A 71,339-nucleotide genomic window follows, 5' to 3' on the forward strand; every position below is an offset into this window, starting at 1 on the left:
TCTCCACATGTGTCCCCAGGATAAGGAAGCCCTGGTCCCCACCTTAGACATATCCCCCAGGCATCCACAGGCCATGGTGTCTCCCCAAGAGGGTCCCCAGGATAAGGAAGCCCTGGACCCCACCTTAGGGCCCCCAGGCATCCCCAGGCCATGGTGTCTCTGCACGTGGGTCCCCAGGATAATGAACTGCTGCTCCCCACCTTAGGGCCCCCAGGCATACCCAGATGTGGCAGCTCCCACCTGGGTCCCCAGGAGAAGGAAACTTGCAGAGGACACAGAACACCACTCCCAAAAGCAGGTGGTGGAGACAGTTATAATGCGCGCCCCCTGCTGGCCGCCATGGGCAGCGCAGGGCGCCGGAGGCTCAGCCTTCAGAGCTGCCTCTGCACACCCTCGTGCCAGTCAACAGAGAAGCTCGGAAATTCATAGTTCTGATGATTTCCGGTCATAGTTTCATAAATAAAAAAGAAAGAGGGATGGGGCGGTATCAGTGGCAAAGCTCTGGCCTAGCACATGTGAGGCACTGGGTTTGATCCTCAGCACTGCATTATATAAATAAGATAAATAAATAAAGACATGCTGTCCATCTACAACTATAAATCTAAAAAGAAAAAAAAATTAGAGCCTTCCTATATCTTGGTCAGAATGGATGGAGATAGAAAGCTGCAAAGTACATGGCCCCTGGGCAAAATTCCACTGATTTCCTATATAGTAGCATCATGTAGAGAAAAGAGTGGAATGTGTAAACTGGAATAAGAGGATTTTAAATGTGTTAACATGTAAAATAGCACCCCCCCCAAATTGAAGTACCTGCTTTCAGAAAATCTTGAAACAGTAGAAAGAAATCAAATGCAATATAAATAAATGCAGAGATATTCCTTGTTCAGGTCTCAGTGTCGTTAAGATGAACTTCCTCTGCAGATTCAGTGCATTCCCAGTGAAATTCCCAGCAAGCTGTTTCTGAACCTAGGATCCAGACGCACCTCAAGAAGACACACAACTGCAGCCCAGAACCTGTCAAAATACTCCAGAGACTTGCGTTCACAATGCGAAACTGCAAAACTCTAGAAGATGTGCATGACCACATGCTCCCTCTGTCTGCAGCCAGGCTCCTCCTAGGCTGCTCCTGGCTCCTCTCCTGGTTTCCTCCAATCTGCAGCCTCAGACAGGGATGGGGGTGTGTGCATGTATGGAAAGGCACGCAGAGGTGCATGGGATGGCTAGGGACTCTGTGTGTTTCCTGGGGGGCTGAGGACGGGCACTCCCCATGGCAGCCAAAGGCAGAGAGGTCACTGCCTCTGCCCTCTAGAGTCTGGGGTGAGGGGGCTTCCTGGTGGGGGATGCATGAGCCCAGACCTCCTGAGGCAGGTAGGCAGATGGTGTTCCCCCAAGTCCACACACCTGCTGGAAGCAAATCCCCTGAGCTCAGGGACTCAGCTCAGTTTGTGCCTCATGTGCAACACCCCCACCTCCACCTCGTCCCTCAAAACAACTGCCTGAGGAAAGCTCAAGGCTTCCAAGAAAACTTACTATATCCTGGCCAACACCTGAGGACAGGCCCCAACCTCCCTTTCTCCATCATTTAATAGAAAGGACTTGCAATTGACAACATGCACCTCTTGCAACTCAGAGGGGCTCAGAACCTGAGAGCCATTACCTCGAAATACAATCATCCAGCAGGACAGGTTCTCTCTCCCAGTCTCTGGGGGAAGACAGAATTCTTAGACCACTGCCACCGACACAGCTGGCCTAACCGCGTTCACAACGACTGACTCTACTTCTTACTTCACCGAGCCCCAAGCTGAACTCTTCCCTCCTTCCCCCTTTATTATGCCCAAATCACCTCTGTGCAGACCATAATGGAACGGCTCTTTCCTCTACCCTCAGTAGCTACCTAGTGAAATGTGACCCACTGCTACATCTGATGTCCAGTTGTACCCATCGGTGACATCACAGACGTGGACATCATATGATGTCCAGTTGTACCCATCGGTGACATCACAGACTTGGACATCATCTGAAGTCCAGCTGTACTCATCGATGACATCACAGACGTGGACATCATATGATGTCCAGCTATAACCATCGGGACATCACAGACGTGGACATCATCTGATGCCCAGTTGTACCCATCGATGACATCACTGCAGTGGACGTTCAGGAGGAGAGTTAAGGAGACCACCTTCCTAAGCGCCATCCTCTGCACTCGGCCCCTCCAAGCACAGCTGCAGCCCATGGAGCAGGCAGAGGAAAGAACACGTCTGTCCCAGTCAGCCCTGGGTGGCCACCTGCCGCTGGCCAGTACTCCACACAGCACACCAGACTCCCACCTCTGTGCCCAACTGTGGGAGGCAGGAAACCCAAGCTGCCGGCAGCAGAGGCCCCTGCAGAAGAGGGCCCCAGGCATTCTGGGCATTGCAGTCCAGTATCCTGCCCGGGAAGCCCTCGTCGTGATGGCCCCTGGAGCATTCTGGGTATTGCAGTCCAGCATCCTGCCCACACAACCCTCACCATGATGCCCCCACTCCTGGAAGCCGAGGACCCTGAGCATTCTGGGTAGTGTAGTCCAGAGGTCCGCCCTCACAGCCCTCACCATGGTGCCCCACCTCCTGGAAGCCGAGGGCCCCAAGCATTCTGGGTAGTGTAGTCCAGAGGTCTGCCCACGCAACCCTCACCATGATGGCCCCTGGAGCATTCTGGGTATTGCAGTCCAGCATCCTGCCCACGCAATCCTCACCATGATGCCCCCACTCCTGGAAGCTGAGGGCCCCGAGCATTCTGGGTAGTGTAGTCCAGAGGTAGGTCCACGCAACCCTCACCATGATGCCCCCCATCCTGGAAGCCGAGGGTCATTAGCATTCTGGCTAGTGTAGTCCAGAGGTCGGCCCATGCAACTCCCACCGTGATGCCTCTCCCCGTAAGCCACAGCCCGATCATTCTGGGTAGTGTACTCCAGAGGTCTGCCCATACAACCCTCACCATGATTGCCCCACGTCCTGGAAGCCAAGGACCCTGAGCATTGTGGGTAGTGTAGTCCAGAGGTCTTCCCACGCAACGCTTATGGTGATTTCCCCCCCCCTCCTGAAAGTCGGGGGCCCCAAGCATTCTGGGTAGTGTAGTCCAGAGGTCTGCTCATACAACCCTCACCGTGATTGCCCCAAGTTTTGGAAGCCAAGGACCCTGAGCATTGTGGGTAGTGTAGTCCAGAGGTTTTCCCACGCAACCCTTATGGTGATTTCCCCCCTCTTCCTGGAAGTCCAGGGGGAGCAAGCATTCTGGGTAGTGTAGTCCAGAGGTCTGTTCATGAAACCATTACGTGATGGCCCTCCCGGGAAGCCGGGGGCCATTCGCATTCTGGGTAGTGTAGTCCAGAGGTCTGTCCACGCAGCTCTCACCAAGATGCACTCCCTCCCCCGCCAAGCAGCAGGCCCCCCTGGGATTCTGGGTAGTGTATTGGCGCTCTGCGGTGTCACTACAGATACCCTGGGCAGCTGTGGGCGGGAGGATTCTGGATATTGTAGTCAAGGGTTCTCCTATTCAGCCCCCAATACAGAGGATCTGTCGACCCCTCAGCTGTGTCCATAACAATCCTCCTGGCCCCTCCTGGCGTACACTAAGGGGAGCTGCACCCCACGAATGGGACACCAGGTGGGACCTACTGGGAGTTCCGTAAAAATTGGTCACACAGGTGGGCCCCCAGGTGCTGGGCAGCGGGCAGGAGCCATGCTGTCTCGAGGGGCCTGTGATGAGGGGGGATGACCCCTGGCCTTGCCATACTAGCCCAAGGTCATCATGCATTCCAGGGTGGCTGCTACCAGGCAGGACAGAAGCTGCAGGCCAAGAATGTTGACATCCCAGTGACACCTGTGTTCCCTGGAGATAAGGGGGACAGGCCTGGACCCTCAGGGCTCCTGCCCCCTCGTCTGCCTGGGGGCTAAGCTCTGAGGGGACCAACAACCCAGGCATATAGAGGGGAACCTGGGGTCTGGGAGATCAAGGCCCCTGGCCTGAGCTCAGAGGGACTCGAGAGGGGAGAGCGGGGGTCCCCAGTGGAGGCAATGGAGGGACACTGGTCCCTGTTGTTTAGGTACTTGTCAGCTCATTGCTCTGGCTCAGCAACCCCACCAGCCTGCACCCAGCCTGCCTCCTGGGCAGCGGGCGGTGTTTCCTCATCACAGCTGGTTGGACACAGGGCTGGCTCCTGTGTGCACAGGCCCTCAGGTCCCCTGGGAGAGTGGGTGGTGGGACATGAGATCAGATATTGGGGTGAGCAGATGCCACCAGGGGAGGGGGGAGGGAGAGGAAGCTGATCAATAACGGGGTGATGGGACATTATGGGGAATGGGTGGTCAGATATAGGGTGGTGAGACATCACCGAGTGTGTACGGAGAAACCCGAGAGACAACGCGAAGGGCCCAGGGAGATGGAAGTGCAGAGACTTCACGAAGAGAGCCGAGTGTGTACGGAGAAACCCGAGAGACAACGCGAAGAGAGCCAAGTGGCCTCGGAAGGGCCGAGTGTGTACGGAAAGGGCCGAGGGTCCAGGGCAGAGTGCAAAAAGGGGACCCAAAGAGCCGATGTTGGCAGGGAGTAGTCAAGGGCCAAAGAACCGGTTCAGGGGCGGCGCAGAGTGTCCAGGTCCTGAGCAGACCGCGGCGGGCCACGCAGAGGGCACCGGGAGGGCCAGAGGCGGTGGATGGGCGGGGGCGGTCGGCAGGCAGGGAGGGGAGCGGGGCGGTGGGAGGTGCTCTGGGTCCGGCGGGGAGTGGGGGCGGCGCAGGCTTGGAGGAGGGAGGCCCTGGAGGACGCTGGGATCCGGAGTGGCCGGGCGGGAAGCAGAGCCTGGGGCGGAAGGGCGCGTCGGGGGAGGGCCTGGGGCGGGGCAGTAGGGCCTTCAGCGGGGACCTCCTAGGGTCGGCCCAGGTCAGGGGTAGCCTGAGAACAGCCAGAGGAACACCACTTTCACTTCTGTGGTCAGTGTGGGGAAGAGGACACGTGGGAGCCTGTGTCCCTCAGGAAGCCTCCCTGCAGAAGTACCCAGCCCGACACCCCTCCGATCTGATGGAGTCCAGGGCACAGAGCCTGAAGAGTCCTGGCAGGGATGGGGTCTTGAATGTACCCAGGACACTGCGTCCTCCCCCAGTCGGCACTCGGGACACACTATCCTCCTCCAGTCTACACTGCGGACACAGGGTCCTCCTCCAGTCTACACTCGGGACACAGTGTCCTTCTCCAGTCTACACTGCGGACACAGGGTCCTCCTCCAGCCTACATTCTGACACAGTGTCCTCCTCCAGCCTACATTCGGACACAGTGTCCTCCTCCAGTCTATACTCGCAACACGGTGTCCTCCTCCAATCTACACTCAGAACACAGTGTCCTCCTCCAGCCTACACTGGGGACACAGTGTCCTCCTCCAGCCCACAGTCAGACACAGGGTCCTCCTCGAGCCTACACTTGGGACACAGTGTCCTCCTCCAGCCTACACTTGGGACACAGTGTCCTCCTCCAGCCTACAGTCAGACACAGGGTCCTCCTCCAGCCTACACTTGGGACACAGTGTCCTCCTCCAGCCTACACTGGGGACACAGTGTCCTCCTCCAGCCTACAGTCAGACACAGGGTCCTCCTCCAGCCTACATTCGGACACAGTGTCCTCCTCCAGTCTATACTCGCAACACGGTGTCCTCCTCCAATCTACACTTGGGACACAGTGTACTCCTCCAGCCTACACTGGGGACACAGGGTCCTCCTCCAGCCTACACTGGGGACACAGTGTCCTCCTCCAGCCTACAGTCAGACACAGGGTCCTCCTCCAGCCTACACTGGGGACACAGTGTCCTCCTCCAGCCTACACTGGGGACACAGTGTCCTCCTCCTGTCTACACTGGGGACACAGTGTCCTCCTCCAGCCCACACTTGGGACACAGTGTCCTCTGCAGTATACACACTGGACACCTCATCCTCCTCAGTGACCTTGGCTTCCCATGAGAGTGACCAGGAGGAGCGCGTGTGTGCACACCCCAGAAGTAGACAAGGCACTTCCCTTGGAGGACACCTGTATTCAAGGCTGCCCAGTGGAGGAGGCCCCCGCCTCCAGCCCTGTCTGTGGACTCTCCATTCAGAACTTAGACTTGCCCTAGCAACAAAGGTACCTGGCCCACAAACCCAGCTAAGACTCAATTCCCCTTTTCCTGGCCCACGCGGGAAGGACTCAGCCCTACTCAGGTCCTCAAGCCCTGGGAAGGGCCCTATTGGCTCCCCAGGCTGCCTGCCACCTGTGCAGGTGTAACAGGTGAAGGGTCTCGAAATGAGCTCCTCCTGGACATGGGGCCCTCATGCAATGCCACTGTGCTCCCAAGAGAGAAAGGGGGGACACAGACACAGAGGAGGAGCCACATGGAGATGGAGGAAGAGACTGGAGCGAGGGGCCACCAGCCCAGGGCCACCTGGAGCCCCAGGAGCTGGAGAGGCAGAAGGAGCCTCCCTGGAGCCTGTGGAGGGAGCTGGACACCATTGTAAGAGGCAGGTCCTGTCCACATCTTGACCCCAGAACCTGTGAGTGGGACCTTGTGTGGAAACAGGGTCTTTGCAGAGGTCGTTAGTGAAGGGTCCTGAGATGGGCTCCTCCTGGGTCAGGGAGCCCTCATGCAATGGCCATGTCCTTAAAACAGAAGAGGGGACAGACTCAAAGGAGGAGCCACGTGGAAGATGCATTTCCAGTTAAGGCCCCAGGTTGGTGGTCACTGGCTCCAGCAGACCCTCTGCTGTGTGGGTCTCATGAAGCAGATGGACCCTGCTGCAGCGGTCACCAGGAGCTGTGTGACACGGTCTGGACGAATGACCATGGAGGAGCTGGTGTCTTTGGGGTCCTTCCTGTTGTCACATGTGGGCATCCCACCTCAGGTGCTGCACAAGCCCCCTGTGCAGAGGGCCATGGGGACCCTCCCCTCATGCTGACGGGGCCTCACTGCTTCTGAATCTCAGTTTTGATGTGAAGTCAGGGCTGATGTCCGGGGTCACTACCAACTAGACCAGAGGGCCCCGAACACCCAGTGCCCACCCTGGGGGCTGCCCTCTACCTGATGATCTTGTGCTGTGTACCCCAGGCCCCTTGGCCAGACTGACTCAGGTGGGTCAGAGGTCAGCTCTGCAACAGGTGGGGACCCTCAGTAGTGTAGCAGGACTGAGCAGGGAGAGGGAGGGAGGGGTACAGGGGGCTGTGAGCAGGGAGAGGGAGGGAGGGGTACAGGGGCTGTGAGCAGGGAGAGGGAGGGAGGGGTACAGGGGGTGTGAGTAGGGAGAGGGAGGGAGGGGTACAGGGGCTGTGAGCAGGGAGAGGGAGGGAGGGTACAGGGGGTGTGAGTAGGGAGAGGGAGGGAGGGGTACAGGGGCTGTGAGCAGGGGCAGGGACAGGGAGGGAGGGGTGCAGGGAGTGTGAGTAGGGAGAGGGAGGGAGGGGTACAGGGGCCTGTGAGCAGGGAGAGGGAGGGAGGGGTACAGGGGCCTGTGAGCAGGGAGAGGGAGGGAGGGGTACAGGGGCAGGGAGAGGGAGGGAGGTGTACAGGGCCTGTGAGCAGGGAGAGGGAGGGAGGGGTACAGGGGGTGTGAGCAGGGACAGGGAGGGAGGGGTACAGGGGCCTGTGAGCAGGGAGAGGAAGGGAGGGGTACAGGGGGATGTGAGCAGGGAGAGGGAGGGAGGGGTACAGGGGGGTGTGAGTAGGGAGAGGGAGGGAGGGGTACAGGGGGTGTGAGCAGGGAGAGGGAGGGAGGGGTACAGGGGGGTGTGAGCAGGGAGAGGGAGGGAGGGGTACAGGGCATGTGAGCAGGGAGAGGGAGGGAGGGGTACAAGGGGTGTGAGCAGGGAGAGGGAGGGAGGGGTACAGGGGGTGTGAGCAGGGAGAGGGAGGGAGGGGTACAGGGGGGTGTGAGCAGGGAGAGGGAGGGAGGGGTACAAGGGGTGTGAGCAGGGACAGGGAGGGAGGGGTACAAGGGGTGTGAGCAGGGACAGGGAGGGAGGGGTACAGGGGGTGTGAGCAGGGAGAGGGAGGGAGGGGTACTGGGGGGTGTGAGCAGGGAGAGGGAGGGAGGGGTACTGGGGGGTGTGAGCAGGGAGAGGGAGGGAGGGGTACAGGGGCCTGTGAGCAGGGATGGGTGGGTGGGTACCCCGATTCCCTCTACAAGCAGATGACCTTCCACTGGGCACCCCACCCCACAGCTGCCATGGTCACCCCAGGTCTACAGGATGCAGGGTTCCAGTCTCTCCATATGAGAGCCCCCTCTTTCCCCCAGAAGCTCTCCTGGGACTATGGGGGTCATGCCTTTGGGGCAGGGTCTCCCAGAGACTCTCTTCTGGTTAGGGAGGTCTTTGCTGCCCAGGGCATGAGTTCTGTGGCCCGCTGATGTCAGTGTCCACATCCACTGCCGGCCCTGGGAATGCAAAAGGCCCTCTGTCGCCTGATAGGTAGGGATGCGGACAGGGAGGTGACCTGGAGGGTCTTGGGGCCCAAGGAGTCAGCAGGGTGCTGAGAAGAGGGGCAGATGGAGAAGGGACAGAGGGGACAGGGAGACAACTGGAGTGATGAGGACCCAAGCTTAGGGCCTGGGGTCCTGGGTGGGGGGAGATGCAGGAAGGAGCTTCCCAGGACCCTGCAGAGGACGGCCTGCCCTTCAGGACCCCAGCCCCAGAGATGTGGACCAGAGGCAGGAGGTGCTCTGAGCCCCGAGGGTGTAGGGCTGACGGCGGCCAGCAGGAGGCGCAGGGAGTCTTCTGAGCATCAGCGCCTCTGTCAGCCTTGAGGCAGGGACTGGGTCCATCCCATGCTGACACCCAGGGCAGGTGAGCAGTGCAGGGTGTAGGGCTGACGGCGGCCAGCAGGAGGCGCAGGGAGTCTTCTGAGCATCAGCGCCGCTGTCTGCCTTGAGGCAGGGACTGGGTCCATCCCATGGTGACACACAGGGCAGGTGAGCAGGGCGGGGCTGTCCTGGTCCTGCCGGTGCTGGACACAAAGGGAAGGTGGGCGGGGCTGTCCTGGTCCTGCCCGAACTGGACACACCAGGCAGGTGAGCCGGGCAGTCTGATGAACAGGTGCTCATGGAAGGTGACCTTGACACAGACTCAGGGCTGTGACGTGGGCAGCGGCAGGACCCAGAGTCACTCAGGAGAGGCTCAGGCCGCAGCCTGGGGAAGAAGTCAGCCTGTCACTTGCGGGAGAGGAAAGTGCTCCTGCGGGACCCTGAGGCCCAGCCAGGGCTCATGAGGGACATGGAGTGCTGGGCGCAGGAGGAGGGAGGCTCAGGCCCTGGGCTGCGGGATTTGGTGATGGAGGAGCGCTGAGCCTCTCTCTCAGGGAGACGTCTGTCCCCAGGCAGACCACAGCCTGAGCCCCACCTTGCCCCTGTGCCTCTCCCAGGAAGCAGCCTAAGGCCAGCTGACCCGAGGCTCTGGCAGACCCAGGGTGCTTTCCTGTCACAGGGTCCCTGGGCGACAACACCAGTCAGGAAGGAGTTGGGATGAGGGGTGCTCAGCTGAGCCCCAGAGGGGGCCACTCCTAGACAGGAGACGTGATAAAGCAGTGCCACCACTCACAGACCCAAAGAGAGGAGGGCAGGGTCTCATGCTCTGGACAGAGGGAGCCAGCTGACCCACCAGGGGGCAGGGGGCATGACCCCAGGGCCTAGGCCTGTGTTGGGGTCCAGCGAGTCACTCCAGCAGGTCTCCCACAGGGAGTACCGCCTGGTGGGCTCACCACAAGCACACAGGTCATTGCACCTCCCAAGATGCCTCAGGGCCATCACGGCTTCAATGGACAGCAAAGTGGGTCGTGGGGCCAGCAGGCCGGGTCCAGCAAACTATCTCCAGCTGTCCCACAGGGAGGAAGGAGTGTCACCAGGAGGGTGAGAACTGGACACTGTCCAGGTGACTGAGCCCTGCTCTGGTCGGGGAGCCCACCCCATGCCAGCAGGGTCGCAGCAGGACATCAGAGGAGTCACTATAGGGGACACAGGCTCACACTGACTTGGCACAAGGCTCCTGCTCTGGGGGAGCAGACGGGGAGAGGGTGGTGCCAGGGAGACCTGGTTGAAGAGGCTCCAAACCCAAGGGACTGCAGAGCTGAGCAGAGGGGAGGGGGGGAGGAGCCCCAGGGCCCAGGGAGCTGCAGAGCTGAGAAGGGGGGAGGGGGGAAGGAGCCCCAGGGCCCAGGGAGCTGCAGAGCTGAGAAGGGGGGATGGGGGAAGGAGCCCCAGGGCCCAGGGAGCTGCAGAACTGAGCAGGAAGGAGCCCCAGGGCCCAGGGAGCTGCAGAGCTGAGAAGGGGGGGTGGGGGGGGTGGAAGGAGCCTGGTGGACAGGACATCTGGAAGGCTGGGATGAGGGGCCAACTTTGGATGCAATTTCATGGCCCTGTTAGTGTCCTGCGCTTGGAAACAAAGAGTCACAGGGGCTTAAACCATTTCGCCAGTCCAGTGGGATCTTCTCCCCCAGCCTTGGAGGCCAGAAGGCTGAGAGGAGGGGTCACAGGGCTTAGCTCCCTCCACAGGCTCCAGGCAGGACTTGTCCAGCTACAGAGGGAACTTTACAGATGGCGGGAGTGCCAAGGTGGCCCTTCAGCACTTGGCCAGTGCAGGGGAACACTGGGGCTGATGTAGGAAATGACCACAAATCAGCAGTTGAAAACCACAGGAACCTGTCCTCTGCCAGCCCTGGAGGGCAGAGGCCAAGGCCAGGGGCCCCAGGCTGAGATCCCTGCACAGGCTCCTGGTGGCCTGGGCTGGTGGCCCCTCACTGCAGTCTCTGCCTCCGTCTCCACGTGGGTCCTCCTCTGTGCCTGTGTCCCCTCCTCTGTCTCTAGTGAGGACACGGCCATTGCATGAGGGCCACTCTTACCCAGGATGGTGTCATCTTGAGATCAATACCTAATTACATCTGCAGAGACCCTACATGCAAAAGAAGCCCTACCCGAGGTCCCAGTGCACTTGGGGTGCTAGTCACCCCACTGGGGTAGGACATGATGAGGCATCCCAGGTGGGGAGGAGGAAGGCAGGTGATTGACAGGAGGAGGAAGGCAGGGGAGCAAGGGTGAGTGGGCCAGCCCATGTGGGATGCCTGATAGACTTCCAAGCAGGATTCTGGGCACGGAGTCCCGTCTGGGAGCCCGTGTGTTCTCATCTACAGACGGGGGAGTCATGGGAGGTAAGAGGGTGTAAGTCATGAGACAGATGAGATCATCCGCCCCAGGTGCAGAAGGAAGCTGCCTGGGACTCGAGGCAGGGCCTGGGAACGGGTCAGCGTTTGGCAGGTGTAGGACGAGCACAGGTGGACGGCCGGACCACCAGGGAGCGGAGAAGGGTGGGTGCCTGGCGTCCTGTTGTGGGGTCACAGGGGCATGACAAGCGGTTTGGTGCCAGGGCCCCTGGAATGTGGGAGCAAAGGGCGTGTGGGGCTCTGCGCCCTCACAGTGTGTCTCTGGGAGAGCTAGGTGCTCTGCATGGAGGCCCATCACCCTGCCTGCCCAGCCGAGGGACTGCCTGCCACCCTTGGTTTCTCTCTCCAGACCACTGTACCTTCCCACCAAGCCAAGGCAGCATTGTGTCCTGATGCTCAAGATGTCGTGAGGTCTGACACTGTCCGGCTGCTGTCTGTCCTGGGCTTGAGCATAGAGAGGAGAGCCATCGGGATGGATCAGGGGCCACCTCAGCCATCTTGACCTCAGGGTCCCACATGGCTCCCTAAATATGTCCCCTTAGCTTTGAAGAGTTGCACATCACTGGTGGTCCTGGGAGGTGTCTGCTTCTACAAGAGCCCTGCAGAGTAGGTGTGTGTCCTGCCCACTGTGGCCAGAGAGTGAGTGGACACACCCATGCTGGGGTTGGCTCCAGCGACCAGTGCAGGCTGCCCAGCAGGGGGGCCTGGCCTGTCTTCACACCCTGAGGGCCAATCAGAAGGACCAGAGGGCCCCTCCCAATCTGGGTGAGAGCCAGGGCTACACACTGACCTCCCCTTGAGCAGGAGCCTTCGGGGTGAGGGGGCGCCCCCTGGCTGCAGCCAGTGCTCCCAAGAGCCACAGCACCTTTCATGGAGTGGACGAGCTCCAGGTCTAAGCTCTCCATCCATTTTCCTTTAGACCCCCTCCACCCAGGCAGTGGCCTCTCCTGGGCTGTGGGAGCAGGAACCAGCCCCCAGCATCCACCTTGGTGGTCTCCCAGACAGGCGCCTGCAGTCCGGGGCCCTAAGGAGCTCTGGGACCAGGGTTGGGGTGAGGATGCTGCCGAGCGCTGGCTGGAACCCAGGAGGAGGAGGTTCCCAAGGGAGTCCTTCACCCAAAAGGCTGGTTCTAGCCCACGGGGAGGGGACCGTGGAGCCTGGGGTCCTTGGGTTCCGGGGCTGGAGCCTGGGGTGTGGAGGAGCTGGGCTCACTTAGCGGCATGGAGACGTGAATGCGGGGACTCCACCTCCACCACCAGCACCTCTCCTTTCTGGGACGGGGGACCACATGCCTGTGCCAAGCCCTGCTCCACAGCGGGAGGAACCTGTGGCTGGGGGAGTGGCGCCCAGACCATCTCAGAGGGCGGAGGAAGACGGGGAAGGGGGCGCTGGTGCCTGTGAACGTGTGGGTGACACAGCCAGGTGTGCGAGGCCGGGTCGGGTCAGCAGGTGAAGCTCGGGGGTCAGCAGTCCGTTCTTTACAGGATGCCTGTGAGTAGAGCCCTGCCCAGCGCCCCGTGTGCGTGTCCAGGGCTCCCCGTGCCTCCCCTGCGCCCCCTCTGCGCCTGCCCAGTGCCCTCTGTGCCTCCCCAGGGCTCCCCTTCGCCCCCTCTGCGCCTGTCCAGCGTCCCGTGTGCCTGCCCAGGGCTCCCCGAGCCTCCCCTGCGTCCCTCTGCGCCTGCCCGGCCAAGCCTGTGCTCCCTGTAAGCCTGCCTGGGTGAGCCCGTGAACCCCCAGTTGCAAGCTGGCACGCTTCTGCAGTAGGAGAGGAGCACAGTGTCCCGCTGCCCAGGTCAGCACCTGTGCGAGGGGAGAACCCAGGAGGGCTGGGGAGCTGAATGGTCGGCCCTAAGGGGAAGGCTCAGCGATGCCTGGTGGGGCGCTGGCTGCAACCTCGGGGGTCTCTACGGAAGCGAGGTCCCAGGGGCTGCTGCTTCTCCCACTCTAATGTAGAGCGCATGGGTGACTCCTGCAACTGCTACCTTGGCTCTGCAGGATACAGCAGGTGACATGCCACCGCCTGGGGCTCTGTTGATTTGGGGAAGCACAGAGGGAGGGACGGGGAGGGAAGGGCGGAAGGGAGTCGCTGCCCCCACCTGGTGGAGCCTTCAGCTGGCTGAGGCCAGAGGGCGGTGGAGTCCCAAGAGCTGAGCAAGCAGGACAGGACCAGGGCTGAGGAGCACGTGAGCCGCCCCAGTATGGGAGCCCTGGCCTGCTGGGCCTCCTGGTGCCGTCCAGGAAGGGCCCTGTGAACTGAGTCCCACGGAGCGCAGGGGTCTCACAGCAACCCAATAAACAGGAGCATTGAGAAGTGAGCCCTTCTGGGGCAGAGGTCTCCTGGGCGGAGAAGCCAGGGTGTGTGCTCCGGAGCCAGCCACCTGCAGATCGCACCCACCCCAGCCTCTGAGCCGGGCCCACCTGGACCTCGGCTCAGCTTAGCAGCCCCTGCTTCCCAGGCTGTAGGTGGGGGGCCTGGAAGGTGGGGGAGGTGGGCACACTGTGCCACCAGAGGGAAAGGGGGACTCCTGGAACCTTGCCAGGGGGTGCCTCTTCAAGTGACGGGGCACCTGCACGTTCTGTCGACCTCTCGGGTCATGCAGAGTGACACGAGGCACAGAGGAGCCAGGAGGGGCGTGGGCTCGGCCGGCTCCCTCTCTGCATCCCCTTGTCTGCCTGGGTGAGGCTTCATGAGCAGAAGAGGGCTGTCCTTGAGACCACAGGATGTCACACACCCGGGAGCGCCCAGCCTGCATGGTGCAGCAGCCCTCACCTGATGACCAGGAGAATGGGTCAGAGAACAGGGCACTCACAGCCCTGTCCTCCTCCCAGGCCATGGCGTCCCCCAGGATCGAGGCTGTCATCCGGGACAGGCACAGGATGGGGGAGTGTCCCATGTGGGAAGAGGAGACCGGGCAGCTGGTGTTTGTGGACATCAACACCAGGACTGTGTGCTGGTGGAACCCACTCTCTGGGGAGGTGCAGACTTAAGTGGAACTGGGGCCTGCAGATGGTGGAACAAAGGAAGTGGGCCTGGGGGGCTGCAGAGGGTCGGACAAAGGAAGTGGGTCTGAGAGGTGGAGACTTTGGGCCAGAGGAAGTGGGCCTGGGGCCTGCAGAACATGGGCCTGAGGAAGTGTGGGTCCCCTGGAGATTCAGGTGCTCCTGGGAAGGGAGCTGTGAGACCATCCTATGTGCCCAGGGCCCCGTGTCCCCTGAAGTCCTGGGGCTTGTTTAGCTTTGAAGCTGTCCTGCCTGCTTGTGGACCCATGTCCCTGAGGTCCTAGGGCTCGTTGGTACCTTTGCCACAGGTGTCCAGCATCACTCGTGGCCTGAGGGTTGCAGGGGCCCAGCCGGGGCACCTGCTTCTTCAGCACCTGTCCCCCTGCTCCACAGCCCCTGAAGTGTGGGCTGTCACACCCTGGGCACAGGACAGACCATGGGGTGGGAAGTCCTGGTGTATAGCTATAGTTGGAAGGACCAAAGCCGGGCTTGCTGTCATCCAGGTTAAATCCTGGAAACACTGACATCCTTCTGGCTGTTGTGTGGAGCCTGCACCTGGCTCTGACCCCGGGTTATGCCACACATGCACCTGTCCTGACTCAGGAGCTAGGGTGGGGGTGACTGTGCATTTTCCAGGTTCATGTGTGTTCATGGACCCACACACCTGGGAGGTACCTGTGTGTCTGTGGGGCTTGCATACCTGTGTGGACTGCTGACCCCTGTGGATTCACACACCTGGGAGGTACCTGTGTGTCTGTGGGGCTTGCACACCTGTGTGGACTGCTGACCCCTGTGGATTCACACACCTGGGAGGTACCTGTGTGTCTGTGGGGCTTGCACACCTGTGTGGACTGCTGACCCCTGTGGATTCACACACCTGGGAGGTACCTGTGTGTCTGTGGGGCTTGCACACCTGTGTGGCTGATGACCCCTGTGGGTTTTCTGAGGATCAGAAGCAGCACTCTGGGAACATCCCCCACTCACCCTCACCCTCCCCAAGGGCAGGTGCCACTGTCCCCCTTGCAGATCAGGGCTGGCCCCAAGTCTGTGTCTGGCCTCAGGCACCCTCCTGTGGAGCCTGTCCCAGGCCCAGCGTCCTACCTGAGGGCTCAGGGGCACCCCCGGCTCTCACACTGGCACTGACGTGAGGAGAGGCCAGCGCTCTCCACTCCTGCAGTCCTGGTGGCCCTGCAGGCAGGCTTGGCAGCCTCCAGTCCCATCTGGAGGCCCTGTGGTGGCCATCGTGGGGAGGGGGTGCAGAGAGGTGGTCCACGCAGGTCCAGCAGGACTGGTCCTGTGCTGAGATGTGCTCTGTGCCCTGATGGTGCCTCCTGGCGGGAGCCCCGTGGGTGGAGTCTCCTGGAGAAGCAGCAGCTGGGCCACCCTGCTGTCCTCTGTCCTCCCAGGAGACCCTGTTGGCTGTGTGGCTCTGCACCGAGAGGGCAGCTATGTGGTGGCCTCTGGCACCTGCCTTGGCCTCCTGGACTGGGAGAAGGGGCAGGTGGAGTGGGCGGCCTGGCTGGACAGGGACAAGCCCCACAACAGGTTCAACGACGGGAAGGTGGACCCCGCTGGGAGGTTTGTGGCAGGTGGGCTGCTGAAAGGACTGGCCCAGGCCACCTGCAGAGCCTCCCATCATGGCGGGTGCCAGCTGGGTGGGGACCTCAGGAGCCCTCCCCAGGCTGCTGGCAAGCGGCCCCCGGGGGCCATGCAGGTGCTGGGCAGCCCACAGGTTCCCTCCCGCTCCAAAGCCCATGGCTTCCATGTCATTCTTCCCAGATCCCTGCCCAGAGAGGACCCTGGGAGGGTCGAAGCTGCCAGGGTGGGGCAGTGGCCAGAGGCCATTCACGTGCGGCTGAGGGCCCTGCACCTCTGCCTGAGCAGGACTCTTCCCAGTGGAACATCCCTGGGGTCCCCCCTTCGCCCAGCACAGAGGCTCACTCACAGATGCCGCCTGAGGGCCATCCTGCCTGCTGTCCCCCGGCTGAGGGTGACCACAGCTCTCTGCACAGCGGGTCTGTGTGGGGTGGGCAGGACAGGGTAGGGTGCTGACCACTGACCTTCCACTCTCTCCAGGCACCATGCCAGAGGCGTCCGCCCCAGGAGTGTGGGAGCCGGGGCAGGGCTCCCTGTACACACTCTATGCTGACCGCTCCGTGGTCAGACAGCTGGACCAGCTGGGCATCCCCAACGGGCTGGACTGGTCCCTGGACCATCACACTCTCTACCACGTGGACGGCCTGGACTACTCTGTGCAGTCCTATGACTACGACGTGCAGACAGGAGGCCTGGGTAGGGGCCACCGTTGCTAGCCCCCCACGCCCTCCCCAGAGGAAGGCCTCCGTGGCCAGCCCCCACACCCTCCCTGGATGGGGCCACCGTGACCAGCCCCCCCCACACCCTCCCTGGGGTAGGAGCCTCCGTGGTCAGCCCTCACACCCTCTATGGGTGGGGCCACCATGGCCAGCCCCCATGCCCTACCTGGGCGGGACCTCCCTGGCCAGCCCAGCACGCCCTCCCTCAGGTATGGGCCTCTGTGGTCAGCCCCTCATACCCTCACTGGGGTAGGAGCCTCCATGGCCAGCTCCCCACATCCTCCCTGAAGTACGGGCCTCCATTGCCCGCCCCATAAGCCCTCACTGGGAGGGACCAACCATGGCCAGCCCCCCATGCCCTTCTCGGGGAGGGCCTTTTATGGCCAGCCCCCCACACCCTCCTGAGTCCCCTCCTGGGGTCCCAGATGCACCACGGGGTCTGTCACTCCCTCACGTTGTTGAGGCCACACTATGTCACCCCCTGGTCTGGGCAGTGAGGGGCCACGCGCCTCTGTCTGTCCTGCCGCAGCAAACCCACGACTGGTGTGCCAGCTGGAGCCAGAGCAAGGCATGCCAGATGGGCTGTTCATGGACACCACGGGGACACTCTGGGTGGCCTGCATTGATGGAGGCAGGGTGATCCGCATGGACGCCGAGACAGGTGTGTGCACAGGGCAGTCGGTCAAGGAGGGGCCATGGGGTGCTCTGTGCCACGGTGTTCAGGGTCCAGGAGTGGGACCACTTGCTTGTCCAGCTACAGGGGGACTTGTGCAGATGGGCAGTGCAGGGAACACAGGGGCTGATGTAGAAAATGACCACAAACCAGCGGTTGAAAACTACAAGACCTTGTCCTCTCCCACCCTGGAGGGCGGAGGCTGGACCAGGGTCACAGGCTGAGCTCCCTGCACAGGCTCCAGGGGGCTCCTCCTGCCTCTCCAGCTCCTGGGCTCCAGGTGGCCCTGGGCTGGTGGCCCCTCCCTGCAGTCTCTGCCTCCGTCTCCACGGGGCTCCTCCTCTGGGTCTGTGTCCCCTCCTCTGTCTCTTGGGAGGACACGGCCATTGCATGAGGGCCACCTGACCCAGGAGGAGCCCATCTCAGACCCTTCACTAACGACCTCTGCAGAGACCTGTTCCCACACCAGGTCCCACTCACAGGTTCTGGGGTGCAAATGTGGACAGGACCCACCTCTTACCATGGTGTCCAGTTCCCTCCATGAGCTCCAGAGAGGCTCCTCCTGCCTCTCCAGCTCCTGGGATCCAGGTGGCCCCTCACTCCAGTCTCTGCCTCTGTCTCCACGGGGCTCCTCCTCTGGGTCTGTGTCCCCTCCTCTGTCTCTTGGGAGGACATGGCCATTGCATGAGGGCCCCCTGACCCAGGAGGAGCCCATCTCAGGACCCTTCACTAACGACTTCTGCAGAGACGCTGTTCCCACACCAGGTCCCAATCACAGGTTCTGGGGTGCAAATGTGGACAGGACCAACCTCTTACAATGTGTCCAGCTCCCTCCAGGAGACTGGCCTCTCCAGCTCCTGGGCTCCAGGTGGCCCTGCTGACCCCTGCAGTCCATGAGGAAGGGCAGACTTGGGGATCAAGTGCTGCAGGTGCCAGGGAGAACCAGCTGGCCCAGGGCCCCACTGGGGAGAGGGCACAGTCAGGCCACCTGGGGTCCAGCAGCAGATGGGTGGCTGGGCTTCAGGGATGTACCTGAGCTTTATTTACAGGGACGCGGCTGTGCACCCCGGAGATGCCAGTGTCCAGGGTGACGTCCTGCTGTTTCGGGGGGGCTGACTACTCCGACCTGTACGTGACCTCTGCAGCGGACAGCCTGAGTCCAGAGCAGCTGTTGCGGGAGCCGCAGGCAGGACACGTCTTCAAGGTCAGTGGGGTGTCCCTGCCAGGGTCAGCTTGGCTCCTGGCCATGACTGCTCGGCCAGGTGTAACGCATCTTGACCTAGGGGACTGGAGCGGGCTTGGCAGCATCCATGGGGACATCTGTCCACCTGGAAAACAGCCCTCCCAAGGCCCCATGTGCCCTGCTGTACACAGAGACGTTTACGGGAGGTTTAGGAAGCTGGTGTGGCTGGCACTGCCATGGCTGGTGCTGCCGGGAGACTCAGCTGTGCCCAGGGACTCACCTCCACCCTCTCCTCCCACAGGTCCTGGGCCTGGGGGTGAGAGGCCTTGCATCCTGCCACTTCTCTGGCTGAGGAACCCCACTGTCCAATGCAGCTTGAGCCAGGCCTCCGTCCCTGGGGTCAGGCCAGGCTCGGCTCTGGCAGGGCACTCCCTGCCTGACCGCTGTTCACAGCTGATAATAAATGTGGCCACCTCAACGTCATCTGTGCAGCTGCTGCCCTGGGATGTGGTCCCCCCCAGGACTGCCCCATGCTATGTCCAGTGTCACCCAGCTTCAGCTTGTAATGCCCCTGTGTGTTCTCCAAGGTCCCCACAGGTCACCTGCATTCCCCAGAACATGTGGCCACACTGGTGTCTCTGAGGTTGGCCTCTCTGCCTCCACTTGGTGCTGGGTCACTGAGAGCTGGAACCTGAGCATGAGCTGTAGCTGTGCTGGACGTGCACAAGTCCATCAGCCAGGGATCGAGCTGGACATCAGTTGCCTTCACAGCACTGGGCGCCCAGCGCCTCTACTTCCAAACAGCCCATTTACCCCTGGAAGGCACCTGCACTCCAGCAGTACCCAGTCCCCTGCCCAGCCCCATCACCTGCCCACTGCCTGTGTCTCGATGGCCTGATGTGGATAGGTCCTGCCCATGGAATCCACACTATGTGACCCTCTGTGTCAGCTTCTCTCACCGAGCCCCAGGTCTCAAGGTCCGTCCCACTTGTAGCATGTGTCAGAGCTGAAGTCCTTTTCAGGACTGAGTAATATTCCATCATGTGGATGGACTCGTCCTGTTCCCCATTCCTCCTCAGTGGACAACTGGGTCACTTCTCCTTTCTGACCCTTGTGCATGGTGCTGCTGTGAATGTTCACACACAAGTTTTCATTCCAGTGTCTGTTTCTGGGTCTTCAGGGACGTACCTAGGCTGGAGGTAATGTGGAATGTGAACTCCCTGCATAACCCCAAGAGGCCCCTGCGCACTGTGCCTGCACAGGGGCTCCACGCTGCCCTCCTCAAATGCACATGCTAAGAGTGACATAGAACGTTGAGTCCCTGATTCCAGAGGGCTCAGCACAGAGCTCCTGGAGGTCCCCACACAGGTGGCCTGCAGCTGCACACGGCTCTGCTTGCCAGCTGCTGGGAGTCTCTGTCCTGGGGTCCCCGTGGTCATGGTGGAAGAGTGCAGCTTGTGCTGTGGGCAGGGGCAGGCAGTGCTGTGAACAGGAAGGCCGTCCTGGGGCTCGAGCCTCCATCCTGGGAGTGAGGTCTGTGTGGAGTTGGTCCTGGCCTAGTGGTCAGTCCTGGAGAGGGGCAGCTGGCCTGGGAAGAGGGAGAGACCTGGTCTCAGGTGCAGCCCTTGATACAGGGTGCTGAGGGGCCAGGCGGGGACCTTAGGGAGGCCAAGCAGGGGCCCAGGAAGTGGGCATCCTCCTGCTGACCACCACTGTCCGCTCAGGGGCTGGGAGTCCAGGAGGCAACTGTGTGGGAGACCAACTTTGACGTGACTGAGTCACACTCCCCCACTGGGTGCTGAGGCGCTCAGTCACAGAAATGTGGCAGAGCTTTCCCCACCTTCTTGGGTTCGAGGGTCGGTGTCTGGGGCATGGATTTGTCTTGCTACAGCCCATGGGTGGACCTACGCTCACCTGTTCCTTTGTGATATAACCCTTGCCCTGTTTAGGGTAGAATCTTCCATGGAAGTGCCTTGTGGGTCCCCTTCTCTTACTGTGTCCTTGGGTGTGGCCTACCCAGGTGTCAGTCAACCTGCTGACAGTGGACATCATGAAGATAGACTCAGCCCCCTGAAACCTGACCCCTTGCCTCATTTGAATAGCTTCTCCTCAATAAAAGGGGTCAGTGCATGCTCTCTCTCTCTCTTCCTGAGGACCCTTAAGGTCAGAGGAGCCGTCACAACGACCCCAAAGAAAAAGGTATTTGTATCTTTTGTGTGGTCATTTTGCACAGCCCAGTCAGCCCAGTTTACCTGGAGTGGCCCCTGAGCCTTTTAGTTGCAAGAAGAGAAACCTGGCACATGATTTTGGAAATTCAAATGGAAATGAAACCCATTAAACACTATTTGTCAAAAAGTGGTGATTTAACAAGCTTTGAAAACTATATTCAGTGAAATGAAAGTATATGCAAACCAAAATTTCCACAAAAATTGACTCATAATCATCCATAACTAAAATTTGAAAAAAAAAATTAAAGAGAAACAGAAGAAAATCCATGTAATCTTTGTGATACTGTGTGTGTGTGTGTGTGTGTGTGTGTGTGTGTGTGTGTTCTGGAACTGGGGACCAAATGCAGGGCAGCACACATGGTGGACAACCTCAGCTACATACAACCTCAGCTACAATACTCAGCTACATCCCTAGCCCTTGGTGATGAGTTTTAACACACAATACTAAAAGTAAATTGGCAGAAGAAAATATTGATAGCATGGACTTTATAAAATCAAATTTTTACCAAGTGTGGTGTTGCATGCCAAGAATCCTAATTACTCAAAAGGATGAGGCAGGGGGGCTGGGGATGTGGCTCAAGCGGTAGCACACTCACCTGGCATGCGTGCAGCCCAGGTTCAATCCTCAAACACCACATACAAACAAAGATGTTGTGTCCGACGAAAACTAAAAAAATCAATATTAAAAAATTCTCTCTCTCTCTCTCTCTCTCTCTCTCTCTCTCTTTAAAAAAAAGGCTGAGGCAGGGAGATTGCAAATTCAAGGCCAGCCTGGAAGATTTTTAAAGGGATGGGGTATAGCTCAGTGGTAGAGCACCTGCCTGGCATATGTGAGGCCCTGGGTTCAATCCCCAGCATCACATGAAAAAATTAAATTGTATACTCTGTGAAAGACAGAACAAAAAGAAAAGCTATAAACTGAGATAAATTATTTACAACATGCAATTCTCTTGTGCAGAAACCTCTTGTGAAGAAGCATACCACATAACTAAGGCAGACAAGGCCATCAAGGAGGTGCAGCTAACTCCCTGTTCCTTAAGTGTGGGCCCTCTATAATGACTTCCTCCAGAAACACATACAATAGGGACATGCAGAGAACAGTAACTCCACAGTCAGAAACTTGAAAGGCACTCCCCAGCCAGCTGAGCACACTCAGTACTAAAGTGACATTCACCTTGAGGGCTTGAGATGACAGAGCAGCTCTCCCCCTCTGTGACCTGCTTGCCCCAGACCCACAGCCCCAGGATAAATATGAGAAAAACATGGAAACTTGAAAGGCACTCCCCAGCCAGCTGAGCACACTCAGTACTAAGGTGACATTCACCTTGAGGGCTTGAGATGACAGAGCAGCTCTCCACCTCTGTGACTGCTTCCCCCAGACCATGGCCCAAGTCTAGATGTGAGGAAAAACAAGTAAACCCCAAAGGAGAACAATCTACAAATACCTGACAGGTCCTCCCCATGTGCCGAGGTCACTGGAACAAGGAAGTTCAGAGAAACTGTCACCCCAAGAGGAGTCTACAGAGACATGTTGACTGGATTTCATTTGGGGTCCTGGAACAGGAAGAGGCAGAACTGAGAATCCAGAGGAAATACAACTTCAGTTATTTATAACATACTAGTGTTTATTCTTCATGACAAATGGTCTAAGATGTTAATACATCTGAGATAGTGCACCTAAGTCATCACAAGGGCAAAGTCAGGTTGAGGCTTCCTTTGAAATTTCTGTATAAAGATAAAGATACTCAAATAAAACTTTAAACATGACTACATTTCCAGGCTGGGTTGTGGCTCCATGGTAGAGAGCTCACCTAGCATGCACAAGGCACAAGGACATGCCAGTCACATGCCTGTCATCCCAGTTACTTGGGAGGCTAAGGCAAGAGGATCATACATTTGAGGCTCAACTGGGCAATACAGCAAGACCATGTCTCAAAATTAAATTTTAAAAAGGGCTAAGGATATATGTAGCTACGTGCTTGCCAAGCACATACAAGGCCCTGAGGTCAACACCCAGTGTGAACAAAAACTCTCCAGGCCACACAACTGATCACAGACAACCATTGCAGGAATAGAACAGGGAAGAAGCCATTATATCAACCTCCCAAAAATAATTAAAGTCAACCTGCACTTTGTTCAGCTCACAATGCTAACATATCTAACCTCTGCTTCTACTAATTTAAATATGATAATTTTTTAAATATGATAGCTTTTTAAATATAATAAAAAGTGTATGTACTTTTCTAAGAAACCCAGCAGATGTGCAATATACTCAATTCTGCTCTAAAAGCCAACTTATAAGCACATAGGGGCACAATCATTAGGATAAAATGTAATTATGGCACTTCACATGAAATAACTCTTAGTGTTAATAAACATATAACCTCAAAAGAAGAAATTCAAATTTCTGAACTCAAAACATAATGGTATATTTTCAATGATACTTCAAACAGATACAAAACACAAACAGAGTTCTCCAACAAGAATTCCTGGCAATATACAAAGCATCATGCTCATCAGAAGACCCAATCCCTTGCTTGCAATGAATAAGAAAACAACTTTTTATAAATGTAAAACTTTAGGGCCTGAGGATGTTGCTCAGTGGTAGAGCACTTGCCTAGCATATGTGAGGCACTGGCTTCGATTCTCAGGACCACATAAAAAATAAACAAATGTAGAACTTTAATAAGACATAGGGATATGCTTTCTAAATTGAAAAATAGAAAAGAAAATGTTTGTTTAAAAATTTATTTTTAGTAAAAAATATTTCTTAATTACACAACTCAGCTATTGACTTGTCTCTTACACATTGTAACGACTTGGATCCTGAGAAAACTTCATCTACAGTGGTTTTAAAAATCATGCAGGGGATGGGCTGGGGATGTGGCTCAAGTGGTAGCGCGCTCACCTGGCATGCATGCGGCCCGGGTTTGATCCTCAGCACCACATACAAACAAAGATGTTGTGTCCGCCAAAAACTAAAAAATAAATATTAAAAAATTCTCTCTAAAAAAAAAAAAAAGAATCATGCAGGGGACTGGGGTTGCGGCCCAGTGATAGAGCACTGGCCTAGCATGTGCAAGGCCCTGGGTTCAATCCTCAGCACCACATATAAATAAAATAAAATAAAGGTACTGTGTACAACTAAAAAATAAATATTAAAAAAAGGATCAGGTGGGGTTGTGGCTCAGCGATAGAGTGCTTCCTTAGCATGTGCGAGGCCCTGAGTTAGATCCTCAAAAGCACATAAAAATAAATAAAGGTTAAAAAAAAAAGAATCATGCAATATAATAGTTGACATTGAAATTTTTTCTTAGAAAAATTTCATCTAAATCTGGAAGAGATATTGTGAGATATATATATATATATATATGTGTGTGTGTGTGTGTGTGTGTGTGTGTGTGTGTATGTGTGTGTGTGTGTGTGTAAATACAAAATGTTTTTGAACATATCTCTGGATACCTCTGATGCTTGAGTTCTAGCAAATGACATTGTGTGTGTGTGTGTGTGTGTAAAAATATATGTGTGTGTGTATGGTGCTGGGATGGACCCCAAGGCCTCTCAATTGCTAGGCAAGTGCTCTGTCACTGAGCTGCATACCCAGTATGCAAAGACATCTCAATAAGCAGAAAATAATTAAAATCATTTAGGATTATCATGAGAATTTTCAAACAAGACAAGTTTCTCAATGGAAAACCAAGAAAGCAGAAAGCATATTTTAAAAATATTGCTGAGGGAAAACAGCAGAAGTTCACAGGATTAAGAATTCTGTAGAAAATTAAAAAGAACTGAAAACCTGGTGGACATGGGGCATTTCCTAGGAAATACAGACATTGCAAAACAACTAAATTAAGAAAACTCAATCGATCCATTAGCATAGCAAAGTTGGAACTGCTGCTGGGAGATCTCCCACTGGAAAAGACCCTGGGATCATTAGGTCTCACAGCTAAGTGTTACCTGACCTTTCACAAATTCTGATTTTATTTCAAATGTTTATGATCTAGATAAAAAAAAAAAGGTGACTTTCCTGAATTCAGTTCATGTTCCATCAAAGCCTGATATAGTCAAGATATTTCATCCATGTAGAACATCAATGTTTATTCAACAGGCTATTTTGTGCACTACTGCAAATGTACTGTCAATTAGTGCCCTGAGCTGTGGCTGAGAGAGGCAGGGCCTGGAAACAGGGTAGGGTCTGGAGGAGGGCCACAGTCTGGACAGGGCAGGGATCTGGAGAAGAGATGTGGGGGCCTTGGGGGAGGGGTCTAGGCAGAGTCTATGGAGGATGTGGTCTGGGGGATGGGGTGGGGTCAGGAGAAGAAAGGCAGGCCTGGAAGAGGGGTCTGGAGGAGGGTCAGAGCCAACAGGAGGGAGAACAGATGGTGAGGAATACTGGCCTTGGTGGTCACTCACTCAGAGCCCCTAGTTCTCTAGCCTTCCATCCCAACAACCCACCTCAGGGAAACTGACCTCAACAGTCTGCCTCACCCACCACCCTCCACAGTAGGCCCCAGCAGCTTCACTTAATCCTGGGCAGAAGACCCTGGCCATCCACCACCACTGCCTGCTCTGTACCAGCAACCATAAAGTGCATGGAAGTAGCAGGTATTCCACTGAAAGAGGAGAGGACCCAGGTATGGTAGTATACACCATCATAATCCCAGCTACTTAGGGAGACAGAGAAATGAAAATTCTAAATTTGAGGCCAGTCTGGGCAATTTAGCAAGATCCTCTCTCAAAAAGAGAAGTGAGGGTGTTGCTCACTTATAGGGGTAGAGCACTTACATAGGATACATGAAGTCCTGAGTTCAAATCCCAGTCTAAAATATGTATATAATTTAAGGCAACGGGTACACTGTTTTTATAAGATTCAATTCCTTTTATTCTACTTTCATCTTATCATCATTTAAATGCATTACCACATTCATGAACAATGAATTATTTTGGCAGAAGCTGTAGAGCACTTGAAAACTAAAATGTAAGATGCTATTTATTATAGATCAATCAATTCAAGATAAATGATTTCTAAAATGAAGATGTAAGTCAGTGGAAAAGTAGATTGGGCTCATAGAAACCTGACTCTCCAACATATTGGTGCAGGGCAGGCACTGACTTCCTCAACAAGATCCATAAAATTCAAAAAATAAAACCAAGATGCAATAAGTGAAATGCCTTCAAATTAAAATGCTCTGACAAGTGAGGGAAATAGGATCATAAAGAGAGCCCCTCAGAATGGGAGAAAGTCTTTTCCATCTACTTTTCCAACAAGGGATTAATATCCAGAAATATAAATAACTCAAAACATGTAACAACAGAAAAATGAATAGCTCAACACAAAAAATGGGTGAAAGAACTAAGCAGACATTTCTCAAAAGGAGAAATACAAATGGCCAAAAAACATGGGAAAAAAAAGGTTCAACATGCCTGGCAATCAGAGAAATGCAAATCACATCTACATTAAGATTTCATCTCCAGTTAGAAGGGCAAACATCAGGAATACAAAAACCAACAAACTCTGGTGAGGATAGGGAGAAAGGTACACTCACCTGTTGTTTGTGCAGATGAGTGCAACCAACCACTATGGACAGCAGTACAGAGATTCCTCAAGAAACTAGAAATGAAGCCATCACATGATCTAGCTCTTCCTCCCACCCTTTTTTTTTGGGGGGGGGGGGTATTTACCTGAAAGAACAAAAATCAGCATGCTATAGGAATACAGCCATATCAATGTTTAAGCCAGCACAATTCTCAGTAGCCAAGCTATGAAACCTTCCCAGGTGTCTGTCAACAGATGAGCAGATAAAGAAAGCATGGCATATACACACATCAGAGTTTTACTCGGCCATAAAGGAGAATGAAATTACTGCATCTGCTGGTAAATGAATGGAACTGGAGAACATCATGCTAACTGAAATAAGCCAGACTCCGAAAGCCAAGGGTCAAATGTTTTATCTTATACACAAAAACTAGAGGTAAATAAGGAAATATAAAATGGGGAGATCCCATAAAGATAGAAAGGAGGTCAGTGGAATAGAAGGGGGTGTATGGGGAGAGAGGAGGGATGGGAAAAGGGAGGAACTGAAGAATGAAACTGACCAAACGATCTAAGTACATATACGACCACACCACAGTGAATCCCCCTCCGTGTCTGTCTATAAACCACCAGTTTAACAAAACAATAAATAAATAGAAGGAAGACCACTAGAGAAAGGGGAGCAGGAGGACGGAGGTGGAGGGAACATGGAAATACTGGGGTGAAACTGAACAAATTATACTCCATGCATGTCTGCATACATCAAAATGGACCCCACTATTATGGATAAGTAAAATACACCAGGGCTGGGGCTGTGGCTCCGTGGTACAGCACTCACCTAGCACACGTGATGCCCTGGGTTTGATCCTCAGCACCACATAAAAATAAATAAATAAAGGTATTGTGTCCAACTACAACTAAAAATAATATTTAAAAAAATTTTCAAAAGAGGGAAGATGCACATATACTGACAATTAAACTGGAATTCTCTCAACCAAAGAAAAATGTGGTTTATGAGTTTAGTTTTGTAAGTTTAGTTCCATGAAATGTGGTTCATGAGTTTAGTACATGGAATAAACTTTCTTAATATTTTTAGATGTAGATCAAACAAACACCTGTATCTTATTTATTTATATGTGGTGCTGAGGATCAAACCCAGGGCCTCACACATGCTAGAAAAGCACCCTACCAGGAAGCTTCAGTCCCAGCCCTGAAATACATTTTTAATAAATGAATTTGTTACAAATAACATACTAAACTGAAATAAAGTAGTAGGCTGGTAACACATGTGCTTTTCCATATTTCCGTGTTCTTTTCTACTACTTTGACACCATTAAAACAATAAGGAGGGCTGGGGTTGTGGCTCAGTGGCAGAGCACTTGCCAGGATGTGCGAAGCACTGGGTTTGATTCTCAATATCAATAAATAAAACACAATTATGGACAACTAAAATAATATTTGAAAAAATAAGCAATAAGGAACACAAGTAATGGAGTCTCTCCTGGGCTTAGAACCCTCGTTCATCATTCCTCCTTCATCCCACCCAGGATCTCCAGGAAAAACCTGGGGTAACTGTAGGAAGATGATGAGGGGCTGGGGATCTGGGGTAGAGCAGTCGCCGAGCACGTGCAAGGCTCTGGGTTCAATCCTCAGCATCACATAAAAATAAATAAATTAAATAAAGGTATTAGGTCCAACTACAACTAAATTTTATTTTAAATTATGGCAATATATACCTAATGTAAATTATTTTTAAAAAAGACGATGAGGGTCACAACCTAGACCTAGCCTGAATGAAATAGTGAAGGAGCAGGGCGCACAGCCAGGCTCTCCTCAGCTCAGTCCCAAGGTGGGGCTCTCTCCTCACCAACACCACATTTCCCACACCTACTGCGGGTCATTCCAGAAGCTTCTAGTGCAATTCCCTCAGGCAACTCAGAACAAGAGAGCTCCAGGCATCCCTAGATACATGACCGACAGTGTCCCCGAGCCAGGCATTCACCGGAGGTAGCTCTGAGGAGAAGGGAGCTCTGGGCATCCCTACAGACATGACGCACAGTGTCCCCAAGCCAGGCATCCACCTGAGGTAGCTCTGAGGAGAAGGGAGCTCCATGCATCCATAGAGACATGACCCACAGTGTCCCCAAGCCAGGCATCACCCTCAGGCAGTTCTGAAAATAAGGACGCTCCAGGGGTCCCTAGAGACATGACAATAGACCCAGCCTGATTTCCTCTTAAAATTGGGAACCATCTTGCCACAAAGCCATGAAAAGCTAATTTTGGTTTCACTGTAAATTACTGCAGATTCTGAACCTGCTTGGAATGCCTGCCCCGGGGCCTTGGACTCCCCCTGCCTGGCCATCTGACCCTACAGCAGCCCTCTTTGAAACTGCAGTGACGCCCCATAAACCCTGGCCTTCCCTGGCCAGACAACGCCGCTCTCTGAGGCTCTAATGACCTTCATAAATTCTGATGTCGGGGCCAGCAAAAATGTAAACCAGCCTTTGTGCTCTGCTGTCGAGTGTTGCTAGCTGTAACCCCCTTTGTGGAACTTCCTGAGTATGGAGCTGCGCTGCGAGGGAACTGGGGCTGTCTTTTCCCGTAGTTTTGGGTGGGAGAAGCAGCCCGGATGGTGGAAATAATCAGCTTGATTTCATTTGATTTTAATTGGAGTCACTGGTCTTTTCTTTGCGTCCTGGTCTAACAGTGACCCACAGTGACCCCGAGCCAGGTGGCTCCCTGAGGCAGCTCTGAGGAGAAGGGAGCTATGGGGGTCCCTAGAGACAAGACCTCCAGTGTCCCCAAGTCCAGTGTCCACCTGGGGTAGCTCTGAGGAGAAGGGAGCTACGGGGGTCCCTAGAGACATGACCCACACTGTCCCTGACCCAGGTGGCTCCCTGAGGTAGCTCTGAGGAGAAGGGAGCTACGGGGGTCCCTAGAGACATGACCCACAGTGTCCCCAAGCCCAGTGGCTCCCTGAGGCAGCTCTGAGGAGAAGGGAACTATGGGCGACCCTAGGACCGACAGTGCCCCCCAAACCAGGCGCCCACCTGAAGCAGCTCTGAGAAGGGAGCTCCAGGTGTCCATAGAGACATGACCCCCAGTGTCCCCGAGCCAGGCGTCCACCTGAGGTAGCTGTGAGGAAAAGGGGGCTCGGGCCCTCCCTGAAGGGCGACCCACAGTTTCCAGGAGCCAGGCTCTGCCGAGTGGGTGCTGAGGAGAAAGCTCACCTCTCACCCTGAAGGAGGAGGACTGGCGTCAAAGATGGCAGCGAGGCCCCTCCCCTGATGACCACGCCCCCAGATGGCCAAGTGCCCGGATAGCCACGTGCCTCATGGCCACGCCCCTAATGGCCACCCCTGATGGCCACGCCCCGCAGGACCCTGCTCATGCTCAGAGGTGGTGCCCACCCCTAGTTCCTGGTAAACCTCAGCCCTTTCTCCACTCTCAGCTGTTACTGGATAGAACCTGTCCCCACTGCTGTCACAAGGTCTGGCAGAGTTGGCTGTGTCACCATGGAGTGGAATCTCAGGAGAGGAGAAAAAGAAGCCCACCTCCCCGTTCACCAGAAAGCAGGGAGCGGAAACTCCAAACCCCAGCCCTTGTGCTGCAGCAAAAGAAAATTTCAAGTCAGACACCAAAAGCCATGCAGGAGAGGATTCTGAGAAGTGACAGTGAGGTGGAAATAGACTAAGAGAAAAGTGAGGCTTCAGCAAAAGCACTCTCAAGGGGGACAGTGGGCATCTCCAGGCAGGGAATAAAAGGTGACAAGGCTATCCCCAAACTTCACTACTGTTGATGTTTTCAGGAGAACTGGGGACCACCTCTGTACTCTGCCCATCAGGTGGTCAACTCCTCCTTCACTTTGGGTAGTGGAGTTGTTGACCTTAGATGGTCCTCTGCAGAACTGTCATGGTGACCATCCTATTAGGGGGCTTCATCTACAAGTCAGTCCGTGTTGATGTGGGCACTGGGGTCAATTGCTGGTCAGAAGTTACCTTAGTGTGACTGTGCTACTAAAGGGATCTTCTGTAGTGGCACCACCTGCTCCACAGAAAATCTTAACTTAGTTTCCCCAGAAATCTTCACCATAATTGATTTGAGGACTCTTAGCAAAAGAGTCTCTGTCAACAAGATCAATGTAGGTAAACTTCCTATTTTCCTGTTTCTCTATTTCACTTGGCCACTGCCCTGGAAGAAATCATCACTCCAGGTGCTGAATGCCCCATTACTAGTTTACCACAGACATTTATCCAGTATAGCAGTTTGTAGAAGTGTGGGGAGCCACTCTGAATGACCCACACCTTCCAGTCCTGAAGCAAGAGGCTCTGACTGATCCTTTCAATCATTTCATGGTGACCTGGGTATTGTCCCAGCTCAGAAAGTCGAGGCATGTCTTCAGATGTAGGTCTCTCCCCTGAGGTTGAGCTACACTCACCTGTTGCTCTGTAATCCTACCCCTTTGCCCCGTTTGGGATAGAATGGTCCATGGAAACTCCCTTTGTGTGTCCCCTGCTCTTGCTCTGCCTTTGGGTGTGGCCTTCCTAGATGTCAGTCAACCTGCTGACACAGACAACAGAAAGCTAGACTCAGCCCCTCATTTGAATGGCTTCTCCTCAATAAAAGTGTTCAGCATATGTGTGTGTGTGTGTGTGTGTGTGTGTGTGTGTGTCTGTGTGTTCTCTCTCTCTCTCTCTTTGCAGACCCTTAAGGTTAGAGGAGCCATCACCATAGGACCCAAAGGAAAAGGTATTTTTCTGTCTCCATGTGATTATTTCACACAGCCCAGTTCACCTGGAGTGACCCTGGGTGTTTTAGTCATGAGAAAGGTGACAATTTGTGGCCCATATGGAACCCCAGGATGAATTTTAGAAATTTAGTGGGTTTGGAATTTCTCTCCAGAAGTTAAGCATGCTTAGGATTGCACAGTATTGTGGGCTGAATTGCAGAAAGTAAGTGAAGTAGAAGAAAAATCTGTGACATTAACTTTTTAATGTTTGGGAGTAGTTTGTCTTTAGAAAGAAAAAAAAAATTATAATTCTAGAGACTCTAAATGTAAAGGATTATTAAGATGATTAATGGGATATGTTGTTAAGTCAGGCCTCCCCCATGGGGAAAGTGCTTTTGTGGACTTTTTTGGATTGTTTTTGTGAATTTTTTATATTTTGAAATATTAGGTAAAGATTTGGGGGGTTATATACTAGAAGTCTGTGCTTGGAGAGTGAGAAAAGGGGAAGGAAGATTTTGTGATGAGACTTGATACAAGGATTCTTTAGCTGTAGAGGAGTGAATGTTATTTTTGTGAATACTCAGAAGGTTTATACTGAACCTGTTTGCTACATTCTTGTCCTACTGAATCAGAATGGCTGGAAATCAGCCACTGAGGACAAAAGACTTTAGCTGCTGTTCCCTGTGGTGTCTGTAACTAGGCTCACATGCAGCAGTGCTTTTAACCCTTAAGCAACCTAGCCTGGTGCCAAATGAAGACAGCCCTAAAATCTGAGAGAAATACTGGTGTCTGCCATTAAAACTCACTTTTTTTTTAAAGAGAGAAAGAGAATTTTTTAATATTTATTTTTTAATTTTTGGTGGACACAATATCTTTATTTCATTTTTATGTGGTGCTGAGGATGGAACCCAGTGCCCCGCGCTTGCCAGGAGAGCACACCACCGCTGGAGCCACATCCCCGGCCCCTAAAACTCACTTTTAAAGTCCTCTGTGCTACAAGGAAAAGTACAAAACACAGGAGAATACAAGCTGCAAGCGCAGGTCGCAGAGACAAGGCTAACTGCTACCCGTCCCTAGGATCCTGCCCAGGCAGGGGATAGAGACAAATCTAACAGAGTCCCACCAGCTAGGGGAGCTCAGGGAACCTTTGCCTGACTGTGGGCAGAAGGCTCCGTGCTGTTTCCATCACCTTGGTAACCACTGGAAGCCTGGCAGAGCGGGCTTCCTGGTCCCGCCTCCCACATTTCAGTTATTTTTGAATTAAATAACCTGACTTTTCTCTGTGGTTATGTTACTCAATAATGCTATTGATGGGCGGTTTCCAACTATGCTTTTTTATATTTTGCTTTTAATTTTGAAGGTTATGGGGGTGCACTTGCTTGTCGCAGGAACAAAAGCCGGCAATGTTCCTGTGATGAACATAAGACCCTTACTCTCATTCCTGACTAAGTAATTACAAAAAATAAACATAAGGGTCTTATTTCAGCGACATCATGTGACATCACACATTTATTTATGCACTCCTAGTTAAAAGTAAATTAAAATGGATCCAAATATCTTCAGAACCACGTGGTTACTTAAAGTTAATACAATTATAAGTTATGCCCTGATTATTAATATATTTTTCTAGGTACTTGGATAACCTATAGTTCTTAATTCATAAAATGATTAGCATGTATGCCATATTGTTTAGTTAATATATATTTATCTAATTGCTTTTCTTCAACAGAAAACACATGATTTATATACTTCTTATACATGCATTTATCTGATGTTCTGCCTTAGCTCCTCTGCTTCTGTTTACAGATATTTTAGATACAGACATCTTAGATAAATACATTTTGCTATAAATTTCCTTTCAAGAGAGAATAAACCTTCAAGTAATCTCTAGTTCTCAAAGTTATTATACAAAATTTTTTCTTAAAAATTTTTAGTTTAGTTGTCGTTGGAGACAATATTTGTATTTTTTAATTTTTTCAGGTGGTGCTGAGGATTGAATCCAGCGCACCACACGTGCTAGGCAAGCACCCTACTGCTGAGCCACAACCCCAGCTCCTGTATAAACTTTTATAAGATGATAAACAAATATAATTCTATCTTCAGAAATATTCAAGGGCTTTAACTATATTTTCATTGATATTTCTTCTTATCAAAGTACAAAAATTTGTTTAGATTCTAAGGTTTTCAAAAATTACTCCGAAGTATAACCAGGAAAAATTCTAAAAGGAAAAGATTCTTCAACTGAGAGGAAGCACACATTGGAGGTCCTAAGAAGAATCAAAAAACCAGGGGCTGGGGATGTGGCTCAAGTGGTAGCGCACTCGCCTGGCATGTGTGCGGCCCGGGTTCGATCCTCAGCACCATATACAAAGATGTTGTGCCTGCCGATAACTAAAATAAATAAATAAATATTTTTAAAAAATCATCTTTGGGTGATACAAGGTCTTCTAGATTTTCACTTTAAAAGTATTTTCCTAGACCAGAAAATCTTTACATCATTATCTAGACAGATAATATAAAAAGCTGAAACAATTAAAAAAGAGATTCATATGTACTGTACTGACTATCAAAATTTTAACTGATCAACTCAAGAATATTTCAGGCTATTTCCCGAATTTTACTATGCTAATGTGAGCTAACGTTTTGTCCATATTTTGACATGATAAAAACCTATTAAAATGTTTTTATTTCCTTTAAGGAAGATCTTTATTGCCCAATGATTCTTACTGTTTAATGTGATAAAAACAAATAAATAAATAAATAAAAGACAAATCCTGTAACCAGGCCTCTGGCCCTGAGCTGGAGCCTCACTGAGATGGCTACATCTCTAAGATAAGAGAAGTTACTAATCAGGCTCCATGGTAAGAGCTGGCAGGGGAGGAAGGGAGGGGAGAACCAGCTCCCCCCTTCTCAGTCGCTGTCCTTGAAGGGTTAACTTGCCCAGAACAGTGAGAGAAAAAGCTGCTTGTGTGTGAACTTCTGCAGACTGGGAACTTCTGAGCCCCTCCCCTTACATGCTGGGTATGGAGTTCTGAAACTACTGAACTCAAAGTTCAGGGGGATTTATTGATTACACCAAAAGCTGTGCCCTCTGAACCTGGCTATAGACAAATAAAATCTGCTTCCTGTTTGGTGTCTTGCCTGGTCTGTGCCCTGCAGCACTTCCTTTCCAGACAAATGGAGCCACCTTTAGCCATGATTTCTAGCTTCCCACCAACCTCAGTGGACAGAGTTAGTCCCATTACTCCTTTCTCTTGACATGTCTTCCCATTAGCTCCTCTGTTTCAGTTTATTTCTACAAATTAACTACCACCTTTGCTTTCTCATCTACTTTGGGAGTAGTTTAAAGAACTCTTGGGACCTTGCCTGCATTTCACTGCTCACTGCTAGCTACTACCTAACACCTGCACCCCAGCCCTGCACTCCACCAGGCCAAGCACTGCTGCAGCCAGGGGCCAGGTGGGCAGGGGTGCAGACATGTGCAGCTACAGGAGCTGGGAAATTCACTCATGAGCCCAACAGAAGCCCAGAAACAGCCCACTGCAGAAGTCTCTGGGAAGTGAGGTGTTTGAGACAGAGTGACTTAGCCAGAGGCTGCCCCATTTTCAGATCATGGTTTTTCAGAAAAGAAGTTAAGGCTGGATGCAGTAGCACACACCTGAAATCCCAGTGGCTCTGGGGGGTGAGGCAGGAGGATCACAAGTTCAAGGTCAGTCTCAGCAACTTAGTTAGACCCTAAGCAACTTGGCAAGACCCTGCCTCAAAATAGAAACTGAACAGGGCTGGGTTGTGGCTCAGTTGTTAAGCACCTCTGAGTTCAACACCTGGTGGAAAACAACAACAACAACAACAACAACAACAAAAAAAAAACAGTTTAATCTCAGCCCATGGTGACCACTGTCAAGGGGAGGAGAACTGACTTCAGATCAAACCCTCTGGTGATTCTGGGAACGCAGGCTTCAGCCCCTGCCTTGGGGCATTTTAACTAATTCTAAATAATTCATTCTAGATGATTCAGCTCTAGTCATAGATGCCCCTGGGAGCTGCAGGCTACACTTTCATTCAGAATTCCCAGGGATTCTTGACTGTGAAATCTGGTGTTCTGCCCTCACACTGTAACCACAGAGGACCTGAGAGCTGTGTGACACATGCTGTCCAGGCACCTGGAGGTCCCTGGCAGGGTCACCTGGTGTTCTGCCCACACAGACCTTGCCACAGAGGACCATGGGGCTGTGTGCCACGTGCTGGTCCAGGCACCCTGGAGGGCCCTGGCAGGGTCACCTGGTGTTCTGCCCCCACACTGTAACCACAGAGGACCATGGGGCTGTTTGCCACATGCTGGTCCAGGCACCCTGGAGGGCCCTGGCAGTGTCACCTGCTGTTCTGCCTGAAAGACCCACCGATTCCCTGTCCAGGAAAGACGCACGAGGCTGCAAACGCATGAGGTTTATTCAGACACAGACGCCTGTGGGTGCTCAGCGAAACCTCAGCTGGAGCTTTGGTGAGCTGGCACACCTGGCTTTGGGGTACAGGTCTTTTATAGGGTCAAGGGGCAGGTTTCGCGCGCGCGGTAAGCAACAGGTTTCTTATTGGTTATTTTGAACCCAGCATACAGGTTACCTGAAGGGTAAAGTTATTTTTCATTTTATGTTCCTGGAATTACACCACATGACAGTTACATATGAGCATACTTGGTCATTTTCTATTCCTGCTTATTAGCCCCTGTTTATTCAGGCATGCCCTGGAATCTGTTTTTCTGCTCTTTCCCAACCATCCTGTTTTTCCCTTTTCAATCGGTCACACTTAACTGATTATCTGAAAAACACATTGTCTGCAGGTTTGTGACGTGCCCTAATAATTTTGTAACTAAGCCTAAGGTTGCTGGGCTGGGATCTTTCATGCCCACACAGACCTTGCCACAGAGGACCATGGGGCTGTTTGCCCCATGCTGTTCAGGCACCTGGAGGGCCCTGGCAGTGTCACCTGGTGTTCTGCCCACACCCCCTAGCCACAGAGGACCTGAGAGCTGTGTGCCACATGCTGGCACCTGGAGGACCCTGGCAGTGTAGTCAGGTGTTTTGGCCATGCAGACCTCACCCCAGAAGCCTACAGAGGCTGCAGGTACCACATACTCCAGGATTCTGGCGAGTGCAGTCCAGTATTCTACAATGTGGCCCTCATTGCGGAAGTTTCTGTTCGATGCTACACGGGAGCCCCTAGGGATTCTGGGAAGTGTATTTGGCCCATGCAGCCCTCACCATAGAGGCTCCTGGGAGCTGCAGGCCCCGAAGCACCAGGGACATTGAAGTGTGGTGCTCTGTTGGTGCAGACCACATTATAGTGGCACCTTAGAACTCTGAGCCCCCAGGAATTCTGGGCATTGTAGTCTGTACTACTCAGGCAGCCCTGACCTCAGAGGTCTGTGGGCCATTGATTATTCTGGGTAATGCAGTCCATGCTATCTAAGTGGACCTCACCATCAAGGCTCCTGGGATCTCCTGGACACTCCAGATGCTTTTCCCTGAAGCCCTCGACAGGAAGGTGTCTGGCGCTCCAGAGCTCAGGGATTCTGGGCAGTGTAGTCTGGCCTTCTGCACAGCCCTCACTGTGAAGGCCTGTGGGAGTTGCAGGTTGCACACTCACCTGGACAACACCTACCCCCAAGGATTCCAGGTAGTATAGTTAACTTCTCTGCCCTCCCGTTCTCACCACAGAGGATCCTTAGAGCTACAGCTCTTGAGGGTAGTGAGTCATGTAGTTCTGCCCACTCACATCAGAGGGTTCTGGGAGCTAAATCCCCCCTTAGGGTTGTGGGTACTTCAGTCCCAGGGCTTGCTCAGTCACCAAAGAGGGTTCTGGGAGCTGTAGCCCTGAGGATTGTGGGTAATGTAGTGCAGTGTTCTCGCTCAATTACTACAAAGGATCCTGGGAGCTGCAGCCCCTGAGGGTTCTGGGTAATGTAGGGTAGGTTTGGCCTGCACACCCCTGCTGGGAGGACCACAGGAGCTGCAGACCCCATGCTTTCCCTGGTACCCTAGAGATTCCAGGTAATGCTCTACCCACACAACCCTCACCACAGAAACCTGTAGGAGTTACAGGGTTTGCAGGGATCCCCAGGGATTCTGAGCACTGAAGCCTCGTATTCCGCCCTTGCAGCCCTGCCCCCAGAGGTTCCTAAGAACAACAGGCATCCAAGGGTAATGGGTAGCACAGTTTGTCATTTTGTCAGTACAGCCATCACTCCAGAGGTCCCTGCAAGCTGCATGTCCCCGAGAGTGATGGATACTGCCGTCTGTCATTTGACCTATGCTGCCCTCACTGCAGAGGGCTCTGGTGAGGGCAGGCCCTGAAGGATTCTAGCTAGGGCAGCCATCATAACCTTTGGAGCTCTCACCCCAGAGTCTCCTGGGAGCTGCTGGCTGCATTCTCACAAACCACCCGGGGACTCTGGGCAGTGCAGTCCAGCATTCTGCCGCTCAGCACCCACCAAGGCCTCTGGATGCTTTGGGCCACGTCCTTGCCCTGGTACACTGAGGATTCTGGGTAGCATATCCCAGCGACTACTTGCCCAGCCAAGAATCCTCCACAAAGGCCTCTGGGATCTGCAGGCCACACAGTTGCCAGGAGCCCCCATTATTCTGGGTAGTAGTGGTCTGCCATGCAGTTCTCACCAGAGGCTCCTGGGAACTGTGGGGCCCCGAGGATTCTAGGCACTGCTGTCCACCATTCTGCCCACAGGCCCCTCAGTGTGAGGCCCCTAGGGGCTACTGGTTCTGGTACCCCAAGTATTATGGGTACTTCAGCCAAGAAACTGCCCACACAGCCATCCCCACTGTGGGACTGGTCAGAGGGCCCACCCCACTGGGAACAGACTCACCCAGCAAACCCCAGCATTATCTGGTTTCTTCTAAAAAATTGTAGTCACATAATGGAAAGAAGTCTTTAATACAGCCACAGTTGAAAATAATCATAATTCTTTAATATCTAACACCCAACTGATACACAGATTTCTCCAGCTATTTCAAATAAAATTTAGACAATGACAGATGAGGTTCTAATAGGAGCATGCAGTACACTGGATTAATACATCTTAAGTCCTCCTTTACTTGTGGTTAATTTACACTGTAGATCTTCAAGTCTGTGTTTTGCTTCTTGGTTTGGTTTTATCTCAGAGTGCCTGGGATGGAACACTCCACCCCTGATCTATAACCCCACCACAAGGTTTTTCTTGTAACTGACACAAATACAATATTTACACTTAATGTAACTTTGAATTTTAACACATCGACTTCTCAATATTTCTCAAGTACTTAAACCTATAAGAAAAATTAGTCATTAAAACATGAATAAGAGCAGCAATGAGGTGTACATTAGCCCTTCCCCTCAGGCCCCAGTGGGACTCCTGGCGCTGGGCCTCCCTGCACTATCTTGAGTGGCCATCTGTGTTTCTCCTGTGTCCTTGGTTTTCTCCCCAAAATACACTCAAGCCACACAAAACACACTGAAGTGACATAATGATGAGCAGCCAAAACCTCAGTGAGGAAAACTGTTGTAAAAGAAGTTCTGCTGAAATATTACCTGGGAAAGCAAAGAACATGGCAGAACTTTCTTCTCAGCACACAGGCAGTGCCCAGGAAGCTTCTTCCTCATGTTTTCCTCACCTGGACCTCGGTCATCCTGAATCCACAATGGAGTCTCCATGGGTAGGTGCCAAGGAGAAGGAAGCCCTGGTCTTCACCACAGACATATCCCCCAGGCATCCCCAGGCCATGGTGTCTCCCCAAGAGGGTCCCTAGGATAAGGAAGCCCTGGACCCCACCTTAGACGAGCCCCCAGGCATCCACAGGTCATGATGTCTCCCCAAGAGGGTCCCCAGGGTAAGGAAGCCCTGGTCCCCACCTTAGGCAGAGCCCCCAGGCATCACCAGGTCATGATGTCTCCCCAAGAGGGTCCCCAGGATAAGGAAGTTCTTGTCCTCACCACAGACAGAGTCCCCAGGCATCCCAAGGTCATGATGTCTCCCCAAGGGGGTCCCCAGGGTAATGAACTTCTGCTCCCCACCTTGTGGCCCCCAGGCATCCCCAGATGTGGTATCTCCCACCTGGGTCCCCAGGAGAAGGAAACTTGCAGAGGACACAGAACAGGACCCCCCAAAAGCAGGTGGTGGGAGACAGTTGTTATGCGTGTCCCATTCTGGCCGCCATGGGCAGCGCAGGGAACCGGAGGCTCAGCCTTCAGAGCTGCCTCTGCATACCCTAGTGCCAGTCAACCAGAGAAGCTCTGAAATTTATAGTTTCAAATATCAAAAAGAAACAGAGGGATGGGGTTGTATCAGTGGCAAAGCTCTGGCCTAGCACATGTGAGGCACTGGGTTTGATCCTCAGCACTGCATTATATAAAAAAGATAAATAAATAAATAAAGACATCTACAACTATAAATCTAAAAAAAAAAAAAAATAGAGCCCTTCCTATGTCTTGGTCAGAATGGATGGAGATAGAAAGCTGCAAAGTACATGGCCCCTAGGCAAAATTCCACTGATTTCCTATATAGTAGCATCATGTAGAGGAAAGAGCGGAATGTGTAAACTGGAATAAGAGAATTTTAAATGTGTTAACATGTAAAATAGCATCCTCCAAAATTGAAGTACCTGCTTTCAGAAAATCTTGAAACAGTATAAAGAAATCAAATGCAATATAAATAAATGCAGAGATATTCCTTGTTCAGGTCTCAGTGTCATTAAGATGAACCTCTTCTGCAGATTCAGTGCATTCCCAGTGAAATTCCCAGCAAGCTGTTTCTGAACCTAGGATCCAGACACACCTCAAGAAGGCACACAACTGCAGCCCAGAACCTGTCAAAATACTCCAGAGACTTGCATTTACAATGCAAAACTGCAAACCTCTAGAAGACATGAATGACCACATGCTCCCTCTGTCTGCTGCCAGGCTCCTCCCTCGGCTTCTTCTGGCTCCTCTCCTGGTTTCCTCCAATCTGCAGCCTCAGAGGTGCAAGCCAGACAGGGATGGGTGTGTGTGCATGTATGGAAAGGCACGCAGAGGTGCATGGGATGGCTAGGGACTCTGCGTGTTTCTTGCGGGGGCTGAGGGCGGGCACTCCCCATGGCAGCCAAAGGCAGAGTAGTCACTGCCTCTGCCCTCTAGAGTGGGGTGTGGGGGGGGCTTCCTGGACAGGGATGCATGAGTCTAGTCCTCCTGAGGCAGGTAGGCAGATAGTGTTCCCCCAAGTCCACACACCCTGCTGGAAGCAAATGCCCTGAGCTCAGGGACTCAGCATAGTTTGTGCCTCATGTGCAACACCCCCACCTCCACCTCGTCCCTCAAAACAACTGCCTGAGGAAGCTCAAGGCTTCCAAGAAAACTTACTGTGTCCTGGCCAACACCTGAGGACAGGCCCCAACCTCCCTTTCTCCGGTCATTTAATAGAAAGGACTTGCAATTGACAACATGCACCTCTTGCAACTCAGAGGGGCTCAGAGCCTGAGAGCCATTACCTTGAAATACAATCATCCAGCAGGACAGACCGCTGCCACCCAGCTGGCCTAACTGCATTCACAATGACTGACTCTACTTCTTACTTCACTGAGTCCAAAGCTGAACTCTTCCCTCCTTCCCCTTTTATTAGGCCCAAATTACCTCTGTGCAGATCATAATGGAACTCGGCTCTTTCCTCTACCTTCAGTAGCTACCTAGTGAAATCTGTCCCACTGCTACATCTGATGTCCAATTGTACCCATCGGTGACATCACAGATGTGGACATCATCTGATGTCCAGTTGTACCCATCGGTGACATCACAGATGTGGACATCATCTGATGTCCAGCTGTACCGCAGCTGGACGTTCAGGAGGAGAAAGAGTTAAGGAGACCACCTTCCTAAGCGCCATCCTCTGCACTCAGCCCCTCCAAGCACAGCTGCAGCCCGTGGAGCAGGCAGAGGAATGAACACGCCGGTCCCAGTCAGCCCTGGGTGGCCACCTGCAGCTGGCCAGCACTCCACACAGCACACCCGACTCCCCACCTCTGTGCCCAACTGTGGGAGGCCGCAGAGGCCTCTGGGGAAGCGGGCCCCAGGCATTCTGGGCATTGCAGTCCAGCATCCTGCCCACGCAACCCTCACCATGATGGCCCTTGGAAGCCAAGGGCCTCTGGGCACTGTAGTCCAGCGTTCTCCCCAGGCACCCTCACCATGATGGCCCCTGGAGCATTCTGGGTATTGCAGTCCAGCATCCTGCCCACGCAACCCTCACCATGATGCCCCCCCCCTTCCTGGAAGTCGAGGACCCCGAGCATTCTGGGTAGTCTACTCCAGAGGTCGGCCCACGCAACCCTCACCTTGATGCCCCCCATCCTGGAAGCTGAGGGTCATTAGCATTCTGGCTAGTGTAGTCCAGAGATTGGCCCATGCAACCCCCACCGTGATGCCCCTCCCCGTAAGCCTTGGCCAGATTATTCTGGGTAGTGTAGTCCAGAGGTCTGCCCATGTAACCCTTATGGTGATTTCCCTCCCCCTTCCTGGAAGTCGAGGTCCCCATGCATTCTGGATAGTGTAGTCCAGAGGTCCGCTCATGCAACCATTAGGGTGTTGGCCCTCCCCGGAAGCCGAGGGCCATTTGCATTCTGGGTAGTGTAGTCTAGAAGTCTGTCCATGCAGCTCTCACCAAGATGGGCCTCCTCCCGCGCCAAGCAGCAGGCCCCCAGGGATTCTGGGTAATGTACTTTGGCGCTCTGTGGTGTCACTACAGATACCCTGGGCAGCTGCTGGCTAGGAGGATTCTGGATATTGTAGTCAAGTGTTCTCCTATTCAGCCCCCACTGACCCCTCAGCTGTGTCCATAACAATCCTCCTGGCCCCTCCTGGCATACACTAAGGGGAGCTGCACCCCCCACTAATGGGACACCTGGTGGGACCTACTGGGAATTCCGTAAAAATTGCTCACACAGGTGGGCCCTCAGGTGCTGAGCAGGGAACAGGAGCCATGCTGTCTCGAGGGGCCTGTGATGAGGGGGGATGACCCCTGGCCTGGCCATCCTAGCCCATTTCAGGATGGCTGCTACCAGGCAGAACAGAAGCTGCAGGCCAAGAATGTTGACATCCCAGTGACACCTGTTTTCCCTGGAGATAAGGGGGACAGGCCTGGACCCTCAGGGCTCCTGCCCCCTCGTCTGACTGGGAGCTAACCTCTGAGGGGACCAACAAACCAGGCATATAGAGGGGAACCTTGGGTCTGGGAGATCAAGGCCACTGACCTGAGCTCAGAGGGACTGGGGAGGGGGCAGCGGGGGTCCCCAGTGGAGGCAATGGAGGGACAGTGGTCCCTGTTGTTTAGGTACTTGTCAGCTTATTGCTCGGGCTCAGCAATCCCACCCAGCCTGCCTCCTGGGCAGTGTTTTCTCATCACAACTGGTGTGGACACAGGGCTGGCTCCTGTGTGCACAGGCCCTCAGGGGTGGCCACCACTGCTCCTCTCATGTCCCCTGGGAGAGTGGGTGGTGGGACATGGCATCAGATATTGGGGTGAGCAGATGCCACCTGGGGATGGGGAAGGGTGAGGAAGTTGGTCAATTACGGGGTGATGGGATATTATCGGGGAACGGGTGGTCAGATATAGGGTGGTGGGACATCACCGAGTGTACAGAGAAACCCGAGAGACAATGCGAAGAGCCCAGGGAGATGGAAGTGCAGAGACTTCACGAATTGAGCAGACAATGCAAAGAGCCAAGGGAGGTTGAAGTGCCAAGACTTCACGAAGAGAGCCGAGAGCCCAGCGGCCTCAGAAGGGCCAAGTGTGTACTGAAAGGGCCGAGGGTCGAGGGCAGAGTGGAAAAGGGGGACCCAAAGAGCCGATGTTGGCAGGGAGTAGTCGAGGGCCAAAGAACGGGTTGAGGGGCGGCGCAGAGTATCCAGGTCCTGAGCGGACCGCGGGGGGTCATGCAGAGGGCACCGGGAGGGCCAGAGGCAGTGGACGGGCAGGGGCGATCGGCAGGCGGAGAGGGGAGCACGTCGGTGGGAGGTGATCTGGGTCCGGCAGGGAGTGGGGGTGGCGCAGGCTTGGAGGAGGGAGGCCCTTGAGGACGCTGGGGTCTGGAATGGCCAGGCGGAAGCGGAGTCAGGGGCAGCCAGCAGGGCAGAGCCCAGGGCAAGCGCGGGGGGGAGGGGGGCTGGGGCGGGGCAGTAGGGCGTGGTGGAGGCCCTGGGCATGGGTCCGTCCTTCAGTGGGGACCTCCTAGGGTCGGCCCAGGTCAGTTGTAGCCTGAGAACAGCCAGAGGAACACCACTTTCACTTCTGTGGTCAGAGTGGGAAGAGGACACGTGGGAGCCTGTGTCCCTCAGGAAGCCTCTCTGCAGAAGTACCCAGCGGACACCCCTCAGAGATCTGATGGAGTCCAGGGCACAGAGCCTGAAGAGTCCTGGCAGGGGCGGGGTCGTGAATGTACCCAGGACACTGCGTCCTCCTCCAGTCGGCACTTGGGAAACAGGGTCCTCCTCCAGTCTACACTGTGGACACAGTGTCCTCCTCCAGTCTACACTGCAAACACAGCATCCTCCTCCAGCCTACACTCTGGACACAGTGTCCTCACTAGTCTACACTGCAGATACAATGTCCTCCTCCTGTCTACACTCGGGACACGGTGTCCTCCTCCAGCCTACACTGGGGACACGGCGTCCTCCTCCAGCCTACACTGGGGACACGACACGGCGTCCTCCTCCAGTCAACAGTCGGGACACAGCGTTCTCCTCCAGTCTACACTCGGGACACAGCATCCTCCTCCAGCCTACACTCTGGACACAGTGTCCTCACTAGTCTACACTGTGGACACAGTGTCCTCCTCCAGTCTACACTGTGAACACAGCATCCTTCTCCAGCCTACACTCTGGACACAGTGTCCTCACTAGTCTACACTGTGGATACAGTGTCCTCCTCCTGTCTACACTGGGGACATGGTGTCCTCCTCCAGCCTACACTCTGGACACACTGTCCTCCTCCAGCCTACACTGGGGACACGGTGTCCTCCTCCAGCCTACACTGGGGACACGGTGTCCTCCTCCAGCCTACACTCGGGACACAGTGTCCTCCTGCAGTATACACACCGGACACCATATCCTACTCAGTGACCTTGGCTTCTCATGAGAGTGACCATGAGGAGCACTTGTGTGCACACTCCAGACAGTAGACGAGGCACTTCCCTTGGAGGGCACCTGTATTCAAGGCCGCCCAATGGAGGAGACCCCGGCCTCCAGCCCTATCTGTGAACTCTCCATTCAGAACTTATACTTGCCCTAGCAACAAAGGTACCTGGCCCACAAACCCAGCTAAGACCCAATTCCCGTTTTCCCGGCCAACAGGGTAAGGACTCAGCCCTACTCAGGTCCTCAAGCCCTGGGAAGGGCCCCTGATGGCTCCCCAGGCCGCCTGCCCCCTGCTGGAGCAGCCCTATTTGGCAATCCACGCCCCTGCCTGTGATCCTAGTTTGACTTGCTGGGCTGTAATTATCTGTTAGGAGACCTTCTCCACAGGGAAATGCCAGAGGAAGCAGCTGCCCAAGGCCCCATCCCTGCACCACCCTCTTCCTGGGCTAAGAACAGCTGAATTTTTCCAAGGCAACTTCACCTTTAGACAGAGTGGGTCATGGATCCCCCCAACCAGGAGGGGCTTTCTGTACCATTGTTCTCCAAGGCCTCCAACCTGTCCCCACTGCTGTCTATATCAGGGTACTGACCTTGGCCATCTCCCCAGGTGGGGACACGGCATCCTCCTTCTCAGGGATGGATGGGCCCCACCAGGAACGTCCCCCAGGACTATGAACTGTCTGCTGCTGGAGAAAGAGACTGTGCAGGTGTAATAGGTGAAGGATCTCAAGGTGAAGGGTCTCGGGATGAGCTCCTCCTGGACACGGGGCCCTCATGCAATGGCAGTGTCCTCCCAAGAGAGAAAGAGGGGACACAGACACAGAGGAGGAGCCACATGGAGATGGAGGAAGAGACTGGAGTGAGGGACCAGCAGCCAAGGCCACCTGGAGCCCCAGGAGCTGGAGAGGCAGAAGGAGCCTCCTTGGAGCCTGTGGAGGGAGCTGGACACCATTGAAACAGGCGGGTCCTGTCCACATCTTGACCCCAGAACCTGTGAGTGGGACCTGGTGTGGGAGCAGGGTCTCTGCAGAGGTCGTTAGTGAAGTGTCCTGAGATGGGCTCCTCCTGGGTCAGGTGGCCCTCGTGCAATGGCCGTGTCCTTAAAACAGAAGAGGGGACAGACTCAAAGGAGGAGCCACGTGGAAGATGCAATTCCACTTAAGGCCCCAGGTTGGTGGTCACTGGCTCCAGAAGATCCTCTGCTGTGTGGGTCTCATGAAGGCAGATGGACCCTGCCGCAGCGGTCACCAGGAGCTGTGTGACACAGTCTGGACAAAAGACCGTGGAAGAGCTGGTGTCTTTGGGGTCCTGCCCGTTGCCACATGTGGGCATCCCATCTCGGGTGCTGCACAAGCCCCGCTGAGCAGAGGGCCTTGGGGACCCTCCCCTCACTGCTGAGGGGGCCTCACTGCTTCTGAATCTCAGTTTTGATGTGAAGTCATGGCTGATGCCTGGGGTCACTACCCACTAGACCAAAGGGCCCCAAACACCCAGTGCCCACCCTGGGGGCTGACCTCTACCTGATGATCTTGTGCTGCTTAGCCCCAGGCCCCTTGGCCAGAGGGACTCAGGTGGGTAAGAGTTCAGCTCTGCAGCAGGTGGGGACCCTCAATAGTATAGCAGGACTGAGCAGGGACAGGGAGGGAGGGGTACAGGGGCTGTGAGCAGGGAGAAGGAAGGAGGGGTACAGGGACCTGTGAGCAGGGAGAGGGAAGGAGAGGTATAGGGGGCTGTGAGGAGGGAGAGGGAGGGAGGGGTACAGGGGCTGTGAGCAGGGAGAGGGAAGGAGGGGTACAGGGACCTGTGAGCAGGGAGAGGGAAGGAGGGGTATAGGGGGCTGTGAGCAGGAAGAGGGAGGGAGGGGTACTGGGGGGTGTGAGCAGGGAGAGGGAGGGAGGGGTACAGGGGGGTGTGAGCAGGGAGAGGGAGGGAGGGGTACAGGGGCCTGTGAGGAGGGAGAGGGAGGGAGGGGTACAGGGGATGTGAGCAGGGACAGGGAGGGAGGGGTACAGGGGCCTGTGAGCAGGGACAGGGAGGGAGGGGTACAGGGAGGTGTGAGCAGGAAGAGGGAAGGAGGGGTACAGGGACCTGTGAGGAGGGAGGGGGAGGGAGGGATACAGGGGGGTGTGAACAGGGAGAGGGAGGGAGGGGTACAGGGGCCTGTGAGGAGGGAGAGTGAGGGAGGGGTACAGGGGGTGTGAGCAGGGACAGGGAGGGAGGGGTACAGGGAGGTGTGAGCAGGAAGAGGGAAGGAGGGGTAACGGGACCTGTGAGGAGGGAGGGGGAGGGAGGGGTACAAGGGGGTGTGAGCAGGGAGAGGGAGGGAGGGGTACAGGGGCTGTGATCAGGGAGAGGGAGGGAGGGGTACTGGGGGGGGTGAGCAGGGAGAGAGAGGGAGGGGTACAGAGGGATGTGAGCAGGGAGAGGGAGGGAGGGGTACAAGGGGGTGTGATCAGGGAGAGGGAGGGAGGGGTACAGGGGGCCTGTGAGCAGGGACAGGGAGGGAGGGGTACAGGGGGGTGTGAGCAGGGAGAGGGAGGGAGGGGTACAGGGGCCTGTGAGCAGGGAGAGGGAGGGAGGGGTACAGGGGGGTGTGAGCAGGGAGAGGGAGGGAGGGGTACAGGGGGGTGTGAGCAGGGACAGGGAGGGAGGGGTACTGGGGGGTGTGAGCAGGGAGAGGGAGGGAGGGGTACTGGGGGTTGTGAGCAGGGAGAGGGAGGGAGGGTTACTGGGGGGTGTGAGCAGGGAGAGGGAGGGAGGGGTACAGGGGGCCTGTGAGCAGGGAGAGGGAGGGAGGGGTACAGGGGGGTGTGAGCAGGGACAGGGAGGGAGGGCTACAAGGACCTGTGAGCAGGGAGGGGAGGGAGGGGTATAGGGGCCTGTGAGCAGGAATGGGTGGGTGGGTGCCCCAATTCCCTCTACAAGCAGATGACCTTCCACTGGGCACCCCCACCCCACAGCTGCCAAGGTCTACAGGATGTAGGGTTTAAAGTCACTCCATTTGATAGCCCCCCCTTTTTCCCAGAAGCTCTCCTGGGACTGTGGGGGTCATGCCTTTGGGGCAGGGAGGTCCTTGCTGCCCAGGGCATGAGTTCTGTGGCCCGCTAATGTCAGTGTCCAAATCCACTGCCGGCCCTGAGAATGCAAAACGCCCTCTGCCACCTGGCGATGTAGGGATGCAGATAGGGAGATGACCTGGAGGGTCTTGTGGTCCAAGGAGTCAGCAGGGTGCTGAAAAGAGGGGTAGGTGGAGAAGGGACAGAGGAAACAGGAAGACAAACTAGAGTGAAGAGGACCCAAGCTTAGGGACTGAGGTCCTGAGGGGTGGGAAGATGCAGGAAGGAGCTTCCCAGGACCCTGCAGAGGACGGCCTGCCCTTCAGGACCCCAACCCCAGAGATGTGGACCAGAGGCTGGAGGTGCTTTGAGCCCCGAGGGTGTAGGGCTGACGGCGGCCAGCAGGAGGCGCAGGGAGTTTTCTGAGTATCAGCGCTGCTGTCTGCCTTGAGGCAGTGATTGTGTCCATCACATGCTGACACATAGGGCAGGTGAGCAGGGCTGTCAGGGTCCTGCCGGAGCCGGACACATAGGTCAGGTGGGCGGGGCTGTCCTGGTCCTGCCCACTCTGGACACACCAGGCATGTGAGTCGGGCAGTCTGATGAACAGGTGCTAGTGGAAGGTGACCTTGACACAGACTCAGGGCTGTGATGTGGGCAGCTGCAGGACCCAGAGTCACTCAGGAGAGGCTCAGGTGGAGGCTGAGGCCGCAGCCTGGGGAAGAAGTCAGCCAGTCACTCGTGGGAGAGGAAAGTGCTTCTGCGGGACCCTGCAGACCAGCCAGGGCTCATGAGGGACATGGAGTGCTGGGCGCAGGAGGAGGGAGGCTCAGGCCCTGGGCTGTGGGATTTGGTGATGGAGGAGCACTGAGCCTCTCAAGGAGACTTCTGTCCCCAGGCAGACCACAGCCTGAGCCCCACCTTGCCCCTGTGCCTTTCCCAGGAAGCAGACTAAGGCGAGGTGACCCGAGGCTCTGGCATACCCCATGGTGCTTTCCCGTCTCACAGCCCCTGGGCGACAACCCCATCAGGAAGGAGTTGGGACAGGGGGTGCTCAGTCTCCCAGAGGAGGCCACTCCTAGACAGGAGACATGACAGAGCAGTGCCACCTCTCACAGACCCAAAGAGAGGAGGGCAGGGTCTCATGCTCAGGGACAGAGGGAGCCAGCTGACCCACCAGGGGGCAGGGTGCATGACCCTGGGGCCTAGGCCTGTGTCGGGGTCCTGCGAGTCACTCCAGCAGGTCTCGCACAGGGAGTATCACCTGGTGGGATCACCACAAGCACGCAGGCCATTGCAGCTCCCAAGGTGCCTCAGGGCCACCACAGCTTGTCTGGACAGCCAAGTGGGACATGGGGCCAGCAGGCCGGGTCCAGCAAACTATCTCCAGCTGTCCCACAGGGAGGGAGGAGTGTCACCAGGAGGGTAAGAACTGGACACTGTCCATGTGACTGAGCAGTGCTCTGGTGGGGGAGCCCACCCCATGACAGCAGGGTGGAAGCAGGACATCAGAGGAGTCACTGCAGGGGACACAGGCTCACACTGACTTGGCACAAGGCTCCTGCTCTGGGGGAGCAGACGGGGAGAGGGTGGTGCCAGGGAGCCCTGGTTGAAGAGGCTCCCAAACCCAGGGGTCCAAAGAGCTGAGCAGAGGGGAGGGGGGAAGGAGCCCCAGGGCCTAGGCAGCTGGAGAGCTGGTGGGGGGGAGGCAGGAAGGAGCCCAAGGGCCCAGGGAACTGCAGAGCTGAGGGTGGGGAAGCCCCAGGGCCCAGGGAGCTGCAGAGCTGAGCAGAGGGAAGGCAGGAAGGAGCCCAAGGGCCCAGGGAGCTGGAGAGCTGAGCAAAGGGGAGGGAGGGAGGAGCCTGGTGGACAGGACATCTGGATGGCGGGGATGAGGGGCCAACTTTGGATGCAATTTCATGGCCCTGTTGGTGTACTGCACTTGGAAACAAAGTGTCACAGGGGCAGAAACCATTTCCCCAGTCCAGTGGGATCTTCTCCCCCAGCCTTGGAGGGCAGAAGGCTGAGACCAGGGGTCATAGGGCTTAGCTCCCTCCACAGGCTGCAGGGTAGGCTCCAGACATGACTTGTCCAGCTACAGAGGGAACTTTACAGATGGCAGGAATGCCAAGGTGGCCCTTCAGCACTTGGCCAGTGCAGGGGAACACTGGGGCTGATGTGGGAAATGACCACAAACCAGCAGTTGAAAACCACAGGAAACTGTCCTCTGCCAGCCCTGGAGGGCAGAGGCCAAGAACAGGGGCACCAGGCTGAGATCCCTGCACAGGCTCCAGGGAGGGAGGCTCCTGCCTCTGCAGCTCCTGGGACTCTAAGTGGCCCTGGGCTGGGGGCCCCTTACTGCAGTCTCTGCCTCCATCTCCACAGGGCTCCTCCTCTGTGTCTGTGTCCCCTCCTCTGTCTCTAGTGAGGACACTGCCATTGCATGAGGGCGACCCTTACCCAGGATGGTGTCATCTTGAGATCATTACCTAATTACATCTTCAGAGACCCTAAATGTAAAAGAAGCCCTATTCCGAGGTCTCAGTTGCACTTGGGGTGCTATTCAGCCCTCTGGGGTTGGACATGAGGAGGCATCCCAGGTGGGGAGGAGGAAGGCAGGGGAGCAGGGGCGAGTGGGCAAGCCCATGTCGGATGCCTGATAGACTTCCAAGCAGGGTGCTGGGCACGGAGTCCCATCTGGGAGCCCGTGTGTGCTCATCTACAAACGGGGGAGTCATGGGCAGGTCGGAGGGTGTAAGTCATGAGACAGATGAGATCATCCGCCCCAGGTGCAGAAGGAAGCTGCCCTGGGACTCCAGGCAGGGCCTGGGAATGGGCCAGCGTTTGGCAGGTGGAGGACGAGCACTCTGGAGGTAGGACGGCCGGACCACCAGGGAGGGGAGAAGGGTGGGTGCCTGGTGTCCTGTTGTGGGGTCACAGGGGCATGACAAGCGATTTGGTGCCAGGGCCCCTAGAATGTGGGAGCAAAGGGCGTCTGGGGCTCTGCGCCCTCACAGTGTGTCTCAGGGAGAGCTAGGTCCTGTTGCATGGAGGCCCACCACCCTGCCTGCCCAGCCAAGGGACTGCCTGCCACCTTTGGTTTCTGTCTCTAGCCCACTGTACCTTCCCACCAAGCCAAGGCAGCATGTGTCCTGATGCTCAAGATGTCCTGAGGTCTGACACTGTCCGGCCGCTGCCTGTTCTTGGTTTGTGCATAGAGAGGAGAGCCATCGGGATGGATCAGGGGCCACCTCAGCCATCTTGACCTCAGGGTCCCACATGGCTCCCTAAATATGTCCCCTTAGCTTTGAAGAGTTGTACGTCACTGGTGGTCCTGGGAGGTGTCTGCTCCTACAAGAGCCTCACAGAGTAGGTGTGTGTCCTGCCCACTGTGGCCAGAGAGTGAGTGGACACACCCATGCTGGGGTCAGCTCCAGGGGTAACTGCAGGCTGCCCAGGCTGACCTGTCTTCAAACCCTAAGGGCCAATCAGAAGGACCAGAGGGCCCCTCCCGATCTGGTGAGAGCCAGAGCTACACACTGACCTCCCCTTGAGCAGGAGCCTTCGGGGTGAGGGGGCGCCTCTTGGCTGCAGCCAATGCTCCCAAGAGCCCCAGCACCTTTCATGGAGTGGACGAGCTCCATTCCAGCTCTCCATCCATTTTCCTTTAGACCCCCTCCACCCAGGCGGTGGCCTCTCCTGGGCTGTGGGAGCAGGAACCAGCCCCCAGCACCCACCTTGGAGGTCTCCCAGACAGGCGCCTGCAGTCCGGGGCCCTAAGGAGCTCTGGGATCAGGGCTGGGGTGAGGATGCTGCCGAGCCCTGGCTTGGAACCCAGGAGGAGGAGGTTCCCAAGGGAGTCCTTCACCCACAAGGCCGGTTCTAGCCCACGGGGAGGGGACCGTGGAGCCTGGGGTCCTTGGGTTCCGGGGCTGGAGCCTGGGGTGTGGAGGAGCTGGGCTCACTTAGCGGCATGGAGACGTGGGTGCAGGGACTCCACAAAGCCAGCACCTCTCCTTTCGGGGAAGGGAGACGACATGCCTGTGCCAAGCCCTCCTCCACAGCGGGAGGAACCCTTGGCGTGGGCCTGCAAGAGAGCAGCACCTTCCGCCAAAATCCTCTCCTTGCGGATTGCCCGGGCAATCCTGCTGGCAGAAAGTGGTGGTGACTGGAGACACATAGGGTCCCTGGCCCCCACTACAGTCGTTGGAGTGGCACGTGGGCAGAGGTCGCTGGAGGAGCCTGCAGGAGGCTGGAGGAGTGACGCCCAGACCATCTCAGAGGGCGGAAGAAGAAGCGGGGAGGGGGCGCTGGTGCCTGTGAACGTTTGGGTGCCATGGCCAGGTGTGCGAGGCTGGGTCGAGTCAGCAGGTGAAGCGCGGGGGTCAGCAGTCGGTTCTTTATAGGATGCCTGTGAGTAGAGCCCTGCCCATCGCCCCGCGTGCATGTCCAGGGCTCCCGGTGCCTCCCCTGCGTCCCTCTGCGCCTGCCCAGCGCCCGCGTGCATGCTCAGAGCTCCACGTACCTCCCCAGCGCCCCCTCTGCGCCTGCACAGTGCCCGTGTGCCTGCCCTGGGCTCCCCGTGCCTCCCCTGCGCCCCCTCTGCGCCTGCCCGGACCAAGCCTGTGCTCCCTGTGAGCCTGCCTGGGTGAGCCCCGTGGACCCCCAATTGCAAGCGGGCGCTCTTCTGCAGTAGGAGAGGAGCACAGTGTCCCGCTGCCCAGGTCAGCGCCTGTGCGAGGGGAGAACCCAGGAGGGCTGAGGAGGTGCGTGGTTGGCCCTAAGTTCGGGAAGTCTCATGGATGCCTGGCAGGGCGCTGGCTGCGACCTCGGGGGTCTCTACGGAAGCGAGGTCCCAGGGGCTGCTGCTTCTCCCACTCTAATGCAGAGCGCAGGGGCGACTCCTGCAACTGCTACCTTGGCTCTGCAGGACCTCGGGCTCTGTTGATTTGGCAAAGCACAGAGGGAGGCACCAGGGAGGGGAGGGCGGAAGGGAGTTGCCGCCCCCACCTGGTGGAGCCTTAAGCTGGCTGAGGCCAGAGTGCCGTGGAGTCCCAAGAGCTGAGCAAGCAGGACAGGACCAGGGCTGAGGAGCACGTGAGCCGCCCCAGTATGGGAGCCCTGGGCTGCTGGGCCTCCTGGTGCTGTCCAGGAAGGGCCCTGTGAACTGAGTCCCACGGAGCACAGGGGTCTCACAGCAACCCAATTAACAGGAGCATTGCTAAGTGAGCCCTTCTGGGGCAGAGGTCTCCTGGGCGGAGAGGCCAGGGTGTGTGCTCAGGAGCCAGCTACCTGCAGATCGCACCCCACCCCAGCCTCTGAGCCAGGCCCACCTGGACAGCGGCTCAGCTTAGCAGCCCCTGCTTCCCAGGCTGTAGCTGGGGGGCCTGGAAGGTGGGCACACTGTGCCACCAGAGGGAAAGGGGGACTCCTGGAACCTTGCCAGGGGGTGCCTCTTCAAGTGCCGGGGCACCTGCAAGTTCTGTTGACCTCTCGGGTCATGCAGAGTGCCAGGTGGCACAGAGGAGCCAGGAGGGGAGCGGGCTCGGCTGGGTCCCTCTCTGCATCCCCATGTCTGCCTGGGTGAGGCTTCATGAGCAGAAGAGGGCTGTCCTTGAGACCACAGAATGTGTCACACACCCGGGAGCGCCCAGTCCACAAAGTCCAGCAGGCCTCACCTGATGACCTGGAGAATGGGACAGAGAACAGGGCACTGACAGCCCTGTCCTCCTCCCAGGCCATGGCGTCCCCCAGGATCGAGGCTGTCATCCAGGAGAGGCACAGGATGGGGGAGTGTTCCGTGTGGGAAGAGGAGACCTGGCAGCTGGTGTATGTGGACATAACCGCCAGGACTGTGTGCTGGTGGAATCCACTGTCTGGGGAGGTGCAGACCATGGGCCTGAGTAAGTGGACCTGGGGGCTGCAGAGGGTGGGACAAAGGAAATGGGCCTGGGGGCTGCAGATGGTGGGCCTGAGGTACCTGGGGCTTGCATACCTGTGTGGCTGATGACACCTGTGGGCTCACGCACCTGCATGGCTGACCCCTGTGAGCCCACACACCTGGGAGGTACCTGTGTGTCTGTGGGGCTTGCACACCTGTGTGGCTGACGACTCCTGTGGGCCTTCTGAGGATCAGAAGCAGCACTCTGGGAGCATCCCCCACTCACCCTCACCCTCCCCAAGGGCAGGTGCCACTATCCCCCTTGCAGATCAGGGCTGGCCCCAAGTCTGGGTCTGGCCTCAGGCACTCTGCTGTGGAGGCCTGCCCTAGGCCCAGCAGTCCTACCTGAGGGCTCAGGGGCACCTGCGGCTCTCACACTGGCACTGCCATGAGAAAAGGCCAGTGCTCTTCGCTCCTGCAGTCCTGGTGGCCCTGCAGGCAGGCTCGGCAGCCTCCAGTCCCATCTGGAGGCCCTGTGGTGGCCATTGTGGGGAGGGGGTACAGAGAGGTGGTCCACGCAGGCCCAGCAGGACTGGTCCTGTGCTGAGATGTGCTCTGTGCCCTGACGGTGCGTCCTGGTGGGAGCCCCGTGGGTGGGGTGGCACTGTCTCCTGGAGAAGCAGCAGCTGGGCCACCCTGCTGTCCTGTATCCTCTGTCCTTCCAGGAGACCCTGTGACTGTGTGTCTCTGTACAGAGAGGGCATCTACGTGGTGGCTTCTGGTACCTGCCTTGGCCTCCTGGACTGGGAGACAGGGCAGGTGGAGTGGGCGGCCTGGCTGGACCATGACAAGCCCAACAACATGTTCAACAATGGGAAGGTGGACCCCAATGGGAGGTTTGAGGCAGGTGAGCTGCTGAAAGGACTGGCTGTGGCCTGGTTAGCCGAAGGTGGCCCAGGCCACCTGGAGAACCTCTCGTCATGGCGGGTGCCAGCTCGGTGGGGACCTTAGGAGCCCTCCCCAGGCTGCTGGCAAGTGACACCCGAGGCCATGCAGGTGCTGGGCAGCCCACAGGTTCCCTCCTGCTCCAAAGCCCATGGCTTTCATGTAATTCTTCCTGGGTCCCTGCCCAGAGAGGACCCTGGGAGGGTCGAAGCTGCCAGGGTGGGGCAGTGGTCAGGGCTTGCTGGCCAGAGGCCATTCACGTGTAGCTGAGGGCCCTGCACCTCTGCCTGAGCAGGCCTCTTCCCAGTGGAACATCTCTGGGGTCCCCCCTTGGTCCAGCACAGAGGCTCATTCACAGATGCTGCCTGAGGGCCATTCTGCCTGCTGTCCCCCAACTGAGGGTGACCACAGCTCTCTGCACAGCGGGCCTGTGTGGGGTAGGCAGGGCAGGGTGGGGCGCTGCCCACTGACCTTCCACTCTCTCCAGGCACCATTCCAGAGGCGTCCGCTCCAGGAGTGTGGGAGCCGGGGCACGGCTCCCTGTATATACTCTATGCTGACCGCTCTGTTATCAGACAGCTGGACCAGCTGGGCATCCCAAAGGGCCGGACTGGTCCCTGGACCACCTCACTCTCTACCACGTGGACAGCCTGGTCTACTCTGTGCAGGCCTATAACTACAACGTGCAGACAGGAGGCCTGGGTAGGGGCCTCCCTGGCAGTCCCCCACGCCCTCCCCAGGCGAAGGCCTCCGTGACCAGAACCCCCCATACCCTCCCTGGGGTAGGAGCCTCTATGGCCAGCCACCCACACTCTCCCCAGGTGGGGTCCTCTGTGGCCAGCCCCCCACGTCCTCCCTGGAGTAGGGGCCTCCGTGGCCAGCACCACAAGCCCTCCCTGGGTGGGGCCTCCCGTGGCCAGCCCCCCACACCCTACCCGGGGGGGGAGCCTTTGTGGCCAGTCCCCCGACATCCTCCCGAGTCCCCTCCTGGGGTCCAGATGCACCACCAGGTCTGTAACTCCCTTCCATGGTTGAGGCCATGCAACATGACCTCCTGGTCTGGGCTGTGAGGGGCCACGTGCCTCTGTCCTGCCGCAGCAAACCCATGGCTGGTGTGCCAGCTGGAGCCAGAGCAAGGAATGCCAGATGGGCTGTGCATGGACACCACGGGGACACTTTGGGTGGCCTGCATTGACGGAGGCAGGGTGATCCGCATGGACCCCGAGACAGGTGTGTGCACAGGGCAGTCGGTCAAGGAGGGGCCATGGGGTGCTCTGTGCTATGGTGTTCAGGGTCCGGGAGTGGGAGAGCAGCACTATATGCTTGTCCAGCTACAGGGCGACCTGTGCAGATGGCTGGAGTGCCAGGATGGCCCCTCAGCACTTAGCCAGTGCAGGGAACACTGGGGCTGATGTAGAAAATGACCACAAACCAGCATTGAAAACCACAGGACCTTGTCCTCTCCCACCCTGGAGGGTGGAGGCTGGACCAGGGTCCCAGGCTGAGCTCCCTGCACAGGCTCCAGGGAGGCTCCTCCTGCATCTCCCAGCTTCTGTGCTCCAGGTGGCCCTGGGCTGGTGGCCCCTCAGACTAGTCTCTGCCTCCATCTCCACGGGGCTCCTCCTCCTTTGCTGGCTGAGGAAACCCACCATCTAATGCAGCCCAATCCAGGCCTCCAACCTTGGGTTCGGGCCAGGCTCAGCTCTGGTGGGGCACTCCCCGCTTGACTGCTGTTCACAGCTGACAATAAATGTGGCCACCTCAACTTCATCTCTGCAGCTGCTGCCCTGAGATGTTGTCCCCCCCCCCCAGGACTGCCCCATGCTCTAGTGTCACCCAGCTTCAGGGTCTGTGTCCTCTCTTTTGTCTCTTGGGAGGACACGGCCATTACATGAGGGCCACCTGACCCAGGAGGAGCCCATCTCAGGACCCTTCACTAACGACCTCTGCAGAGACCCTGTTCCCACACCAGGTTCCACTCACAGGTTATGGGGTCAAGATGTGGACAGGACTCACCTCTTACAATGGTGTCCAGCTCCCTCCAGGAGCCTGGCCTCTCCAGCTCCTGGGCTCCAGGTGGCCCTGCTGACCCCTGCAGTCCATGAGGCAGGGCAGAGTTGGGGATCAAGTGCAGCAGGTGCCAGGGAGAACCAGTAGGCCCAGGGCCCCACTGGGGAGTCGGCACTGTCAGGCCACCTGGGGTCCTACAGCAGGCGGGTGGCTGGGCTTCAGGGATGTACCTGAGCTTTACTCACAGGGACGTGGCTGTGCACCCTGGAGATGCCAGTGTTCAGAGTGACGTCCTGCTGCTTCCAGGGTAGGGGGGCTGACTACCCCGGCTTGTGCGTGACCTCTGCAGCAGACAGCCTGAGTCCAGAGCAACTATTGCTGGAGCTGCAAGCAGGACACGTCTTCAAGGTCAGTGGGGTCTCCCTGCCAGGGTCAGCTTGGCTCCCAGCCATGTCTGCTCAGCCAGGTGTAACGCATCTTGACCTCGGGGACTGGAGCGGGCTTGGCAGCATCCATGGAAACCTCTGTCCACCTGGAAAACGGCCCTCCCGAGGCCCCATGTGCCCTGCTGAGCAAAGAACATTTACAGGAAGTTTAGGAAGCTGGTGTGGCTGGCACTGCCGGGAGACTCAGCTGCGCCCAGGGACTCGCCTCCACCCTCTCCTCCTGCAGGTCATGGTCCTGGGGGTGAGAGGCCTTGCATCCTGCCACTTCGCTGGCTGAGGAACCCCACCGTCCAATGCAGCTTGAGCCAGGCCTCCATCCCTGGGGTCGGGCCAGGCTCAGCTCTGGTGGGACGCTCCCCGCCTGACTGCTGTTCACAGCTGACAATAAAAATGGCCACCTCAATGTCATCTCTGCAGCTGCTGCCCTGAGATGTGGCAGGACTGCTCAATGCTATGTCCAGTGTCACCCAGCTTCAGCTTGTAATGCCCCGGTGTGTTCTCCAAGGTCCCCATGGGTCACCTGCTCTCTCCAGAACATGTGGCCACACTGGTATCTCTGAGGTTGGCCTCTCTGCCTCCACTTGGTGCTGGGTCACTGAGAGCAGGAACCTGAGCATGGGCTGTAGCTGTGCTGGACGTGCACAAGTCCATCTGCTAGGGATCGAGCCAGACATCAGGTGCCTTCACAGCACTGGGCGCCCAGTGCCTTAACTTCCAAAACAGCCTATTTACCCCTGAAAGGCACTTGCACTCCAGCAGTGACCCAGTCCCCTGCCCAGCCCTGGCACCTGCCCACTGCCTGTGTCTGGATGGCCTGTTGTGGATAGGTCCTGCCCACGGAGTCCACACTGGGTGACCCTCTGTGTTGGCTTCTCTCACTAAGCCCCATGTCTCAAGGTCTGTCCCACTTGCAGCACGTGTCAGAGCTGCAGTCCTTTTCAGGGCTGAGTAATATTCCATCATGTGGATGGACTCGTCCTGTTCCCCCATTCCTCCTCAGTGGACACTTGGGTCACTTCTCCCTTCTGACCCTTGTGCATGGTGCTGCTGTGAATATTCACACAAGTTTTCATTCCAGCATTTGTTTCTGGGTCTTCAGGGACATACCTAGGCTGGAGGTGCTAGTGGAATGGGAACTCCATGCATAACCCTGTGAGGCCCCTGCACACTGTACCTCCTCAGGGGGCTCCACGCTGCCCTCCCACAACACACATGCTAAGAGTGATGTAGAACTTTGAGTCCCCGACTCCAGAGGACTCAGCACAGAGCTCCTGGAGGTCCCCACACAGGTAGCCTGCAGGTACAGATGGCTCTGCTTGCCAGCTGCCGGGAGTCTCTGTCCTGGGGTCCCTGTGGTCATGGTGGCAGAGTGCAGCTTGTCCTGTGGGCAGGGCCGGGCAGTGCTGTGACCAGAAGGGGTGACCTGGGGCTTGAGCCTCCATCTGGGAGTGCCACAGGAAACCTATTACATTTGTTTTAAATCTATAATAATGATATTAATTATAAATGTCACAGTACAATTATTATATTAGCTTTGAATACTATAGTATGGCTATCATATTCATATCAAAGGAGCTGAACACAAAATTAGTCAGGCAGTCAGTAAAGATAGGTAGATTGAGTAAGATCAGATCGAGGAGGCCAATTACAGTTAGTCCCAGATGTTGGAGAGGGATTGAAATGCTAATGCCTTCAGAGCCCTTCCTCCACCCTTATCAAGATAATCTGCCCCTGCTCCAACCTGTTGCTAAAGTAACCTGCCCAGGAATTGTCCTTCCCTAGAGGGGATTGTAAAAGTTGCTAGTTAATTCACCCTGGGCCCCCTTCCTGCCCAAATGCTCCATTTTGGCCCCTCCAGCCCATCTGCTTCTCACCTTTTGGCCATCCCACTGAGCATCTCCTGGGCCTAGTCATGTATGCAAGAAGGAAAGAGATAAAGGGAAGACAGCAAAAGAACAAAAGAAGCCTAAGACATATAAAAAGGCTCTTGGTGATAGAGAGGTGGGAGGGAAAGGGAGGGAGAAGGGGAATTGCATGAAAGATGGAAGAAGATCCTCATTATTACAGGTGAGGAAAAAGAAAAAAAAAGAACTGTGTCACATTAGATTGGGTAGAGAGAAGTGATGGGAGGGGAGGGGAGGGGGAGGGGGAAAGGAAGGATAGCAGAATAAAATAGACATTATTATTGCTGTATGTATATATTTGACTGCATGACCAATGGGATTCTGCAACCTGTACAATCAGAAAAATGAGAAATTATACCCCATCTGATTCAAATGTATGATATGTCAAGATCATTGTATTGTCATGTGTAACTAATTAAAACAAATTTAAAAAAACAGAAAAAAAAGGCTCTTGGGATTCCAGGATACCAGCTATGGCCCCTTTCTCCCTCTAAGGAGAAGTCTGTTACCCCTTTTTAAATAAATCCTGTTTTATGTGCTTGCTTTGGTGTGCTTCTCTAATGTTATATGTCAACATGTTAAGAAGCAGAACTCATTAATGGTATTACAGCCATTTGATCAATTTTAGATGTTCTAGTATAGATACCATATTAGTATTAAAGGCCAAAGGTAAAAATCATACCACTTTTAGTTGCTTGAGTATGGATATCACATTAGTATTAAAATCAACAGGGTAGTTAATATATTAATTTTAGATAAGATTATAGGAATATCATATTAGTTATTAGCCATAAAGCAGATATTATATTAGTATAAAGTGCAATAGTATGGATGTAATGTTCATATTAAATGCCACAGGGCATCTATTTATCTGTTTTAGATGCTATAATAAATAAATAAATATGAAAATTGACCAGGAAATTTTATATATATATATATATATATATATATATGTTCATGCCCATCTCACATTTCAAAATGCACTGAGCCCACCTTCAAGAGTCAGCACTGTCTTAACAGCCCCAGGGTCACCCAAAATCCAGGTAAAAATCTCCTCTGAGGCTCAAGGCAAACTCCTCATTGTAGGAGTAAAGTTCAAAACCAAGTTACAGGTGTCTGATATATAAAGGTGTAGAGTCAACATCTCCAGTTTGAAAGTTAGAAATGAGGCATAGAATAAAGGGATGGGAGCAAAGTGAGACCAAAGTCCAGCTGGACAAGCAGGTCCTGTAGCTCCGTGTCCAGCACCTGGGACACATGGCATCCTCTGCTTTACCCACAGGGCTGTGCCGCTCAGCTCCAGCGACCTTGCTGGGTGCAGCCTCATGGCCTCTCTCCGGGCTGGTCTCTGCTGGACTCATGCAGTTTCCTTGGCATAAGTTCCATGTTGCTGGCATCTCTCATTGGGGACTTTGCCCCCGGAGTTTCACCTTTCTTCTCACATCTCCATGCACTGGGCAGCTCTTATATTAGTTTAGATGTCATAGTATGGATATTGTATTAAAATTAAAAGTCACAGAGCACCCACTACATTAATTTTAAAATCTATAATATCTATATCATATAAATTATAAATGTTAGAAGGAAGCTATTATATTATTATCAGATACTATAGTATAAATAATATGGATTATGAATATTATATTAATATAAAAGGCCACATAGAAGCTATAATATTAGTTTTAGATTATATAACATGGATATTAATTGGTATGAAAAGCCATAGTTTATTAGTTTTATTTTATTAGTTTTAGAATATATAGTATCAATAATATATTAATATAATCATCAGAGGGTAGCTATTATATTAGTTTCAAATATAATACTGATCACAAGTTTAAGACCAGCCTCAACAACTGAGGAGGCCCTAAGCAAATCAGTGAGACCCTGTCCCAATTTTTGTTTTTAAAAAGGGGGTGGGGTGGGGCTTCTCAGTGGTAGAGCACTTGCCTTGCAAGTGTGAGGCACTGAGTTCGATCCTAGCACCACATAAAGACAAATAAAGGCACTGAGTCTATATACAACTAAAAAAATTTTTTTAAAATGGGGATGATGGTGGTGGCTGGGGATGTAGCTCAGAATTACTTTGGTTTAAATTGCCAATACCAAAAATAAAAAATGACTGGGCAGCTATTATATCAGTTTTAGAAACTATAGTTGGGTATCATAATGGTATTAAAGATTACTGGGAAGTTATTGTATTTGTGATATATTCTATACTATGAATATCATACTTGCATTAAACACATGCTAGTAGTTATTTTATTATTTTCAGATGCTGTGGTATGGATACTATATTAGTATTAAAGGCTGCAGGATAGCTCTTAGGCCAGTTTTAGATGCTATATATGGATGCTATATATGGATATCACATTAGAACCAAAAGCCACAGAGCAGCTATTATGTCAGTTTTCAATGCAATATTATGTTTAACATATAATACAAAAGGCCATAGAGCAGCCATATCAGTTTTTGATACTATAGGATGGACATAATAATAGTGTTAAACACAACAGGGCAGCTATTATGTTACTTTTACATGCTGCAATATAGATATCATATTAGTTATGAAGGCCACAGGGCAAATACTATATCAGTTTTATTTTTATTTTTATTTTTATTTTTATGGTATCAGAGATTGCACTCAGGAGAACTTGACCACTGAGCTATATCCCCAGCGCTATTTTGTATTTTAGTTAGAGACAGAGTCTCACTGAGTTGTTTAGCACCTCACTTTTGCTGAGACTGGCTTTAAACTCATGACTGGCTTTAAACTCATGATCCTCCTGTCTCAGCCTCCTGAGCCACTGGGATTACAGGTGTGTTCACTACACCTAGCCCTATATCAGTTTTAGATGCTATATTATGGAAATCATATTAATATCAGAGGCCTCGGAGCAGCTGTCATATCAATTTTAAATGCTATATTAGTTTTAAAGGACACAGGGCAGCCACTTTATCAGTTTTTAATGCTCTTGTATGGATATCATATCAGTATTGAAGCCCATGGAGCAGGAATTATATCACTTTTAGAAGTAACAATACAGATATTGCATTAGTATTATATTATTATATTAACTTGAAATGCTATTATTTTATTTTATTAATTAATGGATATCATTTCATTATAAAAGGCTATAGTGCAGCTATTTTAATAGTTTTGGAAGCTAGAGCATGGATATTATATTCACATTAAAGGCCAAAGGGAAGCTAGTATGTTAATTTTACATGTACTGTTCTATAATAATATTAAAACCATAGGGCAGTTATTATATTAGCTTAAGATACAATAAGATGGATATTACATCAATATTAAAAACCACAGTTTATGTATTATATTTCTTTCATATGTTACAGTATAGATATTATATTAGTATTAAAGGTCACAGGGAAGCTAAGTATTAGTTTTAGAGTTTATACTATGGATATGATGTTGGTATTAAAGACAATAGTGCAACTGTTATATTATTTACAATGATAAAGTATGGATACTACATCAGAACTATAGGCCATAGGACTGCTATTTTATTAGTTTTAAATGCTATAGTGTGGATATCATAAAAGAATTGAAGGTCACAGAGCAGGTATTTTATTCATTTTAGATGTTGTAGTATGGATTTTATATAGTATTAAAAGGCCACAGGGAAACTATCACTTCAGCTTTAGGAGACACAGTGTTGATATTATTAAAGACCATAGGGCAGCTAGTATATTAGATGCTATATGTGGATATTGTATTAATATGAAAGGCCAGGGGCTGGGGATGTGGCTCAAGTGGTAGTGCACTCGCCTGGCATGTGTGCGGCCCAGGTTTGATCCTCAGCACCACATACAAACCAAGATGTTGTGTCCAACAAAAACTAAAAAATAAATATTAAAATTCTCTCTTAAAAATATGAAAGGCCACAGGAGAGCTATAATATTACCTTTAGAGGTCACAGTATTGTTATAATATTAATAATAGTGTCACAGGCAGCTCCTATAGTCCTTAGTATAGGTGCTGTAGTATGCACACCATATTAGTATTAAAGCCCAGCCAGGCAGTGGCACATGCCTGTAATTCCAGTGAGTTAGGAAGCTGAGGCAGGAGGATTACATGTTCAAGTCCAGCCTCAGCCACTTAGTGAGTCCCCAAGTAATTTATCAAGACCCTGTGTCAAAATAAAAAAAAATTAAAAAGGGCTGGGGATGGGGTTAAATGCCCCTAGTTTCAATTCCTATTGCCAAAAAAAATGTATTAAAGCCAAAACTTCAGTTATTATATTAGTTCTATTAGTTCTTAATACTATATCTTATTAGTATTAAGCTATTATACTAATTTTAGCTACTATAGTTTGGGTATCATATTACAATTAAGTGCCAGAACTATAGGCATTTTGTTAAATTATTTTAACTTTAGATGCTATAGTATGGATATCATAATAGTATTAAAGTCCACAGGGCAGCTTTATATTACTTTTAGATGTCATAGTATAGAGATTTTATTAAATTTAAGGCTAAAGGCCATAGGGCTGATATTATATCCATTTTAAATGCTATATATTATAGATATCATATTATATGGATATTATGTTAAAGGCCACAGAGTAGCTATTATATCAATTTAAGATGCTATAATAAGGTGTCATATTGGTATTAAAGGATTCAGGGCAGCTATTATATCAGTTTTAGAGACAATCATATGGGAACTACATTAGTGGCCACAGGGTAGATATCATATTAGCTTGAGATGCTATAGCATGGATATTAATTTTGTGTTAAAAAACTACAGGCCAGCTATTATTTTAGTTTTGGATTCTATAGTTTGGATATATTATTAACATTAGAGGATACAGGGAATTTATTATATTAGTAACAGTATTAAACCTCAGAACAGTTATTATATTAGTTGTACTTACTATAGTATAGATATTACTTCAATATTAAAGCCACATATAGCTATTATATTAATGTAAATGCTGTAGTATGGATATTATACTAATATTAAAGGCTACAGGAGAGCTATATTATTGTATTCTGCAGGCACATATGCATATATTAATATTAAGTGCCACAAGAAAGTTTTTACAATATTGTAACATGCTACAGTAAACATACTACATTAGTATTAAAGGCCAAGGTTTAGTTGGTATATTAGTTTTAGATACTATATTATATTTAGATAGTATTATGGGTATCATAATAGTATTGGCAGCTATTATATCAGATTTAGATGCTACATTATGGAGAATTTATTAATATTTATGGCCATAGGGCAGCTATCTTATCAGTTTTAGATTGCCAAAACAGGTAATCAAATTATTACTGCAAGACAGCTATTATATTACTATTAAGACCACAGGGGAGATATTATATCCATTTTAGATGATAAAGTATATATATCTTATTTGTATTCAAGGCTACAGGGCAACTATTATATCAGATTTAGATGCTACACTAAGCAGTTTTAGATGTTCTATTAATATGATATCATATCAGTATTAAAGATATCAGGGTAACTATTTGTTTTAGGTGTTACAGTATGTATATTATTATTGTTAAGACCACAATACAGCTATTATATTAATTCAGATGCTACAGTATGATATTATATTAATATTAAAGGTCACAGGGCAGATATTTTATCAGTTTAAGATGACATAATATGAATATCATATTAGTATTATATGTATTATATCGTATTATTAAAGCCTACAGGGCAGCTCTTATATTAGCTTTGGATACTATAGGATGGATGTTTTGTTACTTTTAAAGATCTCAGAACAGCCAGTTTTAGATTTTCGAGCATGGATATTATAAATTAGTATTAAATGCCCAGGTCAACAATTATGTCATTTTTAGATGTTCAAGTATGCATAACATGTTAGTATTAAAGTCAACATGGCAATTGATATATTAATTTCAATAGTATAGCATGGACATCATTAGTTTACTGGCTACAAAGCAGATATTTTACTAGCTTAATGTACTATAATATAAATATCATACTAATATTAAAGGCCACAGAGCACCAGTTTATCAGTTTAAGATTCTATATCATGTATATTAAATATTAAAATCCACCAGAGAGTTATTATATTGGCTTCACAAGCTGTAGAAAAGGTGTCACATTCATATTAAATGTCACAGTACATCTATTACATTGGTTTTAGAGGTCATAATATGGATGTCATATTAGTATTAAAAGCTACAAGGGCACTATTATATTAGTTTTAGATGTCATAGTATGGATATCACATTAAATTTAAAGGCCTCAGCCCAGTTACTATAATAATTTTAGGTACTATAGTTTAGATATCATGATAGTTTTAAAGGCCTCTAATGGCTCTGATATTTGTTTTTGATGCTATAATATGAAAATCATATTAATAGTAAATGCCACAGAGCAGCTATTTTATCAGTTTTCCATGGCATATTTTGGTGATCCTATCAGTAACAAAGACCACAGGACAGCTATCATATTAGATTTAGAGGTCATAATATGGATGACATATTAATAGTAAAGTCTATAGAGTACATGCTATCACAAGGTTATATTAAAGGCAGAGGGAAGCCATAGGATGGATATGATATCAGTATTGGAAGGCCACAGGACAGCTTTTATATTAATTAAAGGGCCATAAGTTTTATATCAGATTTATCTTAAAGGCCATGGGGCAAGGGCTAGGGTTGTGACTCAGAGAGCACTTGCCTGGCATGCATAAGGCAATGGTTGGATCTTCAGTACCACATAAAAATAAAATAATTAAATAAAGGTATTGTGTCCATCTATAACTTTAAAAAATATTTTTAAAAGGCCACAGGGCAGGCTGGGGTTGTGGCTTGGTGGTAGAGTGCTTGCCTAGCATGTGTGAGGCACTGGGTTTGATCCTCAGCACCACATAAAAATAAATAAATTATGGGATGGGGTTGTGGCTCAGCAGTAGAGCACTCACTTAGCACATGTGAGGCCCTGGGTTCAATCCTCAGCACCAACTAAAAATAAACTTATAAATATATAAATAAATAAAATTAAGGTATTATGTCCATCTAAACTAAACGAAAAATTTTAAAAAGACACAGGGAAAGTATTATATTAGTTTTAGATGCTAAATTATGGATATTATGTTAATATTAAAGGTAACAGGGTACCTATATTATTAGGTTTAAATGCTATATCATGGATATAATTAGTACTAAAGAACACAGGGCAACTATTATAATATTTTAAATACTAGAGAGCATGACAGGTTAGTATTGAAGGCCACAGGAAGCTATTATATTAGTTTTAGAGTCCACAGTATGGATCTTACATTAGTATGTAAGGCCATAATGTCACTATAATATCAGTTTCTGATGCTGTATTATGGATTTTATATTACAATTAAAGGCCACAGTGCAGCTATTATATCAGTTTTAGAGGCTATAGTATATATACTGCATTTGAATTAAAGAGCACAGGTCAGCTATTATATTAGCAATAGGTGCTATAGTATGAACATCATTAAGTATTTGAGGCAAAGGTACATGAATTAGTTTAAGATGCTATATACTGATATTACATTAACATTAAAGAAGATCTATTATATTACACAGAAGATCTATTACATGAGACAAGTATGTATGTTACATTAGTATGAAAGGGTATGAGACAGCTACTGTATTAGATTGCGATGTTTTGCTATGGATATCATATTACTGTAAAAGACCAAAAAGCAGTGATTATATTAGTATTAAATGCTATAGTGTGCATACTATATTAGTATTAGAGACCAGCTATTACATTTGTTTTAGATATACATTGAACTCTTTTGTAGATAGAGACTGTTTGCTGATAGTCCTAAAATCAATTATGGTGAAGATTTCTGGAGAAACTTAGTTAAGATTTTCTGTGGAGGAGGGGGTACCACTACAGAAGATTCCTTTAGTAGTGCAGTCACACTAAGGTAACTTCTGACCAGCAATTGACCCCAGTCCCCACATTAACATGAGACTGACTTGAAGATGAAGCCCCCTAAATAGGATGGCCACTGTGACAGTTCTGGAGAGGACCAGCTAAGGTCAAAAACTCCACTGCCCAACATGAAGGAGGAATTGAACACCTATTGGCAGAGTACAGACATGGTCCCCAGTTCTCCTGGTAAACATTAAACAGTAATGAAGTTTGAGGACAGCCAAGAGACGTGGGCGGGGGGAAACCAGGTAAACACTAAGTTGGCAAAGGCATGACAACAATGTAGTAAGTAAGTGACAGTTTTGAATACTTGAACAAAAGCCATATAGACTTACAAAAGTAGTCTTTACATTATCTGAGGAAAGTACTAAGAATCAACCCTAAGAAGTAAGCAGCTTGGCCTTTTGAATGCAATAGAACACAAATGAAGAAAATTGAAGGTTGATGAAGAATCTGGGTAACTAAGGTTTTAGAATTTAAAGAACTAAATGTAAAGGAAATACCTAAAAAGCCAATTACATGGGCAAGTCATTAGAAGACATGGAGAATCTTAAACAACTTCTAGAATAGGTCAGAATCTCAGGAACACAGTTGAGTTGAGGCTGGCTGAGCATCCTTGGGAAGAACAGTTTTGTCATTAGAGGGGGTGGTGAAGGGCTACACTGTAACCTGTAAGAGATTATTGTCAAGGGTTACACAAGGGGCTGAGAAAGGAGGTGGTAGAGAAACATACAGGAGATAAGAGCAGTTGGTGAAGGAAAACACAGGAGTTGAGAGGTGTTGGTGGAGGGCTACAGAGGATGGGATGAGAAGAGATGGTGGAGTGCTACAAGGAAGCCATGAGAGGACATGGTCAAGGGCTACACATGAGCACTTGAGAGGAGGTGACAAGAGAGTACATAGGAGCGGATAAAAGGAAATGGTGGAGGGCTAAATGGGGAGATGAGAGGAGACGATGGAGGGCTACATAGAAATCTGTGAGAGGAGGTGGTGGAGGGTTACACAGATAGAGATGAAAGGTGCTGGTGGAGTGTTACACAGGAGGAGATAAGAGGAGAAAGTTGAGAGCTACACAGGATCAGCAAAAAGAAACAGTGGAGGGCATATCAGAAGCCGTAAGGGATGTGATACAGGGCTACACATGAAGCTGTGAGAGAAGTGGTGTAGGACCACAGAGTAGGTCATAAAATGTGATGGACAAGGACAACACAGTATGGAGGATGCTATCTCAGAAACGCTAAATTCTAAGAAGTCTGGTTTGACCCTGAACCTGACCTCTCTTGCCTACCTGTAACTCTAAAATCTAACTCTATTCCCTATTTCCTAGCTCTTACATCACCCAAGAAACCCTGCATCTAAGTCCACAGACTATGTACTTCTGTTTATCATGTATTCTGTAAATCATCACCACCTATCTGGTACCAACACCTGACCACAACCCAGACCAAATTTGCTACCCAACCCAGACCACAAATTTGCTCAGGCCCAACCCCAACCTTAATTCCCACCAAAACCCTAATGCTCACCATATAATTTTGGTTTCCTGGTCTTCACCTTGTGGAGGGACTGGGCTTCAGTGTGACTGACCTTGAGAAGGGGATGGCCTCAGTATTTATGACATTTGAAGGCTGGCTTTGTTCCTCTATCCAGAGCTAGTTGGTCACATCTGCTCATTTCTTGGAGTATATTCTTCTGGACTAGGTTGGAGAGATCCAAGTCCTGCTTCCCCTTAATATGAACTTGACCTAAGACAATCAAGCCACTTTTTCACAGTCATTGTGAATACTGCACACAAGTGTCACACTAGCATTGTATTGGGACATCTTTATACCATTAGTGGTATTAAAACAGGCTCTGTGTATTGAGGTGGTTGCCCTGTGCCATATGCTTGTAAGTGGTAGAGCTAGAGTCCTGTGCACAACCCCCAGCCTCACTTCCAGCTCCCCTACCACCTTTACTATCTCCAAGACAAGGAAGGAGGAATCTCAGTCCCTGACCAGGACAGTGTTCTCTGGGGCAGGTGTTGCAGGTGATACTGTCCTAGAAGTGGTGGATGAGTGATGAAGCAGGGTGAGGGGGTGTTCACTCAGCTTTACCTAATCCTCAATTTTGGCCTGGATCCCATATCAATTTCAATCCCTATGAGCTCTAACCACAAGAATCTTGGCCTGGAAGGGTTTGAGGTCAGGCTGCACACTCCCCAGACAATGGAGGCTGGTTTCTTACCCAAGAGCATCTGCTAACTTCAAACTCATTTTCTAGCCTATTGGGAGCCAGAAGTGGCCTTCATCAGACCCTCCAGGTGTGTCCTGCCTCATCCCAGACTCCAAACATAGCTTCTTCTCTGCCCAGAATGGCCACAGTCCAACCTGACCAGTCATCTTTGCAGGACAGAAGAGAAGTTTTCCTTTCCAGATCAGGCAAAGAAGGTGTCTGGAGACTGTTGGCATCATTCAGCCTTACCTATATCCCAGGAAAAGAGGAGATGGAGGCCAACTCTGCTGGTCCACTGGAGTTACTAAGGCCCCAACTGGACAAATGGGGAAACCCAGTGCTCTTGTGGCAAGGGTTTTTATACCTGTATACTTGGCCTAAAGAGCATACAAGTGCAACCAGAACTTGGCACAGGACTCTGAACATGTGGGTGTTTGCCAGGTTCAGAGCCTCTTGGGACACTTGGAGATTAATCTATGCAGATGGAAGTCAGTCTCCATTCCTTTCCTCATTTCTCTCATTTGTGCTGCTGCTATTAGTATCAGCAAAAAAAAAAAAGAAACTCAGCTTTTCCTTCTCTGTTTCTTTCATGACTTTCCATACCTCTCAGCCTTCTTTTTCTCCTCAGCAGCCTGTGTTAAATCTGGCTAGGATAGAATATGTGCTCATGTAATCCATAAGCCTCAGAGTCTGGAATCACTGGTACCACAGGCCTCCACACATGTTTATAATTTTGGAAGTTCTGGATTATCTTCTAATTTGTTTCTCCAGATTCCACACAGAATTTATCTTCATAGATTTTTATGTGTGGCCTCTTGTAGTTAACTTCTCAGCCAGAAGAAACATTTTATATGTTACTCATTTCCTATAAGGGTTTCTGTTTTACTTGATATTGTTTCTTCGGTTGTCCTTCACTTACTTCTCCTTTATTCTCTCTTCTACTCTCTCTATTTCCGTATCTATCTCTTTCATGGTGAATAAATGCAGCATGAAAATGGAAAACCTGATTTTTCTCTTCTTTCTTCCATGACTCTACACTCCTCATAAACTCTCTTTTTCTCCATGTTGTCCTGGATGTGTCTTCAGAGTCTGGGCTGATACACTTGCATCCATATCAAACCCCAGCCTTCACCTCTAAAATTGCTGGTACCTCAGGCTACCTTACTTACCATTTCTGATATGGAAGATCTGAATTATCTTCTACCTTGTTCCTCCTGATTCTGCAGGAAATTTTTCTTTGAAGATTTGACTTGTGTCACTTGAACACATTTTTATATTCCTTTTGATATTTTTGTTGTAGTTAACTTCTGAAGTAGAAAAACAATTTTGTAGGTTATAGCATCATATAAACATTTTTATTTAGATTGATTTTGCTACTTGGTTTCCATTCATTCATCATTCATTCACTCATGTATACTGCAGTTCTGGGAAACCAACCCAGGCATCAGTCATTCCAGAGAAAGCCTCCACCACTAAGCTCTATACACAGCCCTGGAAGTTGAGCAATTGACATTATGGAAGACTTATTTTCCCCAATACCACTAAGACTAGGAGAGACAGCCTGAGACATACAGAATTCATTTAGCTAGCCTCAAGAGAAAGCCCAGATTTCCTGTGGTACATGTGTGTGTGTGTGTGTTTATTTCATGTGTAACACAAAGGATACTCTAACTAATCACCTGGGAAGCTGAGGCTGGAGAATAGAAGGATGGCATGTTGCAAATGATCCCGGAAACCTCATGAGACCATGTCTCATAAAAAGGACTCATTATGGCATGGTGACACTCAGAAACCCTGCAAACATGGCACTGGAAGTGGCAAGGAGCACTCCAACTGCTATTAGTATCAGCAAGAAAAAAAGAAACTCAGCTTTTTCTTCTCTGTTTCTGCAGCACTATGCCCACTGTGCCCTGGCAGCTTTGCATGGGACCCACTCTGTTTTTGGTGCATAAATTAACACAGAAACATTAGTAAATAATAGAAGAAAATGGTATTGGAACACTGGGAATCAGTACTTTTGCATAGGAAGTTCTGGGAAATGTTGTTTACTGTAGTCTGCCTGAAGTTGAGACAAAATTGAAAAAACAAGATGAATTTGGTTGTTTGGAAAGTGTGAAAGCTGCCAGTGAACTCTATTCTCTTCTATCAGGAAAAGTAAGTGAAATTAATGAGGCACTTTGCAGAAAATCCAGTGCTTGTGACAAATTCTGTTATGAAGATGGGTGGTTGAGGAAGATGACACTGAGAGAAGAAGAATTTGGGAAGTATGTGAAATCTGTTGGGGAGTAAAAATGGCACTCTAAGTACACTCATTCAACACAGCTGTCTTAAGTAAAAAGACACTACTTTCAATACTGCTACTGGAGAAAGATACGCCTTAACTTTTCAGAAATTGCAGATAAACATAATATGCATTATTTTTACAATTCCTTATGATTTTTAGTGTAAGTTTTAGGCTCTGGTGAAATTATCTGTGGTAAAAACTATTTTTTAAAAATTATGCAATCCAATTATGAGTCTTGATATAAGTCTTATGTAATATTGTACTTTGCTTACAACCATTCCTACATTGGGGTGAATAGACTTCATTATCTTCTCACTGGAAAAAACTAGGAGTGGAAGAAAGTTTTTGTCATGCAGTGTCAGAAGAAAATACTGTCTTAATTGTATAATATACTGTATTTGTTGGTGTTTTTTTTTAATATACTAAAGGAACAGCTTTGCAGCAAGATAAGAAACAAAGTATTCAACTTACAAAAAAGCAAAAAGAGTCTGGGGCTGTGAAGTGGCATGCCCCTGGTTTCCATCCTCATATCTTTTCCTTAGTTATCAATACTGTGCTGCCTTTCTTAAAGAGAGAAACCTGACTTTTTCTTCTCTGTTTCTTCCATAACTCTCAATTCTTCTCAGGTCTTCTTTTCTCCAGTGTCCCAGTTG

The 71,339-nt window shown here is 52.1% G+C and overlaps 1 protein-coding gene across 1 annotated transcript; it reads left to right on the forward strand.

Moving 5' to 3' along the window:
• Positions 1–14,322: 14,322 nt before the first annotated feature.
• LOC143411515 (regucalcin-like) lies at positions 14,323–18,736 on the forward strand. Its single transcript, XM_077108998.1, has 6 exons — positions 14,323–14,359; positions 15,610–15,792; positions 16,280–16,495; positions 17,048–17,179; positions 18,241–18,395; positions 18,676–18,736. Exons 1-6 carry the CDS (start codon positions 14,323–14,325, stop codon positions 18,724–18,726), a joined length of 774 nt encoding a protein of 257 aa, XP_076965113.1. The 3' UTR covers positions 18,727–18,736.
• The last annotated feature ends 52,603 nt before the right edge of the window (positions 18,737–71,339 follow it).

This window comes from Callospermophilus lateralis, chromosome 3 (assembly GCF_048772815.1).
Source record: "Callospermophilus lateralis isolate mCalLat2 chromosome 3, mCalLat2.hap1, whole genome shotgun sequence".
In the NCBI taxonomy this organism is placed as follows: Eukaryota; Metazoa; Chordata; class Mammalia; order Rodentia; family Sciuridae; genus Callospermophilus; species Callospermophilus lateralis.

Excerpts from the sequence above, each read along its gene's own strand:
- LOC143411515 (XM_077108998.1), top strand. The coding sequence starts at position 14,323 with ATGGGCCTGAGGAAGTGTGGGTCCCCTGGAGATTCAG. Across the intron at positions 16,496-17,047 it reads CGTGCAGACAGGAGGCCTGG|CAAACCCACGACTGGTGTGC; the intron begins GTAGGGGCCACC and ends GTCCTGCCGCAG. Across the intron at positions 18,396-18,675 it reads AGGCAGGACACGTCTTCAAG|GTCCTGGGCCTGGGGGTGAG; the intron begins GTCAGTGGGGTG and ends CTCCTCCCACAG.